Source organism: Lontra canadensis, unplaced genomic scaffold (assembly GCF_010015895.1).
Source record: "Lontra canadensis isolate GAN:19392208 unplaced genomic scaffold, GSC_riverotter_1.0 scaffold4, whole genome shotgun sequence".
NCBI lineage: Eukaryota > Metazoa > Chordata > Mammalia > Carnivora > Mustelidae > Lontra > Lontra canadensis.
Genome location: NW_022630998.1, coordinates 24,471,108 through 24,543,196, shown reverse-complemented (window position 1 = coordinate 24,543,196; position 72,089 = coordinate 24,471,108).

Here is a 72,089-nt window from a genome sequence, read left to right as displayed (position 1 = left end):
AATTTGGAACCTATCCATTGGCAGGGATGTCCCAGAAGCAGCCAATTTTAGTTCAGCTTCTTTAAAACTCTGGATTGTAAACAAACAGTAAGATTTTCCACTGTGGAAGGGAGAATAATGAGAAGAAGGATACAGAAGAGAACCATTAGGTGAGGCTAACACCTAGTTCACCAGAGCAATTAGGAATTAAAAGAATGAGTTGAAACCTTCCAGGACTCTACTGATAAGGTCCCAAATCTTTCACTTTCTAGAATCCATGAACTACATGTAGCTCCTCTTCCTTCCTTTTCTTCCCTGCATTTAAGTTATTAAAACTCCATATCATTGCTTGTTTTTTTTCTCCTCCTTCTTCTTGATATTTGAAATAGTAGGTCAAAATTGGACATGTTTAATAGGTGGCTGCTGGTTTAACAGTAAGAGGTAGTTGCTGTAATTGTTTCATTTGAGCAGCATTAGCATGATGTCCTGGATTTCACAAACAAATTTTCTAGATTAAAAGTTCTTGGAAAATCATAATTTTTTAGATTCAACAAAATTTAAGGCAAGCCCAGTTATATCGATTTCATAAATACATGTCTTCTAGAATCAAGCACAACCTTGATATGCATGTCTCACCTGTCACACTGCTCTGTAGTACAACAGAGTCAAAAGAGCAAGTTTAGAGTCAGATGCCAAGGTAGGATTTAAAGCCCACATTACTTATTAGTTTATTGAGTGTCCTATGACAATATCCTTGAGTTCTCTGAGCCTTGGCTTCCTCTTAACAAAAAGGGAATAATAATAATGATTACTTCACTGGGTTGCTATAAAAACTAAGTGACTCTCTGCACCCGACAAAATAGTTATCGGAGTTGTTAATTATACCATCATTAATGTATTAGTGTGCTGTTAATCAAAATGAATGTAAAATTACTGATTATCAGCTCACAACATGGATGTGATAAAAAAAATCATTTCAGTTTGGAATCAGTAAGGTACCTCTGGCCAATAATGTTATCTTAAAATTTAATGCATTGAGCACTATCAGTTACAATATCAAAAATACAGGTAACCCAGTACCACCCATTAATTGAGAAAATATAGTGCCAAATGCCATCTTGAATTTGGAATCTCTTTAACATGTATTTGTATTTTATTGATCACAGCAGTATTTATATGCATTTAGGGAAAAGCACAGTACATTTTCATGTTAGAAATATTTTTCAGATTACTAAAAAAAAAAAAGTTTGGTGTGCATATGGATTGGTGGGCTCTGTCCAACAACTCCATCACTCTTCACAGTCCTTTGGCACACAGACTGGGAATCACCAACGTTGGTTAAGGTCAAAACAGACAAGGGAGCCTTACGCTTACTAGTGCTGCTTGCCAAGTAGAAATGCTAACCTGCTCTTTCCCAGGATTTTAAAAAAACATTTGAAGATATTTCACAAGATAAATGGAAATGGGATAAACACAAGGCCTTAAGGAAAATATACTTCTGGTGCATTTATTAAGCACTTGGATCTGATGCATGACACCTGCTTGAAACTCAAAGAATTATCACAGGCTTTGCCGAGGGAAAAAAGACAAGAATTATGACTGCACACAGGCTCATACTTCAGCAAGTCAATGTTTTTAAATCAATGGAAAACAATCCAGTGATTGTGTTTGCTTCAAAGAGAAAGCAATGTAAGATGACATACAGTATTTCAAGCTGTTCAAATTACTGATGGCAGAGTGGCAAGATATATATCCATTAAAACCAAATAGTTGTTTCAAAGTATGTTGGCCAACAGAGATAAATAGTGTCTCTCTGAAGTAAATATAAAATGATTTCTTTACTCAGAATTTTGGACCCTATAATGCTTTCAACCACAAGTACCTCTTACTTATTTTAGAAATCTTCAATTTGTACCTTCATTTAGGATTTCTTGAGTTAGCCCACCAAAATCATTTCTGCCTAGCAAAGAGGCATATGCATAGGAACAAAGTGTGCATATTTCTATAAAAGACTCTCTGATGGTCTTGTTAATATTGATAAATTGATCATATTGAATAAGTTAAACATGAATGAGTTAAATGTGTTAAACGTAGAGGTTACTCTCAGAGAAGTATTACATCATCAATACTACCCCCAGGCTAGAAATTAATGAGCCATGTTTAAGAGCATTATTTTTTGATAGGAAGAAGCATGTGCAATTTATCTTTCTATCTTAATTCTTCTCTCATCAGCATTTTCATTAATAAATGTAAAAAAAAGAAAACTTTGATACACAAAGTACTAATCACCATATAACTTTCCTCAAAGGCTTGCATTCTCCTGATCAGTGAAAATTATCCTCTCTTCTTTATCTGCATAGAAAGTCCAAGGTAGCTAGTAGGGGACCACAGAATATTGACCAATCAATAGCATTCGCCAATTTTAGATGTTCAAAACTTAAACAGATTTCTTCTATATAAAGATTTTGTACAAGTGATGATTTAAAAATGACCTTAGTAATATTCCAAGCCCTTTTCCTCTCCACTGTAAGCTATGGCCCTTCCCATAAAACACAGCCTAAGAAAAAGAAATATAAATTTAACTTCCTCAAAACTGAAAAAAAAAAAACTACTTAATTTAATCTCTCCTACTATATTCCTTTCAAAGAAATGATTTTAAGTCCAGAAGTCAGACTTCCATTTTCATCAGAAACTTGGAAAAATGCAAGAGATACTAATGAATTCTGTTTGATAAAGACAACAAATAGAGAAGAGTGTAGTGTTTGTTGAAGGCTAGAATATATTATGTTTTCAAACAAAAGGTTAAAAGTATATGAACAAAGTGGATAATTGCTGATTTCTCGTCTTTATAAAGAAAACCACACAGAATAATGAAAGGTGTGAAAATGACCAAAGTTTGTACTGATCAATGATATGAGTCTTAGAGACAACTGACTATGAGAAAGCAACATATTACTATGGTTAAAACAACACTGTGGTATATTTAAGAGAATGTAAACTTGTTAGTTAAATAACTGATCAAACAATAACACTACTGTTTAAATTTTTAAACTCTGAAATTTGGGCAGATATCTTAGAGACATGGCATAAAATATTAGCAAAGAGTATTAAAATTTAGAAAATGAAAAAAATAGATTACAAATTCTAACCTCAAATTTAGTAATAATGATGATGTACCTACGTATCCTCTATGAAGTTTTTTTTTCATTTTCATAATTCTATGCTTATATTGATCTCCATTTGTGCTCAAGACCATTGAGTTCAAAACACCTAAGCGAAGAATTAGATTCAGGTATACCTAACAAAGAGTCTGTGACCTTAACTACTATTGCAAGTTATACTATGAAATCGTGGTTTCACTTCTAGATCTATTTCTCCCTAAGTTTTCCTCATAATAATAAAGAAACCATCACCGCCCAATTAGTCAAGCTTTAAGCCTAGGCATTATTCTTGACTTCCTCTTTTACCCCCACTCTACATTCAAATCAATAATAATAAGCCCTGACAACCTCTTTAAGTTTTTCTCCAAGCTTCTACCTCTACCATTCTGTCCTGAGTCATCATTTTCTCTCACCCAGAATACTCAATATGCTAACTGGTATTCTTGCTTCCATTCCTCCTATAACACACAGCAGACTTGGTAATATTTAAAAACATAAATCAGATCTGGCTCCAGAGGTTTCCCACACTGCTTAGAATAAAATCTTAAATTTTAGTGGCATGTCAAAGCTCCACATGACCTGGTCCCTCCATCTCTCCCCAACTTCGTCCTCTAGCCTCCCTCTTTTTTAATGAGAGCCAGACATTCACATACTAAGTTTATCTCCATCTGTAGAGTCCTTGCACTTGTTCTTACCTCTCTCTACAGTGCCTTTGCTTAGGGCTGGCCCTGTCTTATAGTCAGATCTCAATTTAGATGTCACCTCCCCCAGGAAATGCCTTTTCGGACTCCCAGATCTGAAGTAGCTAGCCATTCACTATTCACTTTACCCTATTTTAATTTTCTGCCTCAAATTTCTCACACGAGGCATTTTCTTGTTTTTGTTGGTTTGTTCATTTTTTAAGATTGATTGATTGATTGATTTGATTTGAGAGAGAGACAGAACACACGTACACGTGGAAGGGTAGGGGCAGAGGGAATCTCAAGCAGATTCCCCATTGAGTGAGGACCCTGACACATGGCTCCATCCCATGATCCCAAGATCATTACCTGAGCTGAAACCAACAGTTAGAATCTCAACCAACTGAGCCACCCAGACACCCTTGTTTATTGTTTCTACTCCCAAAAGAACAAGTTCTATCAGATTTTGTCTATTTATGCTGGATCCCCAGTGCCCCAGACACTAATTGCCCAATGAATATTTTTTTAATGAAGCATGAATGAAGAGAGACGCTACTCACACATGGAGCATTTTACCAATTGCCTACACAGAAAGATTACAGCATTGCTGAGAGCTTTCTTCCACACTCCTTCCACCCTCCCTTATCCAATCCATAGATATTCTAACCCTGCGATTAAAATTTCAGTATAAGAAAAAATGCTCTTTGTTAAAATTAAGATATCCACCCCCAATGATCTATATTTTAAGCTTTAGCAGTCATTTACACCTCAATGTAAATAAGTTTAATAATTATATATCTAAAGATAGGGATGAAAAAGGTAAAAAAGTAAAATAAACTAAAAATAAAAGCCTGAAGCTATTAAGAGACTTAAAGTGAGGAAAAGGGAAACTGGGCTTCAAGACATACCTGATGAATTAAAAAACTGTCCTGCCTATTCTGAAAAGGAGCTTTGTCTAACAAGTGAGGCCTGGTGCAGGATTAATGTTTCTTAGAAACAGTTTTCAAGTACTGACAAAAGATGGCCATCTGTTCTTCTGATGCTACAGACAGACAAAGGGAGAAAGAATAAAATGCAGTACAGAGGGTTTGGATTAGATATGGACAAGGATGCCTACACAGAAATGTGAGGTGTTATACAATGGAATAAGTTTCTGGAAGAAAATAGCAACTTCTCTCAATATGGAGATTTTTAGAACTAATTTAGATTTGTATCAGCAATAGATGCTTAAGAAGTCATGAAAGTGGACTTTATTCCTCTGTTCTTCTGAATGGTATCATTTGACACAGTGAATAAAGACCAAAACGTCTTGAACAATTAGAAATCCAGAGCAAAGTCGGCCTAACGCAGGACTGTCAACTACATGCTGCAGATGGGAGCCAAAAGCAACCTAAACACATCAAGCTCTTGTATTTAATTTACTTGTATCAGAAGTCACCTTTTAAATGACATAGTCTTGCCTGAGTGATCTGAGAGTACCAGAACACAAAGCAAGAAACAAGAAACAAGAGTGCCAATGGCTACCATTACTTTTGCAACTTTCCCCATACTATTTTCTTCCTTTCTTCAAATCCTCTTTTGAGTATCTAACAAGCCACCAATCTGCAAAAATTCATGTTCATGATACAAAATTTCTCTTCTGTTCTGTTAATTTCTATATTCACTCTATACTTCCAAGCCAAACCAATGCACCAAAGAATAGTTACAGGTTTTCAAGGATGCCAAGAACAGGAGTCTACTCACTTTGGTTTTGAAGCTCTGGAAATTTTGTTGTTTTCGATGCTGTTAATGTTATGTTTTCTTTTCTAAAAGAATTTTAGGATACTGATATTAGTATATTCCATCCAATCTACATGACTGCCTTATAACCAGGTACCTTGTTTACATTGGATCACATTCTACAGAACTGAAAGCCAAATCTGAATGAAGTTTGCACAATAGTTGCCATCAAAAAGCATGAACTTGTGGGGTGCCTGGGTCACTCAGTTGGTTAGGCATCTGCCTTCAGCTCAGGTCATGATCCCAGGGTCCTGGGATCGAGCCCCACATCAGGCTCCCTGCTCAATGGGGAGCCTGCTTTTCCCTCTCCCTCTGCCCCCCCAACTTGTGCTCTCTCTCTCTTTCTCAAATAAATAAATAATCTTTGGGGGAAAAAAAAAAGCTTGTGGTTGTGAAAACATACTGACCAGAAAAAACCTACCCAACAGACAACACAGCCTAGTCTGACTGCAGAACATCTTGCAATAGTTCATTATCAGTGCATACAAAAACAAATATGCCCTGGAGAATGTTTCATTTAGTTACCATATTTATGATTGTATTTTACATTATGTACATATTCTTAAATTGATTGGCCCATGAAAATAAAAGAGTAGTTGGTGAGATTAAAAATTCATTTAAAAAAAATAATTAAAGCAATGATGAATTACAGTACCTTGTATGCAAAGGTAAAAAAAAATTACATTGACAAAGTGATGTGGTAAAAAAGTATATTCGTTCCTTTAAAATATAACAGAAGACCTAAGAGCTTCAATTTAAAAAAATCTTCATTTTTAATATTTGTAACTTGAATAATATATCTTTATGGTTTTGCTTGGACTTAATTTATACATTATGCTACATCTTATAACTATATAAAATGTGTACTTTGCTTTATGCTTATACAATATTTAAGAAACTTTATATTGGATATAATTTAAGTCAACACTAAAGTCAAAAGGTGTTTTTTGTTTTGTTCTTTTTTTTTTCTTTAAAAAAGAAAAGGTTTAAAAGGTTGTGGAAAATTATCTAAGATTAAGAAATACTAGAATAACTGAGCCTTATATGGGTTAAAGGGAAAATGACTCGGTTACTTGATTTAAATAATATACACTAAGTCATTAAATAGTTACAACCGTTTTTAAAGAAGCCTTGGTAATCCAAACAAATCTTCTGCCCGTGTTTTGTGCCTTCACATGTACCCTATATGCAACCTAACTCAGAGCTGTCAGTAACTAGAATCAGCTTCTCCAAACCCCCACAACACACACACTAAATGAGTGTTGATAAATCACATTAACTGATTTGATATCCAGAGAGAACTGTACTTCTGAAACTTGAGTGTACCTAAGAACCACCAGGGTACTTAGGGAAAAGACATTCTCAGGCACTTCTTCCAGATACTCTGATTTTTTCGATCTTGGTTAATCTGAGACTCTGCACTTTCCTCAAGCACCCCAGGTGGTACTGATGCAGGTGGTCCCAAGCCCACCCTCAGAGAAACATACTTTACCATGATATTGTGAAAATAAGAACAAGTTACATTGCATTCCTTGTAATTCTATCATGCAAATAAATGACTGGGTAAGGGAAATGACTGGAGAATTTTAGAGAACTGCAACCGGAGGAATGTTCAGGGCCACTCTGGTACTGAATATGAGTTAGTGATCATCGTTTAGTCAGTTTTCTATACTGACAATTTTTATACAAGATAAAATTTGCAAACATATCTGTCCTTTTGGTGCCCAATTTTAAGTGTCTACATTTTTACGATATAAGAAGTTTCATTGTATAAGCGGTTAGAAGTCTGAGGTCTTGAGATTTCCCTCCTGGGATCATATCCCAGTTACTCTACTTATTAGCTATGTGACCATGGACAATTACTTAACTTTTTGGTGCCTCAGTGTTCTCACCTATAAAATGGGAATGAAAATAATCTCATGGAAATAATGAGGAGGTGGAATGAAATAATGAAATAATAATAATGAAATAATGAAATAAATAAAAATAAAGGAGGTGGAATGAAATAATGAAATAATGAAATAATGAGGAGGTGGAATGAAATAATAATGTGAAGCTAGACACCTGCCTAGGTACATATTAGAAGTTCAGTAGATTTTAGATGATCTAAATTACTGGTATTATCTTTATCATAGCTATTTTCATGATCATTATATACATTTTAAAAATACATTTTAAAAAAAAAGGCCACTTTTGCTGAGAACTGAATGACTAAAATATGGAGGTGAAGAGCTTAGAGCTTTCCAGACAGACTGGAACAGCATAACAAAACAAGAAGTTATACAAATATTTGGGCATGTTCTTTAACAATGAGTTATTCTGTGTGTTAAAGCATCAAATACCCAGGGAAAGACAACTTGGAGATGAGCAGAAAAGATAGATTGGAGGCCACATGGTAGAAATCCCTAAATACTTCGCTAAATTTGAGCCAGATTTGAAGGACCACAAGAAGCCAATAAGAGACTATGAAAACGGGAGGGCTGGGGCAAGAAGCTTTAAAGCAATTAGCAAGATGCCCAGGCATCATTTCAAAAATATGGTCCATGGACCCATAATATCAGCATCACCTGGGAATCATTCGAAATGCAAATTCCAGGGCCAACTGAACTAGAACCTCTAAGGATGCTGTTATGTGTTCTAATAAGTCCTCCAGGCGATTCAGATTCAACCCCAAATTTCAGAACCACTGCTGTAAGTATTGAATAGACTGGGGTCAGTGGGGAGAGACTGGGAGGTATGAGGTCCACGGTGAACCAAGTGAACCAGTTAGGAAGCCACTGAGAAGCTACTGAAATTCCATATGAGAAGAAGTTACAGCCTGTACTAAATCAGTAGAAATAGAAATAAAGGGGTTGAGCCAACAGTATTGTAAAAAATAAAGTCAACACTCTTGGCATTTGTTAGTCTTTGCCATCATTAATTGAAAAAAAATGATTTATCAAAAAGATAACCCTTAGTTCAATTTATATATAGTCTGAAAATATGAAAGTGGGCTAATTGCACTAACTTTCTTCTACTTTAAAAATTTAAATTCCATTAAAGGAGAAAAGAGAGACGATTCTGCTGCACAACCATTAAAATTAGCATAGTAAATTTTGTATGAATTTGACAATCTCTGTTATCAGTAAATCTAGAACTACCAGACCTCTCTTGCTAAATTCCAACTCTATTTAGTTTCACACTGTGATTTTTTAATGGTCTTATTTGTGCATTATTTCAATTTTTCATTATATATTGTGCCATTTAGTATTCTCCATGATTATGTTTTCACTGAACAGATGCACTACGGTTTCACTGCACCAAATTCTATGATCCATAATTAGATGTCAATATGTTTTCTTTATGAACTAAATACATTTTTAGTTACTTGGACATTAATTAAAATCACATGCTGGATTGTTACATCCTTTCAACACATTTTTGAGGAAATATTTTTGGTTTACTTGAATGCTTTAAAACATTCAATTTTATACTATATAATTCTTTCTTCCATAAGAACAGATACTGTAGCTAATATATAAATATTAATTACAGAGTTACACCACAGAAGCCATTAATGAGATATAACCATTCACATGCAAAAGCATCGACATTTGATGAATTAGGAGAAAAGAATAAATTCTTCTTAATTGTTGCTCTTTAAACATATCATGATCTATATTTATTTTCATGGCAATTTTAGGAAAAAGAATAAATGAAACAAAATTTCAGAATAACAGCAAACAATGACCACTACTGAAATACCACGGGAATAGAAGCAGTTTTAAAAATTCATAAAAATTCACATATAGATAAAAACATCCAGGATGATAAGGTGATACAGAGCTCACACTCATTACTAATGTTATATTGTACCATTTGAATATTCTAAACTCATGAATTTGAATGATGCACTTATCTTATGGAAAAATTAAGAACAGGAATTTCAAAGGAAGAAGAAAACATTTCTAGCCTCTAACAAAATGTTGGAAAATCTAACCCTAGACAATGATTTTACTTACGTACCAACTGGTTTTGTAAATGTAGTATGGAACTTACCAGAGGTTAGAGAAAAAAGGGAGGTAAGCATATAGAAATTGTTCTAGCATGTCTCTATCATTCTATCTCTTACTCTACTGTTTACCCATTTAGATCTACATACAGTTCATGTAAAAATTCAGGTATAAAACTCCCCTCAATGCAGTTGGTACAATGGAAGCTAATGTGTTTCCAAACATTAGTTCCCATTCTACCTCAAATACAGGGAACATGAAGGAATAAGCTGTTACCTGTTTTGGAAATGTGTTTATTCAAAATGATTCCTCTCCTTGGGGTTTTAGAGAATATCACATATGGTACACTGATATTTATTTGTTTATCTATGAAGCATGCTGAACCACATATATCTATATGGGTGGACAAGGGAGTAGGAGTGAGTTTTAGTATTTCAGCATTTTAATGATGAGGTAGTATTTTGAGAATATGTTTCAGGAAGGGCTACCTATAAGAATTGAGCCTACTGAACCCACAGCCACATTTTATCAGTGATATTTACAAGAATGCTTAACAACAAAATTCAAAAGCTAAGAAAAATATGTCTGCCTTGAAGGTTCTAGGAGGGAGCAGCAGAAGGTTCTTGTCTATTGAGGAAAGATTATTTTTTGAAATTTCTCTTACATGAAGAGGAGATTTCATGTTTACATTTAGATCATGTTTACATTTACATTTCATGTTAGAAATGCAGAATCTAAAAGAAAAAAGATAAACGGAAGGAAGGAAGGGAAAGAAAGAAAGGCAGGCAAAAGCTCATTACCCAGCCATAGACCAACTAAATAAGAATTTACAGTTTGACAAGATACTCCCGGTGATTTATTTTGCACACTAAAGTGTAAAGTTTACTTCTCTAAGGCTTTCATTTAGCCAAAATATAGTGCTTATAAATAATACCCTCCATGATATCCATACCACCTTAGATAACTGGGATGAGAAATGGCTGGATGAAAGGGAATAATTGGGACATATGCTTAAAAATATTCACTATAGGGGTGCCTGGGTGTTTTAGTGGGTCAAACCCCTGCCTTCAGCTCAGGTCATGATCTTGGGGTCCTGGGATCGAGCCCCACATCAGGCTCTCTGCTCAGTGGGGAGCCTGCATCCCCCCCGCCCGCCGCCTCTGCCTGCCTCTCTGCCTACCTGTCATCTCTGTCCATCAAATAAATAAACAAAATCTTTAAAAAAAATTCACTATATATCTGAAATTCAGATTAACTAGATGTCCGGAACTTAATCCAGCAGCTCCATCTGGGATGCACACACCGACTTTGTCCTTCAAATTGTGCACAATAAAACTTCCCTCGCCTATCCTGAGACCAATGTCTTCCAAAGGAGTATCCTGAACTACTCTTCACAGTCAGGAATCACTGTCCTATTTGGCTTGCCTGTGCTGAGACCATTCCCAGCATGAGAAAATTACTACCACCAATGGTAACTTTCTCTTCCTCCTCTAGTCAAAACATAGTCAGACTTTCATTTCTAGCAATGTGGTACCTGCACCTCTCCACTAAAGAAACTTCTGAAAATGTTAATAAGATATCTTCTTAAATGCCTTGATTAATTCAAAAGAAAATAAGGAATATTCAGACTAAAATATAAGTAAACGTGGAGAATGGTGTTAAGAGGATCTCTGAAGTCAGTTTTCACCTTGAGAGATTTGCTAAACAAGATAGAATTAAAATTTCTTTTTCATGGCCTTCAGGGGCTCAAGAGACAAGAGGCATAGATGCAATTCTGGCCAAGGTAAGGAGTCTAACAGAAAATCCTTAAATAGCTATGACCTTAAGGTTCCTGCCTTCATAGCACAAGTAAAGTGAAAGATATTCCCTGAGATTTCATAAGCAAAAGCTAGTTTTCACATGGGTTTATAGCCCGAATTCATACATGTGGGTACTCTGAAGATCTCAAGCCAAAAAACTGAATTTACATTGGTTCCCAACTAGGTAATAGACACAGATATTTACAGAAGCAAATAAAAAATTCTCTCTTGAGCGCCTATCTTCATTCAGGACTGAAATATATCCCACAGTTGAGACTCCAAGAAACATAAGGTCATTGCTCAAAATTGCATAACTCACCAAATGCTCCAAGAAATCAAAAGAGAAAACAAGTATAAAAACAGCAGGAATGGATTTACGAATATAAAATATTAAATAAACTTATATAATATTTTTTAAATGAATATTTAAATATGAATAGAAAAATTGATAACTAATTAAAAGAAATTGACCAAGCAGATTCAAAAAATAACCAAAGAGAATTTACGGAAATAAAAAACAATTGTGATTTAAATTTTACCAAATAGAACTGATAATAGATTGAGGTTGGGGGGTGGTACCTGGGTGACTCAGTTAAGTGTCTGCCTTTGGCTCAGGTCATGATCCCAGGGTCCTGGGATCGGGTCTCACATTGGGGTCCCTGCTCAGCAGACAGCCTGCTTTTCCCTCTACCTCTGCCTGCTGCTCTGCCTACTTGTGCTTTCTATCACTGTGTCAAATAAATAAATAAAATCTTAAAAAAAAATAATAGATCAGGGATGGGATACATAAAAAAATATATATCAGGGATACATTAGTAAATAGATGAGGAATATTAAGAGAAAAAACCCTAAAATCTGTGACATTCAAAAAGTCCAATCTTCATAGTAAAGGCAAAGTTTAAAACTTAAGTAAAAAAAAAACAGCTTTTACATGGTTTTGCAGCCTTAATTCACACTCATGCTAATATTTGATTTTACAGAAACACATACAGAAGAAAGATAAACTAGTTTATAGGTAGTATTAGAAAGGAAATTTCTGAAAATTATCTGATACAAATGAAAGATATAAATCCACATATTCAAAAGGCACCCCAAATTTCTAAGTTAGGAAAAAAAATAAAACAAAACAAATCCTCACCTAGATTCACCACAGTGAAACCACAAGATAAAGAGAAAAATCTTCTGAGAATTAAAAAGTCAAATTATTTTCCACAGAGTGAACTATAGGTTGATAATTGACTATGGAAATAATTGATAATTGACTATATGGAAAAATCATATGATAGTATCTATTGGTCTAGAAACATTTAATAATCAGGAATTATACATGATTAAAGAAAAAAAACCTCATAGCACACAAGAAATAGAAAGGAACTTCCTTGACTAGATAAAGGTATTTTTGGGAAAAAATGGTAAAATGACTCTTAATAGTAGAATAATGAAAACTTTCCCTACAGCATCAGGAACAAAACAACAATGCCTACTATCTTCCCTTCTATTCACGATTGTACTAGTTGTCATAGCCAGCATAGTAAGGCAAGAAAAAGAAGCCAAAAGAAATGAAAAAAATAAAATTTTAATTAACCATCAATATACCTGCCTAGCTGCAAAGCCAAAGAGATCAATATATATATTATTAGAATTGATTAGAAGTCAAGTTTACCAAGCTTGTAAGATATAAAATAACATACAAAAATCAATTACACTTTTTATACTTCAGCCACAAATTTAGAATGTACAATATTTTAAAATGTTATTTAATGCCTTATAAAAATATATGAAGTCTGAGAAATAAATCTAATAAAAATCTATAAAAATTTTATAGTTTATAAACTTTATTAAATATTAAAAAAGACTTAAACAAATAGATGTAATAGGCTGGAAGATCTGCTATCATAAATTTCAAATCTCCCCAAATTTATCAATAAAACCCTAAACATTCTCTAAATAAAATTTTTTAAGTATAACTTAACAGACTGATTAAAAGTAGAAAAGCAAAGGTCTAAGATTTGCTAAGACTCTCCTGAATAACAATTGGAATGTATCTCCTATCAAGTATCAAGAATTATTTTTAATTTATTAAAATTAAGACTGTGGTATTACTGGAGACTAAAAAATAGTTTGCTCAAATGATATGTCCCAGAAAAAATATCCACACATTTAAGGAAACTTGATTTATGACAAAGGTGATATTTCAGATCAATGGTAAAAATATGGAATTTACAACAAATAGTGTTGGGACAACTGGTTATCCATATGGAAAAAAATAAATAGAACTGGAGTTTTACCCCAATACTCTTCACAAAAAAATCAATACAGTCCTAACTACAGAGTCAAAACTATAAAACCTTTATAAGATAACACGGAACACTATTTTATAAGCACCATAAGAACCCCATACAAAAAGTTCGATCCATACAAAATGGGATTGAAAATTGAAACACCTTCGGATTAAGCAGTTTGTTAAAAAAAAATGACACCATCCAGAAAAAAAAGAGAAAATGTTTTCAACACATGTAATAAAGGATTAGGATGCAAAATTTCTAAAAAACAGCTAATAAATAAGAAACCACAGAAGTTGAGCAAAGAATTGAACAGATACTTCACACAAAAGGAAATCCAAATAAATGAAAAGTAGTATCTGGCATTATTTTTCAGGGAAATATAAACTAAAACTACAATAAGGTAAGCATTACATACCCACTAGATGGTCAAAAACAAAAACAAAAATAAAAACAAAAAACTTCTGTCTGACAACACCAAGTGTTGGCAAGCACGTTATGCAAAAAAATATTTTTTACATGTATACACCTTTGGTCATTGCATGAACTGGTAAACTACTTTGGAAAATGGTTTGACCTAATCTAACAAATCTGAATGCACACATTTCTTTTGATGCAGAAATTCCATTTCTAGGTTTAAACTCTAAAGAAACACTCATATATACATACCAGGAAAGTGTTCATAATAGCACAGTTTATAATATCAAATACTCACTAAAAATATAATAAATCAGGGTGTGATCATAAATGGAATGCTGGAGAGCACTGAAAAGTCAATTAATTACATTTACCTGCATCTAATTTAGACATTAGACATCTAATGTCTAAACCTCTGAAACCTAACACTGAGTGAAAAAAGCAAATCACTGCATATATACAATATTGTTCTATTTTTGAAAGTTAAAGGGGCATCTGGGTAGCTCAGTCAGTTAAGAATCTGACTCTTGATTTTGGCTCAGGTTGTGATCTCAGGGTCATGAGATTGAGCCCTGTGTAATGCTCTGCATTCAGTGGGAATCTGCTTGAGATTCTTTCTCTCCCTCTGCTTCTCCCACCACTTGCATCCATGCACTCTCTCTCTAAATAAAGAAATAAAATCTTTTTTTTAAGTTAAAATTAATGTGCAAAACCAAGCAATAAATGGTTTAACATTAGAAACATAGCTAAAAATACAAAGGTAAGCAATGATAAACACAAATTTAGACTAGTGATTTTCTTGAGTTAATGGGAGTGGAATAGATTCAGAAAAAGGAACATGAAAGATTTCAAAGACATAATGTTCCATTTTGTAATTCCATGATCCATACATAAGCATTCTTTGAATAATGATTTCTACATTACCTATATTTGATAAACATTTTTTGGAATCTACACAATATTTTCTAAAACAAAAGTATTAATATAAAGTGAATGGATTTATTAATCCTCACATATTCAATACAATTGATTTTAAAGGAAATATTGTCCAAAGCCAGCATAGAACTAGAAACTGGAGTTTCCATAACATATCATCCTTCTGTGCCACGTGAAACACTGTAAACAATTTAAACAAATCCTCTAATTTCAGTCTCCACTTGGAGCTGTCACTGAATTCTATTTTCTTACTTGTATTTAGTAAGTGACGAACTAGGGCCCAAAGATGGTATGAAAAAGTCCACACAATGACTAAATGTTTACCAATATGTTAATGTATGTTAATTCAAAAAGCATTTACTGAGTACCCAATATATATCCAAGGCAATACGTCTAGTGCTGTGGAATTCACAAAAATACAGAGGATACTCAGTTCTTCTCTATTTCTCACCTAGAACTCCTAAATAACTTCTCAGTATCTCACTATCTGTCTCCCTCTGTCTCTATCTCCCTCTCCCTCCCCCTCCCTCTCTCCCCATTCTGTCCCTAGCAAACCCACCCCAACCATCTTTTCTTTGCTCCCAGACCCATATTTCTATCTTACAGAGCCCAAAACAGTATCCAAATCGTGATAAAAATTTTAAGTGGATTTCTCTGATTATTTTTTTCCTTGAAAGCCTCTGATGGTCCCCATCACGTTCAGGGCCCAGACATTTAAATGCCTATGAAGCCCAGGTGGTCATTTAGATGAAAGAAGCCTACCAATAGGAAGAAAAAATATGGAGAGCAGAAGCCCTATATAAAAAAAGCAGCAGCTAACCTGTTCCAGCCAAGTGCTGCCTCATAGGAATAGAGGCTCAGTGTTGTTCTTTCTTAAGAAAATCATGATAACTGGATTTTTATTGAAATTACCTAACTCTTCAGTTCATTTTTGAAGCCATAAAAAGACCTACTGACCTACAAAATAGTGTTCCCTCCTTTACATAGCATGCAGGGCTCTTCAAACTCTGTTTCCAAACTAACTTCCTTCTGTCTCTTCCCACACTCTATGTTCTGCTCTCAGACATCCTGAACATGCCATGTTCTTTAACGGTTCCAAGATGGGTGCACAGTTAGACCATGGGCCAATACCTGATCCAAGTCTACTCACCTCTAAGGACTGCACTCGAGACACCTCTACTTGGAAGTCTTCCTTAACACCTAAAGGACAAAGTCAGTCATGGTTTACTGTATCTGTCTCCTTTCCTTTGTTCATGTACATACAGGCTGTCCCTGACTCTCATATTTTCAGCTTCTAAACAGCCAACACTTTCATGCATTATACATCGACACTCCAAAGTGCCTTTTGTATGCCAAATCCAGACTTTCATACATCAGCAGATCAACGAACATTTTGCACTAATGTGTGGTGGCACCGCCTGACAGCCAAGAGTTCTGTTTGGGCAGTCATGCCATCTTTGTCTGTAAGAGCAGGCTTCATGTAATTATTTGAATGTTTTTTGCTCTTTGCCCTTATTATTTTGCCAAAATGAGTGGAAAATGAACATTGAAAATGCTGATAATGGTGATAAAATCATAGGTCTCATGAGCTTAATACAGTTGAAACAAAGATGAAATCGTTAGTCATTCCCATTATGGCACATCTTTAACCCCAATCAGGCTCTTATTAGATTTAAACCCAGTCAACTGTGGTTCAGTTATGAAGGAAAAACATAATATCAGGAACCTTGTATAAAATCCTGGAAATAAATTGTTGAAGATTGCATGTAAATGGCAAAGTATAATTAGAGATCATGTCATATATACTTTAGACCTCAAGGGAAAAAGAAACTCTGTATAACACATGAAGTCTATTTTTTTAACTGAACATTATGACTCTATTATGTGTTTAAAGAATATATTATGTATGAATCCATTGGAAATTGGATATGGATGAGCTCTTTCATTGGGAATCATGGTGCTTTTTACTACATCCTTAACTGTTGGGTGTCCTTGATCAACTGGCTTCTTCATTTGCTCACTCACTCACTCACTCACACACGATCCGGGAGTACTAAAAAATCTAGCCTTATTTATCCTCTACTATTAGCCACCATTTCCAAGGTGGAGGCTAAAGTATACCTCCTGCCACCAGCAGAGATGAAATAACCAGTTTAAAGCAAAGATGGCACCTATCCTGTGGAACAGAAATAAGACCTCAAGGACTAACCCTGGTAGTTCTCTAAAAGAAAGAGTTCTAACAATTTCTGATGATTTGTCAAGTACTGTTTTAATGTCACCTTATTAATCCTCATAAAAACTGTCAAGGGCCATTGAACAAATGAGGAAAATGAACTCAGAGAGTTTAAGTAACTTAGCCAAGGTCATACCTCCACACAACTAGCCAAGATGAAAGTTAAAACCAACTGTATCTAAATCCAAAATGCATCCTCTTTCAGAAATACAGTGCCTTCGGTGTGTTCAGTATTACAGATACTGGCCAAGGTTAACTTTTTAAATTTTTATTTATTTGTTTGTTTATATGAGAGAGACAGAGAGAGAGCATGAGTAGGAAGGGCAGAAGGAGAGGGAGAGAGAATCTCAAGCAGACGCCACACTGAGCATGGAGCTCAACGTGGAGCTCAATCTCATAACTCTGAGATCACAACCTGAGCTGAAATTAAGAATCAGACACATAGCCAACTATACCATCCAGGCACCCCTGGTCAAGCCCACCATTAAATATTCAAATGATGATGGTTCTTCTGATCCATCCTTTAAACCTGTCCCTCTGTTTATGATGATTTTTCTTTTTCAGAAAGTTCTATTGCAGCCATTTCCCAAACAGTTGGTTTGAATAGTTGCTACAAAGAAACATCTTATTCATCACCCAATAGGTGGTGATTTTTTAAAATATTAAGTGTTTTACACAGTTCACCTAAATCGAGTCTTCTGAAATGAATTCCTTTTATTCTTCTCAGGAGTGACCTTAGCCTGTGTGTATCTTCTCACAGTTTGTCCAGTCAGAGAGATTTTAAATTTTATGATATACATGAAAGTGATGAATAGTGTGCACAGTAAGATGAAAATCAAACCTGCATTTCCTGCTCATAGTCATGTGTCATGTGATGCCAAGGGATCAGGGAATCCATGGGATCATGGCAATTTCAGATTTTTTACTCTATAAATTGATCCTCAAATACATGAATGAATAATTGAAGATTATTCTTGTGGATATTTTACTTCCTTTCCTCAATTTCTCACTACCCTTTTCCTCCCTGAGGCCTTAGTGCCTACAGATGTAATAAATATATAGGTCTTAAAGGTTTCCAATATTCACCTGTTTCCTTTGGCTTCTCTTTATAGAATTTAGCATGTACATTTTCTTTGCTCTATTTCTATCTTATATTCTGGCTCTTCTGAAAAAGGTAACTACCAGATGTAGGGAAAACTCTGCTCTCTGGTTGCAGTCACTTACCTGTCTCTATATATTTATTTTTACCAGCTCCACATCCACTGACCACTGAAGATATTATCGTGGCCCACTCAGACATACATGAGTCCCTTTTGCCTGCTGCTATTAGCTCTTATCATCAACCTCCTCAGACAATTAACCCCACAGGATCTGGGGGTCATCCAGCTAAACATACCTGAGAGAAACAACCCACTTTGGGTGACTCCGAGCAAGTGCATAGCTAATGTGGATACAAAAGCCACACTGCCTCAAGGACAGACTCTCTGGTGTAATTTATGTTCCAGCACCTCCCTATGAGATCAGGCTAAAGATTAACACCTAAAACCAAGTCTTTGCTTAGCTTTTTCCCCTTCCCTATCCTCCTTTCTCATTCACATAAAAGTTTCTCCCAAACACATACTCTCCTTCCTTGTTTTAGACATTATCTTAGGTGAGGCTGTACTTCTAAGGAAGACGATCTAGAAAAAATGCCCAAAACCAAAAGAGAGCACAAGGATTTTTTTTCCTCTGTAATCAGTGGCCATAACCCAGTTTACTGGTTGTGTGACTCCAAAATTTTAGACTGTGGGATGTTCCTCCTAAAATCTGTTGTCTGTTACATCCAAACAGAGCTAAAAATGGATGTTGAAATCCAGCCCAGTAATATAAAAATCACTTCCTGTCCTCCCCTTCATGCCTTGGCCAAGCTTCTATATGTACCTGTTGGTCTTCTGGAATAAAAGGGAACCTGGTCATGTTGGTAGGGGAGAGATTCAGGACCTCAAGGCTTGTGGACCTATAGATGTCATGGCCCTATGGGTAACTGAGGAGAGCATCTTTGAGAGGAAGAAAACAATCAGAGTAATTTTAGTCCAAGAAGATAAAAATAAATTCCAAAGCAAAGAGTTCACAATAGGGTCAAGAGATGGATCATGGAAGTTTGGGGGAATGAATTCAGGGTTGAGCTTGATGAAGTATCAGGAAGCGCTGATGCACAGTACATAGATTCATGGCTTTGGGATAAGTAGTGACCTTCTACAACTAAGCTATTTTTCACATACCTTGAGGATGAAACTATCTACTTTCTTGGAGATCAACTGATCTGTTTTCTCCTGACTCCCAGAATATACCTTTGAAAACTAAGCCCTTCTTACCATTCCACTACCATGAACCTGTAAGCTTGCGATGAGTTCATTTCAGTTAAGATTCTTGTAGGCTATTCTCCCTGAATATTTGACCTTCTTGCTGTAAGGACAATATAGAAGCTAGATTTCCTACAATCTTGTATTTCCAAACCACTCTATTCTGTTGCCACACAAGAAATAATATGATAATTTTGCCATATTACTTTTGACCACTCAAGTTACTATATACTTTTTTTAATACTAGAAAATGTTTAAAGATTTATTTGGTGGGGGAGGGCACCTGGATGGCTCAAGTGTTAAGCGTCTGCCTTCGGCTCAGGTCATGATCCCAGAGTCCTGGGATCAATCCCTGCATCAGTCTCCCTGTTCAGCGGGAAGCCTGCTTCTCCCTTTCCCACTCTCTCTGCTTGTGTTCCCTCTCTCACTGTGTCTCTCTCTGTCAAATAATAAAATCTTTAAAAAAAAAAGATTTTTTTTTTTTTTTTTTTTTACATCAAGTGAGAGAACACAAGCAAGGGGATCAGCAGAGGGAGAGGAAGAAGCAGGCCCTCTGTGGGGCTTGATCCCAGAACTTTGGGATCATGACCTGAGCCAAAGGCAGACACTTAACCAAATGAGCCACCCAGGCACCCACAAGTTATTATATACTATTTTTAACTGTATATGTGCTTCCCTCTTCTTGACTAGATTAAAAGCTCCTAGAAGAGCCATATTAATATCTTATATATATTATATAAAATATCTTCAAATTTTAGTATTTTGTCAGAGTAGACCTTTCATATTTTTGGATAAAAAAATAACATGTTATTTATTGAACAAGAAATGTTATTTATTGAACGTGTTATTTATTGAACAAGAAATTATACACTTATGCACTAGGACCTTTTCTACCCATTTGTATAAGTGTATCACCTTGAATGATACAAACATCATAGTCTCTTCATGGAATTTTACATTTGGTTGAGCAAAAATGGCCAGTAAATAAATCACAGATAGTAGTTAAGTTTTATAAAAGCAATAAAAAAGAGAATTATGAGAGAAAAAAAACAGTTTGGGAGAGAGGCCCCTTTAGTTGGAGTGTTGAAGGGGCATTGTCTGAAGAAGTGATTCTCCAGCTGAGAAATAAGACAAGAGAGAGGAAGCTGTACTGGGAGGAAGCACTGGCAAGCATGAAGTTTCTGAAGTAAGAAGAAAGAATGTATTGAAGAAGCAGACAGAAGGTCAGTGAGGACGAAAGGCAGTGTGAGGAAGATGAGTTTTACCAGATGTAGCCTGAGAGGAAGGCAAAGCCAAGTCAGGTTAAGTCACTAAGCTTCTTAAGATTCACTAACATGTATCAGCATGAGCCGCACAATTTGTAAGACCTGGTGCAAAATGAAAATGTGAAGCTCCTTATTTTTTTAAAAATGGAGGGAAATGCAGCTTAAAGTACTTAAGTACTAAAACATAACCCATTTGGCTTTCCTCCCCAACCTATTTCAATCTGTCCAATGTCTTTTATTTGCTATTTAATGTCTCCCTCTCTCTGGCATGGAGATTCTTGTTAGGTAAGCCCACCGGGGCACCTAGTGCCATGCTCCATCCCCAAACATGGCATAATGTAAGCCCTGACTCTCCCAGAGACTAAGATGATACAAATTCTCTGACTCAGAAAAACTATTCATACCACTTTCAATGAAAAAACTAGATTGTGGAAAAGGTAATGCTTTGACTAATCAAACACAAAATGAAAGTACTTGAAACATAATTTCTAAGGAGTAATACACCTAAAATGACCATGTATTGCATCCTTCAGCTTGCAGGAAATACCTCACAAATCCTCAATCTAGAGACAGTCAAGAGAGAGCCAATGAATCTCTTTTAATTTTGTTCTTTTTTTTTTTTTCCTTTTACTAAATCCCTAGTTAAATCCCAAGATTTCTGTTTAGACCAACATTTTCTCATTCAACATTTATTGAGTACCCACCATGTGCCAGGCACATACCTGAATACATTAACTCACAAACTAAAATGCAAACCACAATGTAACTAAAGCTCAGCTTTTTATAGAGTACAGTGTTTTTACAATGAGAGTTCCATGTTCCCAATGAAACTGAGCTTTTAAATTTAGCATTTTTTAATGTCCTAAATACTGTTCCATCTTATTTAACACCTCACACTCTAAGACAGATTGCCACACTTGTAGATGAGGTAACTGAAGAGGGGAACTGTTAGGTAATCGGGAGAGACACACCAAAGGAGACTGAGCTTTCAATTCAGGTTTGTCTCACTGTAAAGACTTGGAATTTTTCCTATAAATCATCTTCTTCCCCTTCCTCCTCTTCTTCATTGAATTATCATGCCTCTTGTATCCATTCAGAAGTCCTCCATAAGTCAACAATTCTGAAATATCCATTTCAAAATTAAAAAAAAAAACTATCTTGTTTGTGTTTACTTAGTTTTAGAAGAGCTGTACCTCACGTTGTTTGAATTACCTACAAGAAATACTGAATGCAATATTAGTAAACTGCAACACTTGTACACAGTACCCACTATAAATGTTAAACATAAATGTCTCACTGAAATACTCAAAATCAAGTGTGGAATTAGGTTATTTAGAGAGACAAGATTGTGACTTAATGATATTTATTACCTTACTCGCAAGGATCACATCTTCCCCAAACTCTAACAGTTGTATGTCTGTTAAAGAGAGGTCTATAGATTAAGGCTGTGATTTTCGGAATACAGCAAAAGTCTCAGAGCATTCCCAGGGATCTGCTGATTAACCCAGTAGGATATTAATTATGAACACATCTGCCGTTCTTACTTTTTGTTCTTTTGCTTTAAATAGGAGTGGAGTAATTCAGACCTGTGTGTATGATTAGGTGTAGCTAGCAGTACATGATGAGCTACATTTAGATACATTTTTTAAACATTAGATAAAATGAAACAGTTTACTAGAAAACATAACTTGTATTGGAGATTAAATGTTTAAAGTAGAGAAAAGTTGGTTTTTTAAAAAGCTTAACCTTAAATGAAACAGCATATGAGGTGGGTGAATGTGAAAGAATAGATTAAGCTTCATTGTTTCTGGAGAACAAGAGTATTTATAGTTCCTTACTTTGTGACTCATCACTGTGCTGTAAAATATTTGGGGTATTACTCATAACTACAAAAAAGACATAGAATAGAACAGTTTTATGTTAGGATAAGGGACAAGGTGAGCAATCTGGCATTCTACTTCTGACATTCTCATTTGTAATAAATTGAACAATTTCTATGATTTTGGGCTGCTTTTCTTTCTCCACAAAAATGAGCATACCATTTAAAATAAGTGATACTGAAAAGAAATAAATAAAATAAAATAAATAAAAATAAAATAAGTGATAATCCATGTGCCTCAACTCTTAAAACTATCAAAACTGGCAAAACGGAAATAAGATATAGGACTACAAGAAATGTAGCAGATTATAATGAACCTCCTCCTCCAACCTCAGATTTTTTGAGCAATGTAAATTTATGATTATTATGAAGACATGCATTGGGAAGCAAACATTATATTCCAAGGGCATTGCCTTCAAACACTGCTTCTTTCTACAGATAAACTGAGCACCAGAAAGGAGACATAACAAAAATGGAGGAAGTATTGATAATGAATGAGGAGAGTGACATGATATAAATCTTATAACATTAAAAAAAACACATTTTTGCAGATACGACTAGTAATTTTAAGCAAGAGCTTATTAATAGAAAATGATTCATTTTTTAGATCTTTTCTAGTCTTTTTCACTAAGTACTAAATACACTCTAAAATGAAGTTAACTTTCCACAACAATATTAGTTCTTCTTATAGAAAATGCTGATTAATTATCAGTTGCTCTAAACCATCTCAAGATAGAGAGAAAAAATATGTCAAAACATAACTAACTTCCCAGGAACACAATTTAGTCTTACTTCTCTTGAAAACTATAGAAATTTTTGCTTTGTTACTAACTTTTGCCTATATTCACTACTGCATTTGGCCAATTATATTTCTAGCATTTTACCACTAAGATTTTCATCTTCCATAAAGATTATATCTGGCCAAGTTTTTAGACTTTGTATTTGTTCTAACGAATAAACTGAACATTGGCATAATGGAGAAGCCACCCTCTAATGGCCAAAGCCAGTGATATTAGCTTATTCTTGAAAAATGTTAGGTAGTTGCTATAGGCTTAGAGTTGTGTTAGGGATACATATGATAGATGTGTACCAAAATATATAAAATAAGTATAGCTAGAAACTTGGCGGGCTAGTTTCCTCCAAGGTGGTGATCTATCACTTACTGGCTTTATCTTCCAGAAGAAGAATCCTGGAAATTCCAAAGAAATCTAAGAAGGTGAATGGATCTGTCAGTTCACCTAGCAACTGCTGGAAAATTCTGGACTAACTACGGGTGGAGGTTCTAGAATATGTCTGTGTGTGTTGGGAGGCAGTGTTCTCAACCTTGACATTCTCAACATTGTCAGTCAGAGAATCTTTTGTTGAGTGGGGATTCCCAGTGCACTATAGAATTTTTAGCTGCCTCCCTGCCCTCTACCCACTAAATACCAGTAGCACAAGCACCACCCACCCCTCCAGTCGTAAAAATCAAAAATACACCTAGACATTGACAATCTTCCCTAGAAGGCATTGAGAACCATGGATATAGATGATTCCAATCCATTGCCTCTTCCAAAACCTGTATCAGGACACTCCAATTTATGACACAGCAAAAATTCTGAGTCCCTAAAATGATTCACTGCAAAAGTTAAATTAAGGTATAGCCTTTTAATTCAAACCTAATAGCCTCAAGGAAGCCACTATAAAGCTGAGGAAAAAAATCATATTAGGATCAAAAACATTAAGCAGATTAAAGGACACTATCTAAAAAAGAATTTGGGGTGGGCTTCTGGAACATGAAAGTTACTGGAAACAAATAGATTTGAAGCTTATTAAGTTTGTAAAGCAACGGCATTACTTCAGAAACCACATGACTGATTGAAAAATCATCTGTCTTCTTAAAATTTAAGATAACTCTTTGGCCCCCAGCCTTCCAAGAGCAGGAAATAGGTGAGAGAAAAAGGTGGTAAGTTTAAGATGGCACATTTCTCAGCATCCACTTCACATGGGACTTCTGAGAACAATAGAAAAGGAATACAGCAGAATCTTGACCTAATTAAGGAAATCCCCACCCATCCCCTGCCTCCTTGAGGTAGGGGCCTTCACCTTATCTGTACAGGGATTTCACATTTGCTATGAGCCAAGGACTATGGTCTGTTTCCAATCCTTCCCCTTTCCTAATTAGAGAATTCCATTGTTCTATTTGCAGAGGAGGGCAGATATAATTTGTCTTTCAAGTTTGTGGGACTCTGGAAAAAGCAAAGATACAATTAGACCTAATTCAGAGGCTACCATGAATCCAGAGTTCCTGAACTACGAGTTGGATTCAGTGATGAATAAATTTTAGACCCTCTCCTTGGGGAGGGGAGTTGGGTTTGTTATATGAGTGGGATGAAAGTAGCAAGGGGATACTTCATGACTGGAAGGTTGGATTGTGGCAAAACACAAATATCCATATGGTTCTTTACATTCCCCAGCCTCTCTTACAGTTAGATTAAAATTATATGACTAGTTCTGGCCTCCAAAGTACTACAAACAGAAGTGACACTTATCAGGCAGTTAAACTTATGCAGCAATTTAGTGCACAGTGCTTCCTCTAAATCCTTTTCCCTTTGGCGCCTCCTTGAAAGCCGTATGTTGAGATAGTGGAGACACAAAATGGAGTGGATCTGAGTCACTGTGTGAGGAAGAACTTCTGCTATCCTTCACCAGGCTTTGCAGTGGTAGACCACTGAGATTACAGGGTACATTTGTTACTGCATGGACTAAAGTGTTCTTTCTCATACAGTTCTTTAACAAAGAGTTCCAGCATCATCGCAAACATGGACAGAGTTAGAAAACGTGCCACTACTATACTTTTGTAGGGTTTAGCTACAAACAGAGGTGACTGCTGGCAAAGATGTATTTAGGATTTCATTTAAAATCCATTAGGAAGTATGTAGCAAAGACATGAAAGAGGTGTCTTTTCTTACTCAATGCATTCTTCATACCTCTACCAGATTTTTTTTTAAATCAAGGTATCAATTACACAGTTTTCTTACTTAAAATCCAATTTCCCCCATTGCTTACTATACTACATCTTCATCCTGTCACTTAGAATCTTCTTCACTATAAACTTAGCCCATGTTTCTACTTTTGTATCTCATTTCTCTCTTACCTTTATCCTGCAATTCAGAAAACTGTATTGTCCATTCTTATTTGTGCTCTTCTAAGCCAGGACTTTTGTTGATACCATTTCCTTTGGCCAAAATATTCTCCCTGTCTTCCAATTCATAGTCTTAGTACCCTTCAAGATCTATCTCATCAGGGATACCTGGGTGGCTCAGGTGGTTAAGCATCTGCCTTTGGCTCAGGTCATGATCCCAGGATCCTGGGATCAAATCCCACAGTGGGCTCCTTGCTCAGCGGGGAGCCTACTCCTCCCTCTGCCTGTTGTTTCCCATGCTTGTGCTCTCTCTCTCTGACAAATAAAATCTTTAAAAAAACAACAAAAAAAGATCTATCTCATCTGTTACATCTTCAACAAGCCTTTCCCAATCCCAAAAACTGGTATTAGAGCCTCTTTTATTGCACTAATAAATTTTGATTTTTGGTTATGGCACTTAGTTGAAACCATTTTTTTTTTTAAGATTTTATTTATTTATTTGAGAGAGAGAGAGAGACATAGAGAGAAGGAACACAAGCAGGGGAAGCAGGGGAGGGAGAAGCAGGCTTCCTGCTGAGCAGAGAGCCCCCTCAATGGGGGGGGGGGGCTCGATTCCAGGACCCTGAGATCATGACCTGAGCCGAAGGCAGACGCTTAGTGACTGAGCCACCCAGGCGCTCCTGAAACCATTTTTTGTTATGTCTTTGCATTACTTGAGTTACTACTAATTTATATTAGTAATGTAAAGCCTGATGTAAAATAAAAATGTAAATTAATCAGATGGAATGGACTGGTGTATGGAAATAACATAAACAGTCTACTGCACTAGAGAGTCTTTGTGCTGCGACTCTCTCCATTTCTTTCTTCTCCACCTCCACCATAGGTATTTGAAAACTCTCCTCCTTTTAGGAACAGCATAATTCACATTGAGTCTGGAAGCCTACTAATCCTACTATTCTCACGCTGACAGCATGACCTAAGACACCGTCTTAAGCAAGTTTTCCTTGTCCTACCGGTTTGGACCCTGAATAATCCTGCTCTCGCACTTCGCTACTATTGATTGCTCAGTTCCTCAGCATGATAACAATACACTGCATCAACTCAATTCAACCCAATCAGGAGCTCACCAGAAAATGTATCTTCATAAATATTTTATTAAATTGATCTAAGCAAAATTCCATAGAGATTTAAATTCCCATCTAGGTTTCTGCATATATGCCAACTTTTGTAAACATGGCTATATATCATCCATGTCGGTAGACATGTAAGATGAACTCCCAAGGTGGATTATTCTGAGTGGATTTTTTAAGACAAAGTCACACCTGCCTCTGCCCACTATTGGGTCAGATCATAGAACAATGATTTTAAGAAAATAATTATCAGTCTAAGAGTGGAAATATCCATGATCCTCTTTTTAAACATGCTTTGACCTACATTCTAAAACTTAGCTACGAAGAGAGCTGTTCTATTCTGCCCATGAAAGTAGCTACTGGAGTCCATGGTTTGGAATATATAGGCCCTCCTCTCTTTTTCCAGTGATATATCTACCAAACCATTTTAAAAATCAATTAAATAAAAGGGAGATATAACATGAATACCCGTACTCAAATAATGATAATATACGCTTAATGCACACATCTGCATTTACTTCAAGGGAAGCCCATTGATAGAAAGAGAATAAAAAGTGGCTCGGCTATTCCCATATCCCTTTCTTGGGTGACCAACTATTCTGGTTTGCCCTGAACAGAGGGAGGCTCCCAGAACAAGGGACTTTCTGTGCTAAACCAGGAAGTCTCTCCAAATTAGGACTAATTTTTTACCCTACCCTTCACAGATTATTAATATGATAGCCCCCATTCTTTGCAAATTCCCAAATACAGGAACTTATTCTAGAATTCACTTTGCTTTTTCATTTCTATAAATTACGGAGGCCAGATATGATCTGTTCTTAAGAACTCCAGACATTCCTCCACAATCACAGTAGGTCTAAATCCCCTTTCTCAAAGTGTTTGAGTTTCTGGGTTTCAAACCATAAAACTCAAGAAAGCTACTTAAGGAATCAACTGCTCTCCAGTGGTTCAACTGTATTAGCTAAAAGAGATCCTTTGCTTCCCTATCTTATATTTTTCTGTCCCAACTCAATTACAAAATGAAAAAAAAAATTGTCATGGGGCAGGAGACATTTTAAACTTCAGATAGATTCTCTTAGCTAAACTATTCCATTTATACATCTTAGCAGTAGTTAGCAGTAAAAAACCTAAAGAGACAACAAAAGAAAAATATATGTTTCTTTGTTTGTTTTTTCAGGAACTTCTGAAGTGTTGAAAAGTGTTTCTATTTAAAAGCTCCTGACAATGACTGGCAGGACCTGAGAAAGCCTTGCAAGATGAGCCCCACCCTCTGAGAATTATTATCAGAACAGTAATTGGGAACACCTAATCCGTTCTAACCACAATTGAGGGATCATGATCTAATTGCTACTTGGTGGTCCTTCTCAAATGCCACAAGAATAAAGTGAACAAAGCACAGATCAATACTAAACACCAAGCAAGGGCTACCCAACCTCAGAGAAGGGGAGAAGTTATACTATTCTAAACTAAACTGACAATAAAGACAGGGAAACTTGTATAGATTGATTGAGTGATTACTAACAGGCCCATTAGGCCAGTGTCTTCTCAAGAATCTGACATTTAAAATCAAAAATAGAAGAGGCCTAATTTTAAATTTTGCAATTAGGGAATTTAATTTAAATGTGAAGGAGAATGGGAGGTGTATATATCAACCCAATTTAGTGCAGACAGAAAAATAGACAGAAATGGAAATTACAGAGTCAATTCAGAATAGACATAATGAAGCCCATTTACATTTGATGTAATAGATGTTTAGAATATTAATGACCCAAAGGCAAAATTTGAGGGTACTTACTATTGAAGTATTTAAATACCGATTTTTGAACTTTCTTTATTTTTCACAAGCATCTTCTAAATTACAAATATAAGTAATCATGAAAGAGTTAAACCAAAATTGCACCAATAAAGTAATTGATCTTAAGGCCCTAAACCAATTTGGTTATGATTTAATCATTGATGCCTCGGTAATAGGTAGCTCTGATTCTCCTAATGAATTGCCTTGAAGGTTAATTCTAAGTTCAGAAAGTTGATGGTCATCATCATTAGTGTAGAAAAACAGAAGCAGAAAATGGGCCTTTGACATTTATCATCAAACATGGAATACAAATGCATGAATAATTTACCTTTATCCATCTTTATGTAGTAATCAAGAAAGATGCCTTCTAACTCATTTGCTTTGTCAACCAGGCAATAGCACATGTCATCTAAATTTTAAAAGAATTACTTGGAAAAGAAGGAGACTCTAAGAAGAGGAATAGCAGACATATGTTCAAACTGTGAGATTTCAAATGATATGTCATAAGATACAATATCTAACCACACATATAGGAGGGAACCATTTTTTTGTGAAAAAGAAAAACACAAAGATATTTAAGCATCAGTCTGGTGCCTAGAGATAAACTACAAATTTTTTACAAAGCTGGGAGACAAAATTAAGTGAAACTCCACTTCAAGTCAGATTTTCCTTCCAAACAAGAAGCCACCAGGAAAGATTGATGTCTGTGAGATCCTGCCACTTTGTTAACGGGGGGTCACAAGTCCTGGTAATTACCTGCTTTTAAAAAATATTCAAGAACAGATTGAGAATCTTGGACCCAACATCTAAGTGAGAACAATAAACACAGTCTTCAGATGCCATTACATAACTTCTTCCTTCATTATCGCACAGCAGATGATACTTGTTTCTCTATTTCATGTTTTGCTTTCTAACCTGAGCCACAGGCCAGATTCTCCTCCTCTGTAACTCTGCAGGGATTCTTTGGTTTGTACCTTTTGTGTAATTCTGCTTGGCATTCTAAATATCGCTCATTCCTCTAGTTTCAATATATTTCTTGATTTTTACCTGAGGACCTTCATTAAGTTGAGCACCTTAGAACAAGGGGTAGTTTTTTCTAGCAGGAGAAATCTGGGAATATATCAGTCTGGAGCTATAATAACTAAGTTTCTATTTCACAAATTGGAAAGGGGAAGAATCTTCTTTAAAGAATGACTTCTATCATTTTGCAATTCAAATTGCAATGTATTGCTACAGTGTCTAGTGACCACACCTTATACTAATGTAGTATACTTATATTCTATTGAGATAATTTCCAAAATGTTTTAAAAAAGATGAATTATCATATTCTAATCTTTGTCATCTGAGGCTTCTCAAAAACAAAGTTGAGTCTCTGTATTGCTCAAATTACAATAACTTAAACCTCTTGTCTAAGAAATATAATTTCTGAAATGAAGTCAAAATAACTTTAAATTCATACAATCTTTGTTTAAAACAGGTGATTTTTATGTTCCAAGTGTTTCATATAATGTTTGTGTGAGGCGGTCATGTACTCCGGAAGTGCCTGGCAATTCTGACATAACCCTCAAGAGACAATCACATACTCTGTGAACATTTGTAATATTTTCAACCATTACTTTTTTCAGCTCCCTTTGATGATTCATGCTAAGGGCAGAGAACCGGAAGGGATATTTTCCTTCAAAGCCATAAAAATAGCCAAAACGGATTTTCTTTTAGCCATACATTTCAAAATGCATAAACTCTCTGGCTGATATTTCTTGCCATTTGGTCCAACTATACTTCCTGAAGACACTGTATGAAAAGAACTAATCTAATTTAAGAAGGAATCTGTCCCTGGTAAAACAATACATACAGAAAGGAAAAAAGAAATCATCCAATTTAGCCAACTTCCTGAAAGCCTTGATCTTAGAATCTGGTTTTTAAATAGAAAACTTAAACAAAAGTTACTATCCAAGTCATTTTGCTGTCGGTACGTTTAGAATCATATTATGGAAAATAAACACAGTACATTTAAATTAATCATAAGGTCAATGAAACTTACACAATTTAAGTAGATCGCTTCTACATGTTCCTATTCTACCTCGCATAAACTCAGGAATACTTCACTTTCATTTGTCATCAAAACTCTTCTTTATTAAAAATTTCTATTCCAATGGTAAGTTTATTTGCAGAGAAATTTACCATAATTTTCCCAGAGATTTATTAAGATATATATGGCCTCCCCAAAGTGTGAAAAAGCAAGATACTTGGAAAATAACTTAATTCACAACATACGTATTCTTTATATAAGTGTAGGGAACCATATTTGAGTGATAGATCTCTGTCATTATCCTCTACTGTGGTTTAAATCACCTCTTTTGGAAAGCATGTGAATTTTAGGAAAAGACAGTATTTTATGATTTTTTTAAATTTAAAAATTTACACGCACACAACGGAAGTAAAGTGCCTATTTACAGATTCACTACTCTGTTCAGATGGCAGTAACTGTTGGGACAAACACTCTCCTCACCCATGGAATCTGCTCAAATGAGAGTCTCAATCAGAATTGAGAAGCTACAGCAGAAAACATGCTGTGTCTTATCATAAATTATTAACACTTCTGAGTCTGATTCATTGGGGCTATTATTTTATTGGAAATGGAAATAAAACTCATGAAGAAAAGTGCAACAAGTACTTAACAGGGTAAACATCATGATATTATTTGCTAGCTATTTGTTATATATGGGGAAAACACAGCCCTGAATTCTAGATTAGTGGTGCTTGAAACGTGGTTTCTGTACCAGGGATTGCAGTATCTCCTGGGAACCTGTTGGAAATATAAATTCTCAGCCCCACCCCAGATGTATCTGATCAGAAACTTTGGGACTGTACAGAGCAAATTGTTTTAACAAGTCCTGGGTCATTCTGATGCATGCTTTGGTTTAAGAAACAGTGTTCTAGATAATCATTTTTAGGAGGTAGTGAATTCAAATATAGACAGTCACAAAATATTTTACATATGCAATAATAAAAAAACAAATTTATATAGTGCTTTGGAAATTACAAAGCACTTGCAAATGCATTAATATTATTTGATCTCTTAATATTATGGTGAGATGGCCTGAGGAGGCACTTGCATTTTTATTTTACAAAATTAAATGGAGTTTGAAAGAGGTTAAATAAATTCCACAACCTCACAAAGCTTGTTAATAGAATTAGATTTGAACCCACGTCTTCAGGCAGTAAAACATCCAGGCTGCTACTAAGTTTAAAAAAAAAAAAAGTATCTATGGGAATTAGTACAGATTCTTTGTTTCACAACCTCCACCAGCATCCAAACAATGCTGTAAACTCTGAACGTTCTTAATTAAGTAACATTTAAAAATGTTAAAAATGCTATGAAGAATTTACACCGTACACATCCATTTTAGATACATATTCAAGTTAAGCTGTATCTCTAACCAAAATCAAATGAGATTAAATTCTCAAATTTACCAAAGCTCTAGTTAATAAGTTTTTGCTTATTAGATAAGTAGAACGATCATTCTTTTTTGCTCTTGTTGCAAAAGAGCAGTTAAGTGTCCCAGATGGTTTCAGAGAATTCTATTTTCATAAAAGCATAAAGAAGAAAGAAGCTTAAATTTGGAGGAATTCAGTTAATCATTTCTGAATATTAATTCTTCAATTTATAGTATAGGAAGTAAGAAATGTTCTACCTGGAACTTGCTTTTCCTATCCGGAAGAGAGATTCTAGATACTCTTCACATAGTGGTTTCAAAGTGAGTGGGAAGACATAACCTGGACCCACTTCTTACCATTAGGTGAGTGTATCTCTTCTGAAACTTTAATAATCATAGCTACTTACTTTGAAAAGATTTCTATCATGACCCAATCCCTTTTTATGGACTTCTCTCAATTTTAAAAGAGGAATTTAAGGATGCTAACAAAGTTGACATGTTTTTAATTCAGATTGATACTATTCAAGACAGAGGTATAAATGGTATTTGTTCAGTAAAATTAATATATCCCAGAATCTGTGAGAATGATATCTATAGAAAGATTAAAGCACAATGCTGGAGAAAACATTTTTCAGACTGCTGCAGATGTTCTCAAATCCAAAGCATCTCTACCAAAAAAAAAAAAAAAAAAAACCACACAAAAAAAGTGTGAGATGTTTCTTTGAATGACACAGGAGGACAATTTAAAAATCTAGCCGAGGATTTCTCAAACTGGGATCCAAGAATGTAACCTGAAGAAACAGAATATCCATAAGAATATTTTAATTGTATACTATTTGTCACTGTAATGGTTAATTAAAAAAAAAAAAAACTAACCAGTTGTAAAGAAACTTCTTTGAGATGATCATTCACAATTGAATAAATAAGCTGTTTTCAAAGGCTGAAAATATATTTATTTTTCTTAAGATTTTATTTATGTATTTATTTGTCTTTTAGAGAGAGAGCATGCACTAACAGGGGGAGGGGCAGAGGGAAAGGAAGAGAGAAAGGGAGAATCTTAAGCAGGCTCTATGCCCAGAGTGGAGCCAAATGGGGGACTCCATCTCACAGCCCGGAGATCATGATCTGAGCCAAAAGCAAGAGTTCAACAGTCAACCAACTAAGCCACTCCCTGAACACCTATTTCTTAAATCATTCTTTTCTAAACTATGGTTCAAGAAGGTACAACCAAATTAATTATAAGGATCTTCCTTTTCCTTTTTTAAGATTTATTTATTTATTTATTTGGGAGAGAGAGACAGCATGCTCACATAAGAGTTCAGGGAGGGGCAGAGGGAGAACATCTCAAGCAGACTCCCCAGTGAGTGTTGAGCCCAGTAGGGTGCTCGATGAGATCATGACCTGAGCCTTGAAACCAAGAGTCAGACACCTAACTGACTGAATCACTCAGGTGCCCTGGGAATGCCTTTTTCAAGGGTTCCTGGGTGGCTTAGTCATTAACTGTCTGCCTTTGGCTCTGGTCATGATCCAGGGTTATGAGATCCAGCCCTGCATTGGGCTCTACACTCAGTAGGATGTCGGCTTGAGAATCTGTATCCATCTCCCTCCGCCCCACTTATGTACTCTTTCTCTTCTCTCTCTCTCTCAAATAAATACATAAATCTTTCAAAAAACCCCTGAAAACTCTTGTCAGAACTTTTTAAGTAGAAACCTGGCCTTCTCTGACATATCAAAATATAGATAGCCAGCCAGATTTCTCATTGTCCAATAACAGAGTTATAACTATGGGAAGGAAGGAACTCTGATGTTGATTTCAGGCTGGAGATATCAATATAAATAGACACAGATAGATAATGAAATAGATGTAACTATGTGTATACAATGTATGTATATATTTATGTAGTGTGTTGTGCCTACTGGAAAAAAAAGCTAGAGGAAACAATACCTCCAAAAAGCAATGACCACACCTAGCATCCATATCTTGGGTTTTTAAACATCATCCTATACTAACAGGAAACTGAGCTTCTTGCCTAATTGGCTGATGCCAGGGTTGGGACTCGGAAGATACACATGTTCTTGCAATATCTTGGTCCAGATAAAAAGATTTTTTGCCTTGCCCTCAAATGAGGACATGTCAAAATACACACACACACACACACACACACACATACATACATACATAGTTTGAATGGGCTCTAACTGGCCGATCTGAGACAAATTGTGCATCAGAATAGATAATGATAGTAACAGCATATAACCCACTGAATTAAATGGAATATAACAATCCATGAGGCCATTCTAATATTATAAATAGATACATAATTATAAGGGAGAAAATGAAAAAGTCATCCTTATATAAAAATATCAGGTAACAAATACAGGAAAAAAGTTATCAAACTAGAAATTCATTATAGGGAAATAATCATTGTGATACTATTTGATTCAGACACAAATCATCAATGGATACTAAAATTAAAGGGTGAATATTTGATGAGACAGGATATTTACAAAGTCTCAAAGTATCTCTCCACAAGATACTTATTAATTATGAAGGGGGAAATAGTAACTTTATGGGAGAAACCTGGCAGACACCACCTTAACCAAATGATCAAAGTTAATTCACCAGTAATGGCACAAATGGACATCAATGCCTCCTGAAAAGGACACATCACTTCTGTGGTATTCCTGCTAAAAATGCATAACCTGAATCTAATCATGAAGAAATATCAGACAACCCAAAATGGAGAGACATGCTACAATATAACTGGTCTGTACTCTTTAAAAACATCAAGGTCATGAAAGACAAAGAAAAATTGGAAACTATTCCAGAATAAGGGAGACTAAAGAGATATGGCAACTAAATGCAACATGAGATCCTAGACCAGAAAGAAATAATAATTTGTTATAAACATTACTTTCTTAGAAAAACTGGCAATATTTGAATAAGTTCTTTATTATTGTTTATTATATATATTTTCATATAATAACATTGGATTGGATATAGGAGAGGAAAAACCTGTTCTTGATCTTCTTAGGGTCCTTGGCTGAGTCTCAAAATTAAACTAACAAAGAATGATCAATAGGAGAAAAGCATACAAATTTTATTTTTACATATACATGAGAGTCTTCACAAGAGATTGAGACCCAAAGAGATGACTGGAGCAGGAAACTTTCATACCTTTTAGACAAAGAAACCATAAATTTATGAAGAATTGACAAGACAAAAGCCTGTGGGCTAGAGGTAGTGAATAGTGAAGAACTTTCTAGGAAGATAAGGATTGGCTTAACAAGATTTTTAATTTTCTGTCTCTGGTGATTAAGAATGTCTTCCCTCTTCCTGGTCCTGGGAGGGTATCTACACAGTGGAGATTTATCTCCTTTCAGGGAAGAAACGCAAGGAGGGAGAGGTCAGTTACCTTCCTGCTTCTGCAGTTTTCTCAGACTCACTCCTTTTAATCAATGTGCCAAAATGCCGTATTTTGTGGTAGCGTGTCCTATCAGTATCAATGCCAATTTCCTGATTTATATAACTATACTCTGAATATTCTTGTTTCATCTTTCCTTGTCTAAGATTTTATTTATTTGCTTATTTATTTGATAGAGAGAGAGAGAGGGAATACAGAAGGAGAGTGAGAAGGAGAAGCAGACTCCCCATTGAGCAGAGAGCCCAATGCAAGGCTCCAACCCAGAACCCAGAGATCATGACCTGAGCCAAAGGGAGATACTTAACCTACTGAGCCACTGAGATGTCCCACTTCTTTTCTTTTTTCTTTCCTTTCCTTTTCCTTTTTCTTTCTTTTCTTCTTTCTTAATTTCTTTCAAGAAAAATACAAAGAAACATTTAGATGTAAAGGGACAGGATACCTGCACTTACTCTCAAACAGTTTAAGAAAGGTGGTGGGGAAAGGATTAGCACTCAGGGAAGCTAGATGAGGGTTAAATACTTGTATTATTTCTTCAGTATTTCTGCAATCTTTTAAGATGGAAAATTAAGAAAGAAAAAAACATTTTCCCCCATTTGGTGGAAATGCAGACGATGGCACAGAAAATTCAGATGGAAAGTTAGAGAATAAGCTCAGGAGATAATGGTGTTATTGTCAGTTGTTACAGGGAAGCAAGAACAAAGGTGACTTAATCCTCTCTATCAAGGAGAATGATCTACTGGAAAACGCAAATTAAGTACTGAATTAGAAAATGAAAAATGCAAGGGCATAGTAAGAAAGCATCGCGCCATTTAAAATGTATGCAAACACTGAAATCTAAAGAACAACATCTTGGCAAAGTGGAAGGGATCTCTAAAGTTCTCTGGGAAAAGCAACCTAGTTAACAACTGCTGATGTGAAAGTCAACTTATCCTTGGGGCATTCAGAAAGACCAGTGTCAGGTTATCCAGGTGCTACACAGGCGACAAGCAAATGTTTTTATTCATCTTAAAAAAAAAAAATGTAGATCTTAAAAGAGAAAGATAAGTTTGACATTATACAGACAAAATTCTGAAACTGATTTTCAAACATTTATGTTATGAGAATCAAAACAAAAACAAAAACAAAAACAAAAACATAATCCCTGCAAGGATCACTAAAATCAAACCAAACCAAACTAACTTTGTTTCTTTTTCTGAGAAGCTCAGTAGCTAATGAAGGTCAGGATGCAGGCCTTTGCTACCAAGAAGCCACTGGCAATGTTCTACAATGAATCATCATGAACAAAATAGAAGGGTATGGGTTGATCACACATTCTAATACGGTCAACAGGAGGTGGGTTTAAAATCGTTTAGATCATTATTTCAAAGTGTATTCAGACTGGAGAGAAAGAGTTCGTACTGTAAAGAATTCCATCCTTATCAGTATTCACTAGAAAGGCAACTATGCCAAATTTATTGGGCATGGCTTCAGAATCGAACTATAGAAGCAGAAATGAAGAATATCTCTATAAGTTGTAGTTACTGGTTGAAGATAACTAGGATATTGGTTCAGTAAATTTTGCCTGATTATAAACTATAGAGAATTGGAAATTACTGAAAATATAAAAAATAAAATATAACAACCAACATAGAGATTGACATTGTTAGTATTTTGATGGTTTTTCTTAATTGTGTGTATATATGTGTATGTGTATTTTTAAGTAGAAACATACTGCGTATTCATTCATTACTTGATTTAGCAAATATGTACAGCATGCCTGCCAGTGCCTGGCACAATTCTACCGCACTGGGGACAGTCAACTATAAATAAAACAGACAAATACTCCTGAACTTATAAAAGTCACAGTCTACATATACTTGGATACTTCATTTGCTTCACTTAAAATTACAATGAGAGCATCCTTTGTGTCATTAAATACTTCTTAAAAATGATACTAAATAACTGTATAGTATTTCATTAATGGTATTATGATGCATTTAACCATTTCCCTATTGTTGGATATCTAAATTGAAATATTGTTGTCATGAATAACAGTGAACAATTTGGGGCAAAAATCATTAATGCTATTTCTCATTAATCTCCTTATGATTCAGAAAATGTTATTAATGTTCAATCCTTCTTCTATATTTATATCTAAACCAGTAATAAATGAAAGCCTGCATCTTTCTTTCCCATATTGAATTAAAATATAAAAACAACTGACTGCAATTTGGAAATTTGATGGGTTAAAACTATTTGTTTCATTGAGGTTTCAATTTACATTTTTAATACAGGTGAGGGTTGAAGTTTTGTATGTTTAAACATCTTCATTCACATTTTTGTGAACTGTCATATGTTTTTCTATTGGTAAGTAAAAATGTCTGTCTTGTTTACATTATTTGTAAACACTCTTTATATAGGTAGGGAAAATAATTCTTTGACAAGCTAAACTTTAATATGGAAAAATAAAAAGAAAAATGGAGTTCTCCCAGTCCCTCCTAATCCCTTCCTCTCTCTCTCTCTCACACACACACACATATCCCAGCACAAGATGAATTCCTGACTTAAATATACTTCATCTTAATTTCAAAATCTGAGGTTTAGAGATAATATAAGTAAATAATGACCAACATTTAAATATATGAAGAAAAAAAACAATATTAAAAGAAGGCATGCCTTCAAATGTGGAAGGTAATAATTTTAGTGTTTTTTAAATGTAAAAAATCCCCTTCAAATGTGAGTGTACATTTTAAGAGTGATATTAACATATAAAGGCTTTTCAGAAAACAGTAATCAAAAACAGAATAGAGTTTAAAATTGTATTGTATCAGATAAAGTAGAAGTGAGGATATTTATATTTACAAATGTAGTTTTCTTCTCTTTCCAACAACAAAAAAAGTATATACCAAAATAGACTAATTTTGTTATACTCTAGGGCCCTGAGCTTGTATAGCCCCTATACATGGTAAACCTCAACAAATAACCAAATAATTATTAAGTGCATGTATAAATATGTGAGTGAATAAATGAATCACCAAATGAGCAAAACTGATGTGCTAAAACAACTATACGTTTCAACATACATGTTTTGAGTTGACCCAAGGACTACTTTTCTAATCAGGAGGTTTTCCCAACAAAGAAAGGGCTGCCTCTAGCAACAGGGAGCACCCCAGCATTTTTAAGGATAGAAGAAAAGGACCTGGGGTGACAGAGAGATGAATTAGCATCCAGCCAAACATTGAGTAAGGCCACTCTTACTTCTAGGATTCTTAAATTGTATGAAAGAAGACAAATTTTATATATATATATATATATATATATATATATATACACACACACACACACACACACACACACACATATATATATATGGAATATGGAATATATATATGGAAAATATATATATGGAATCAAAAAAGGAATGAATGGAATAAGATGGAAGCTGAGAAATAAATAGACAAAACTCTGATTTTAAGCCTGAGGTAAAGACAATAGGTTGAGGAAGAGATTATTGTGAATAGCAGAGTATTTGAAAACATACTTCAAATTGGAAACCTGAGTGTCCAGAGCTCAGATTTTAAGCATCTTTTAAAATAATTTATATCTGTTTATACTACTTTTTGTGTTTTGGAATGAAATCATAAATTTGAATGTGATATTTGACCAAAATGTTGAATGAATAGAAAATGTTAGTGAAGTACATTTCATTCATATTCTAATTTTTTGGTTTTGTGGGTAATAAAGAACACTCAATTAATAAAAGGGTCTTTCATTTTTTATTAGCACTCATCATTTAAATATAGCTGCATTGATAGAATAAGTTATTCTAGAGAATGGGTATAATTGAGATAAGAATCTTCCTCTAAACTTTTATACCTAATACATTAACTGCAATCATGTTTCCAGCCAAATTAATCAAAGAGATATATAAACTATTTAAGACGTTTGAGTGGGAGAGCCAGAGCCACTCTTTCTAGGCGCAGTCTGCCAAAAACCATTGGAGGCGTCTCTATTTCTAATATTAGATACTACAATTGGACCTCCGCCTCCTGTCTCCAGATAGCTACTCAGTAGGGCCGACTTTCTCTCGGCTTATGTGAAGCTAGAGGAGAACAAGATTTGTGACATTCTGGGATTTTGCCAGAATTCAGTGGGAGGTAGGACCAAGGCTGAAGGCCAAGTGACAAATCCACTAGATAACTGCACAAAACATACCCTCATGCTTTTGTTGATTGAAGTGTCATATTATTTTTTTCCCCAAGCGTGGGGGTAGGGAGGAAATAATCTACTTTTTGCAAGTATCTCTCCAAGAAAAATAGTTCCAAGTTGAGGCTGGTATACTGTGAGGGGGGAAAAAAAACAACTAAAATAAAAAGCTTAGCTGTAGTTCATTAACTTTAATTGGTTTTTGTTGCCTCTCCTCAGGTTTCCTGGATCTTTCAGCTATCTTCTCCCCCAACTCTCTGCTTCCCCTTCTTCTACCTCTCGCCTCCTCCCCCTCCAATCTGGCTTTCCCTCCTTCCTGGCAGCAGTTTTAGCTTTAATTTGATAGTAAAAAACTGAATCCAAAGTTACAAAATTCTTCAGATTCAACTTCTTTGAAAGAAAAAGAAGTTTCGGAAAAAGAATGGGTCTCTCAGCTTATAACCAGCACTCCCTCAAAGGCACTTGTCTCCACATGTTGCAGGTGCTCTAGGAAGGTGACATGGAGAAGATGAATGCCGGAAATCATCCATCCCTTTAAAAGTGTCTTTTGGAGGACTGCTTAGTACAGGCACTGTTCTGGGCCCTAGAGGAAAGCAGAGAACCAAATAAAAGTCCCCATTCTCACAGAACTACAGTTTACTCAAAAGACAGACAAAAACAAAAGAGCAAACCACTATATTAAAGCCTGTTAGTGAAAAACACTATCAAAAAACATAAAGCATGGAGAAGGAATTAGAGCAGTGGAGTGCACTTTAGAGAGTTTGATCAACAAAGGCTTCTCTGAGGAAGTGACTCTTGAGCAGACACCTAAAGAAAATGAGAGTATAAACCATGTGACCCCAGACAAGGGAACACACAGCAGTAAGAAGGCCAACATATCTAGAATGAAGGAAACACGAGGGACATGAGAGAAAATTAGGTCAGAAATAAATAGAAATACATGTGTCTGTCTCACACCCCTACCCCATAGAAAATAAGACTAACTACATTTTATCAGCCATGTCTGATGTTTAAAATGTGGCTTCAGAAAATATAAGAACCTGCCTATTTTAGAACCACTCAGAGCTCCCCACATATACAGATTCTTTTTAAAACCAAAGCAAAAACAGAAAGGAATGCTAAATTGCTTTTAGGTCCACTGGATGATTTCCATTAGCCTTGACTTATTTTAAGCTCAAGGCTCACACAAGTGCTAATTTTCATCACTAATGTAGTCCAACCTGATCTATCCAGGCAGAATTGCACCTAAACCTCAGACTTAATTCAATGCTTCCTAATGGAAGTAGAAGCCAATTTTGGAAAAAAAAAAAAAAAAAAAAAAGTTTTGGGGAACCAAAATATAGCAATTAATGACTAGGCAAAGAATATTGTCCTCCAACCAAGAAAACGGAGTTCTAGTCTCAGTATATGATAATCAGAAAGTGAAATTATGTCTCTGAGTCCTCATCTCTATAAGAAGGATATAATGAGTTGATTTTTTTCTAAAAGTTATTTAAGATTTTAAATTCTATAATTAAACTTCCAGTAGATTCAAAAATTTGAAATAGAGTCTTGGATAATTAATCCATAACCATGACTTATTATCCTTTGGTGATTCTGTATCAAACAGAATACTGGTCAAGACTGACAAGTGTTCTTCATGGAAAAAGATTTAATGTAAGAATACATGAAAAAGAAAAGCAAACTAAAGAAAGATTTTGAAAAGAAAAATAGGTTAGAAAAATGAACTAAAAATGAAATCAAAAGTCCAATATAATTCTGTGGATATTCAAACTACTCACTGCATGCTGAGAGTAGAACAGGAAAAGAAGATGTCCGTATAGTTCAACACTAGGAAGACAAAGAACTTCTGTTAATAGTTTATTTCCTTTGCATCCCACAGGGTTAGAGTCAAGTTGATTCAAATGTGTCCAGGATCTTAAATACACACATATCACCATAAATTTATATATATTTATATACACAATATACTACATATAATATACACATGTATATAAAATATTACATGCTATATATATTTTACGCATATGCATACACACATGGTTCCCCAAATTAATATACTGGTTGAGGTTCGAAACTCTGGTGTGGTGGTATTAGGAGATGGGGTCTTCAGCGGGTAACTGGGTTTAGGTGAGCTCATGAGGGTAAAGCCTCCACAATGGGATTAGTGCCCTTATAAGAAGAGAAAGACACCAGATATTCCTCCTCCTCCCCCCACTCTCCACCATGTGAAGATACAACAAGAGGGTAGCTATCAACATGCCAGGAAGAAGTTCCTTACCAGAACCAAACCTGTCCACCTTGATCTTGGACATCTCAACTCCAAAACTGGGAATAAATAATAGATGTCTATTGTTTAAGCCACTTGGTCTATGATATTTTGTTATTGAAGCTTAAGCTAAGGTGCACTCATTGCCACATTGTTCATGAGCTATTAGAACAGAAAGATCACCTATTAAATGAATTTAAACCCAGAAGTCTTTTTAAAAAAAAATTTTTTTTTGAGAAGAGAGAGAGATTAAGAAACTTTACAAATTCCTTATTAAAAAAGATATTGGAGGGTGGGGTGCCTGGATGACCCAGTCAGTTAAGTATCTGCCTTTGCCTCAGGTCATGATCCTGGGTCCTGGGATCAAGCCCCACAGAGGGCTCCCTGCTAAGTTGGGAGCTTCTCCCTCTCTCTCTCTCTTCTCTCCTCTTCTCTCTCTCCTCTACCCCTCTGTCCTGCTCATGCTCACTTTCTCTCTCTATATATATATATAAATAAACAAAATCTTAAAAAAAAAAAAAAAGGTTTGGGAGGGACACCTGGATGGCTCTGTCATTTGAGTGTCCAACTTTTGGTTTCGGCTCAGGTCATAATCTCATGGGTCATGAGATCAAGCCCATGTAGGGCTCCATGCTCAGAGGAAGTCTGCTTGAAGAGATTCTCCCTCTGCCCATTTTCCACCTCTCTCTCTCTTTCTCTCTCTCTCTCTCTCTCTCTCTCAAATAAATGAATAAATCTTTAAAAATAAAAAAAAGGTACAGGAGAAGGGAGCAAGAGAAAGTTGAGTAGAGACTTCAGGAGGATGATTCTACAAGCACTCCTCCATTTTGTATTCTTTCCCTTCAATATAGTCCCTCCTGGACCCAAGAGGGAACTATCAAAGGACTTTGTATCCTTCCAGAGAAGTAGGGATAGAATGTAGGTAGGAAGAAAAGAAAAGAAAAGAGGAAAGGAGAGAGGAGAGAAAAGAAAGGAATACAGAGACGTTGGGTTTAGCAAAGATAAGTGCCCTAATCCAAGAGGCTGATACTGAAGCTTTCCCTAGCCAGAAGACATATAGTCTGGCATATAGTTACCAGAATTAATGTTTAATCTATAACCATTTATCATAATAACATAGTCACTTAGATCAAGGTTTTTGAAAAATTGAGTATTTGGCTAGTTGTTTCTCAAATAATCCTCAAACTACTGCTTTTGTAACTTTATATCCCCTAGAATATTTCTTCTTCTTTATCTTAGTCTGACTTACAAGATCTTAGATCTTGAGAGACAGGATTAACTCTGTTTAAAAAAAAAAAAAAAAAGAAAGGGGAGGGTGGTGCCAGGGTGGCTCAGTAGATTGAGTGCCTAACTCTTGGTTTCAGGTCAGGTGGCTCAGGTCATGAGACCCAGCCAGTGTTGGCTCTGTGCTCAGCTCAGAATCTGCTTGAGATTCTTTTCCTCTCCCTCTACCCCTCCCCCTGTTCACACACTCTCTCTCTCCTCCAAATAATTAAATAAATATATAAATACATAAATAAAATCTTAAAAAAAAAAAGAGGGAAATCCTGCCATTTGCAACTACATGGATGAAACTGGAAGACATTATGCTAAGTAAAATAAGCCAGACAGAAAAAGACAAATCCTGCATGGTATCACCATTATGTAAATTTTTTTTTAATTATACCACTCAGAAACAGTAGAATGGTGGTTGCCAGGGGTTTGGGGAGGGGGAGGAAATAGAAAGAAGCTGGAAAGGGCACAACTTTCATAAGGTCTGAGGATCTAGTGTAAATTGTGTTGACTGTAGCTGATAATACTATATCATATAACTGAAATTTGCTAATAGGGTAGAACTTAAGTGTTCTCACCAAAAAAGAAAAGGCAAATATGTGAAGTGATGGATATGTTAATTCAATGGCGGGAATCCTTTCACTATATGTATATATAGATATATCTATCTATATATATATAACAAATCAGCATGTAGTCACTTCAAATGAATAGGATAGTTGTTCCCTGGCAGTGCAGAATCAAAGCATGCTTTTAAAAGTAAGAATATAAAAAATGCAATTAATTAGCTCTTAAATGGATCCTTTGCCCCATAATACTCTACTGTAGTAAACCTACAATAGCTTATCAGGAATAAAGGATATGATGCCTTGGGGTGCATTTTCAGCCATCTCTGTGAAAGAACAAAAAGGGAGAGAGAGTAACAGTTAAACATCTACTCCAGGAGAGAGACCATTTCAGTTGTTTTACACACACTTTCTTAGTTACTCCTCAGGACAACACTATGAAGTGTGTATTATTCATTGCATTTTATAGATGAGCGCATTTGAGATTCAGAGGATTTCAGTAACTTGCCCAAGACCAAAAAATTAGTAAATAACAGAACCAAAATTTAAACCCAGGTCTAGTAAGCATTCTCTTTGACTGGAGATTATCAAAAACACAAATTAGCATGAATTTGCTTTGGTCATTGTCAGTCACCAAGATCTGTGGCTTTCGGTGCATTTGGGCAAGAACCGGGCCCTTGTGGATGGGACAACATTAATCTTTAAGGAAACAATTTGCATGTATACTATGTAAAGAACATGAAACTAGACACTCTAAAGAGCTTATTTAAATATACAAATTATATAAATTATATAAATATATACATATACTTATATGTATGTACATGTACCCATTTCTCAATTATTTGATCATTAATTACCACCTATAATTATGAACCATCCTTATGCATAAGGATACTATTTTTCTAAGAAAGGGACACACAATGTTAAAACCAAATAACACCAGCACATAATTTCCAGGTTTTGTTCTGGGTGTCAATAATAAGTCAGCTCAACCTCTTTTCCATTACATATATAGTTGTACTACTGGATAAAGATAATTTCATATTCTGTGATAATCTTAGGCACCATGATATCTTCAATCATCCAAGTCTGAATCATGTTGGCTCTAAACTTATAGGAGTAGGAAAGCATATTCATAAGTACATTTTAGGAAAAGGGTTAAACAAAATGAAAAATCAGATTTTATTTCTCCAACCAGTCTCATCCTGATAAAACACGCCTTAATTTCTTTCCTAGCCTTTATGTGCCTAGTAAGAAAGAAGTGTTTTCTCTCAAATTTAATGACAAAATTCCCTAAAAGACTTTACTTCTGGTATTATCTCTGAGCCGCATATGGTGAGATATAGGTATGGGATTGTATTTTCAATTGCTTTAATCCCTATGTGTGGCTCCTGATATTTATAATAATTTGGTCTGTCCTAAAACAAAAATGTTTTACAACTTCATGCTCCTAAATAAAATTCATTAACTATGTATGAACATGTAAATTTAAAGATGACAGAATGTCATCCAGTGTACATGGCACACCTGCTCCTTGAGCAGAATAGTAAACCATTTATATCTTAGGGTATCAAGTTGTCACAAGTAGATCTGCTACTCCTTGAACTAGTCTCCTTGAATACCTTCATAATTCTGACTCCTGCACTCCATACTGGAAGTTATCTGAAATTCCACTGATGGAATGCAATTTCTTTAGCTTGAATTCTATTAAAATACTAAAGTATTATAGAGTGGTAAGAATGAATGAATAAGTAAATGAATGAAAGGATGAAACTGCTGTTAATATGAATTTCAGATTCATTCCTGAGAACGGACTTGGACTGTGAGGACATAGGGCCTCTTCTTGGTTGAGTAATATTTCATTGTATGTGCAGAAACAACAACTTCTTTATCCATTTATCTGATGAATGACACTTAGGTTGTTTTTATTTTTTTAAATTTATTTCACACAGAGAGAGAGCGCACACACAAGCAGAGCAGGTGGGACAGAGAAAAGCAGGCTCCCGGTGAGCAGGGAGCCCAATGTGGGACTGAATCCCAGGATCCTGGGATCATGACCTGAGCCAAAGGCAGACACTTAACCTACTGAGCCACCCAGGCAGCCACCCCACTTAGGTTGTTTCTATACCTTATCTATTGTAAATAATGCTGCAATGACGATGGGGGTACAGATAACTCCTTGAAATAGTGATTTTGTTTTCTTTGGACATATTCCCAAAAGGGGGTTTACTGGATCATATGATAGTTCTATTTTTAGTTTCTTGAGGAAATTCCATACTGTTTTCCACAATGGCTGTACCAGTTTGCATTCCCACCAGTTATAGGAGGGTTTCCTTGACTCCATAGCCTCACCAGCATTTGTAATCTCTTGTCTTTTGATAATAGACATCCTAAAAAGTTTAAGTTGGTATTTCTTTGAGATTTTGACTTGCATTTCCCTAGCATTTAGTGATACAGAGCACCTTTGTCATGTACCTGTTGGCCATTTGTATGCCTTCTAAGGGGAAAAAAATGTCCCTTTAGGTCCTTCGTCTACTTTTTAATTTTATATCTGTGTTTCTGCTATTGAGTTGTATAAGTCCCTTGCATATTTCAAATATTAAGCCATTATTGGAAAGACAGTTTGCAAATTTTTCTCATATTCCACAGGTTACCTTTTCATTTTGTTGATCATTTCCTTTGCTATGTAGAAGCTTTATGGTTTGATTTAGTCGCACTTATTTATTTTTGTTTTTGTTGTCATTACTTTTGATATCAATTCTAAACTTTGTTGTCAAGACCAATGTCAAGGAGCATACCCCCTACGTTGTCTTATAGGAGTTTTATGGCTTCAGGTCTTATATACTAGTCTTTAACCGATTTTGAGTTGATTTTTCTATATGGTGTAAGACAGAGGGTCCAATATAATTCATTTGTATCTGGCTGTTCAGTTTCCCCAAGCTGTTTATTGAAGAAACCATCTTTCCCCATGGTATATTCATGGCTCCTTTGTCATAAATTAATTGACTAAAGGGGCACTTGGGTGGCTGAATCAATTAAGCATCTGACTTCTGGTTTCAGCTCAGGTCATAATCTTAGGGTTGTGAGATGGAGCCCCCACATTAGGATCAGCGCTCAGTGGGGAGCTTACTTAAGATTCTCTCCTTTCCCCTCTGCCCCTCCCTCTGCTCTTGTGTGAACTCCTTTGCAAATAAATAAATCTTCAAAAACTTAATTGTCTAGGGGTGTCTGGGTGGCTCAGTCAGTTAAGCATCTGCCTTTGGCTCAGGTCATGATCCCAAGATCCTGGGATCAAGCCCTGCGTCAGGCTCCTGGCTCAGTGGCGAGTTTGCTGCTTCTTCTTCCTCTCTCCCGGCTCATGCTCTCTCTCTCTCTCTCTTAAATAAACGGATATAATCCTTAAAAAAAAAAAAATCAATTGACTAAATATGCATGGATTTATTTCTGGGCTTTTTGTTCTATTCTATTGACCTATGATCTGTTTTTATACCAATAAATAGCATACTCTTTTGATTAGTAGAGCTTTGTAATATAGTTTAATATCAGGAAGTACAATGCCTCCAACTCTGTTCTTCTTTCTCAAAACCCCTTTGGTTGTTCAGAGTCTTTTGTAATTTACATCAGAGTATTGTTTGTTCCATTTCTTTGAAACACACCATTGGAATTTTGATACGGAGTGCCTGGAATCTGTAGATTGCGTTGGGTAGTGTGCACAGTTTTACAATATTAATTTTTTCCAATCCATTAGCACAGAATATATTTATTTGTGACTTCATCAATTTCTCTCATCAATGTCTTCTAGTTTCTAATGTACAGGTCTTTCATCTGCTTCGTAAAATTTATTCTTAAGTATTTTGTTCATTTTGATGCTGCATTAATGTGATTATTTTCTTAATTTCCCTTTCTAACCATTTGTTGTTGATATACAGAAAAGCACTTGATTTTTATATATTGATTTTGTATCCTAAAGATTTACCAAATTCATTTTTTAGTTCTAGCAGCATTTAGAGTCTTTAAGGTTTAGATGGAGTCTTTAGGGTTTTCTACATATAATACCATGTCATCAGAAAACAGGCTATTTTACTTCATTCTTCCAGATTTTTTTTTTTTTTGCCTTTTGTTTTACTTCTTGCCTAATTGCTCTGCTTCTATTGTTATGTTAAATAAAAGAGGCAAGATTAGGCATCCTTATCTTATTCCTGTTCTTAGAGGAAAAAGTTTCAACTTTTCACTATTGAGTGTGATGTGTGCTACGAACCTGTCGTATAGATGGCCCTTATTATGCTGAGATACATTCTTTCTGTACCCAGTTTATTGAGAGTTTTTAACAGCAAAAGGATGTTGAATTTTGCCAAATGCTTTTTCTGCATCTATTAAGATAACCATGATTTTTATCCTTCATTTTGTTAATGTGGTGTGTCACATTGATTGATTTGCATACACTGGACTATCCTTGCATCCTGAGAATAAATCCCACTCGGCCATGGTATATGATTTAATGTATTCAAAAGTTTTAGCTTGCTAATATTTTGCTGAGGATTTTTGCATCAACATTCTATCTATCAGATAGATATCTATCATTTTCTTCTCTTTTCTTTTAGTGCCTGTGCCTGGGTTTGGGTCTTAGATAAATTTTGGCCTCATAAAATGAGTTTGGAAGTTTTGTCTGTTATTTTTTGGAAGAGTTTGAGAAAGATTGGTGTTAATTCTCCTTTGAATGTTCAGTAGAATTCACCTGTGAAGCTATATATTCCAGTATTTTTGTTTGTTGGGAGGTTTTTGATTACTGATTCTACTTCCTATTCTATTACTGATTCTATTTACCTCTCAGAGGGAATTACAGACTAGTAATTTGTCTATACAGATTTTCTGTTTTGTTATGGGACAGTCCTGGTAATTTTAGGATTCTAGAAATTTATCCATTCCTTTTAGGTCGTCCAATTTTGTTAGCATATTATAATTCATAGTAGTTTCTTATAGTCTTCTGTATTCTGTGGTATCCGCAGTAACACCTCCTCTTTTGTTCCTAATTTTCTTTGAGTCTTTTTTTTCTTGGTAAGTCTAGTTAAAGATTTGTCAATTTTATCTTTTCAAAAATCAGCTTTTAGTTTCATCTTAGTTTCATTTTTGTTTGATCTTTTCTGTTGTCTTTCTAGTCTATTTCTCACTTCAGATCTGTTAACATTTGCTTTATATATTTAGGTGCTCCAACAGTGAGTGCAGAAATATTTACAGTTATTTTATCTTCTTGATGAACTGACCAGTTTGTTATTATATAATGACCTTGTTTGTGTCTTATTACAGTCATTGGTTTAAAGGCTATTTTTTTTTTTTTACCTGATAGAAGAATAGCTAACCTGCTTTCTTTTGGTTTTCACTTGCATGGAATATCTTTTTCCATTGCTTCACTTTCATTTTATGTGTGTCTTTAAAGCCGAAGTGTCTCTTGTAGGCATATGATTGGGTCTTTTTTAAAATCCATTTAGCCACCCTATGTCTTTCCATTGGAGAATTTAGTTCATTTACATTTATCTTTTTTCAAGATTTATTTACTAATTTTAGAGAGAGCACATGCTTGAATGCGACTGGGGGTTGGGCAGAGGGAGAGAATCTTTAAGAAGACTCTCTCCTGAGCACTGCTAGGCCTACAAAAGGGGGTCTATCACAGGACCCATGAGATCATGATCGGAGCCAAACCAAGAGTCCATACTTAACCAGCTGGAGCCATCCAGGCACCTCAGTTCATTCACATTTAAAGTGATTACTGATAGGTATACTTACTATTGCTGTTTTATTATTGGTTTCCCGGCTGTTTTGTTGTTCCTTTGTTTCTTTCTACCTCTCTTGCTTTCTTACTTTGTGATTTGATAATTTTCTTTAATGGTATGCTTAGATTTGTTCTTTTTATCTTTTGTGTACCTACTGCAGGTTTTTGCCTTACCATGAAAACTACATGAACTATCTTATCATTATTCACAGTCTATTTTAGGCTGATAAGTAGCTGAAGATGTGCCAAGACCCATCAGGGTCCCAAAAGAAAGGATCTCAGTATGAAGATGCAGGCTGATTAGAAGCTGAACCCTCGGGATGCCTGGGTGGCTCAGTTGGTCAAGCAACTGCCTTTGGCTCATGTCATGATCCCAGGGTCCTGGGATCAAGCCCTGCATTGGGCTCCCTACTCAGTGGGGAGCCTGCTTCTCCCTCTCCCTCTGCTGTTCCGCCTGCTTGTATTCTCTCATATTCTCTGTCAAACAGATAAATAAAATCTTTAAATAAAAAAAAAAAAGGAAGAAGAAGAAGAAGAGGCAGCTGAACCCTCAGATAGCACCTGAGAAAGTATGTACTGATGGCTTTTCCAGGGAAAAACAGGGAGGTGGGCATTTTCACCTGCTTCCTCTGCATTGAGTCCAGGTACATAGCTGCAGGGGGAGTGGGGGAGAGGGGTGCTTCTGTTCTTGTATAAAAATTGTTTATTTATTTATTTATTTTTTTGCTATAGACTCATAAATGTAAGCCCCACTGACTATCAAAGCTAGGTGATTTACTGACCCATCCCTCGGGTGGCAGTTATAAAAGTTAGGACACGAGATGTTTGGACAAATTTATACAAGCAACTTGTTTTTATTCTTGGAGTAAGCCAGAGAGAGGAGGAAATGTTCACTGGCTTCCCTGCTCTCTGGGAAAATCACAGCCAGCTCCTAGATGCATGCAAATTAGAAGCTGAAACCTCACGCAGCAGTTTATAAACTATGCATTCAAATCTCTTCCAATGAAAAAGGCAAGGGGACAGGTCTTGCTGCCTGCTCCCCTCTGTCCTGAGCCCTGGGAAGAGAGTCACAGGAAGAGCTTGCACACCTGTTAAGAACTGCTTCTTTGCTAACTACAGTCCTTTGGATCTTGAGAAGGCAAGCCCCGCGCACTTTCAGAAATTGGTGTTGTTGGGTCCCATCCTTGTTGTGGGAGCTTAAAAATGGGGCACTAGAAGTGCAGTCCAAACTCTCTGCTGTTCAGAAAAAAGCTGGGAATTGGGGGTTCTCTCCCGACTATATGTTACTGTGTCAGGGAGAGTATATGGAAAGAGTGTTGTCAGCCTTTCCTACCTGTTTCAATATGTGTATTTTCTCATATGCCCAATGTGTAGGACTCACTTAGCTAGTCTCAGAATTTCTCTCAGAGGGAACTGCTCCATGGGTGTCTGTAAATTCCATGTCTGTGGGAGGAAGAAGTTCAGAAGCCTACGATGTCTGTATCCCTACCTACTATGCTGCTCTCTTTTCATCATACTAGGGACTGATGATTACCCAAAGCTCAGGAGTCTGTTTCTCAATCAGAGAAAGTCTGATTTATTTTTTAACCAATCTGCATACGGTTCTTTAAACTCAGTTATACATGTTCCTGACTCTCTAAATCAAGTATTTTGAATACTTAAATTTTTTATATCAACGAATGTATTTTCAAGCAAAATATTGAACCACTGAAGTAAAAATATTAAAAAAAAAAAAAAAGAATCTTAGCCCTCGTGAACTCACAGTCTAGTTAAGGAGATAAGGATGTTAAGAAATAACTATGCTATAAGGCCCATTCCCAACATTTGCTGGACCTGTTCCTGATGTTTAAATATTTTTTTAATTACAAATTAAGCTATAAACAGTTGAATACAATTTTTTTTTAATTCTACCTTGAAAAATATGCCTTCTTAATAACATGGACTACAAGGTTCAAATTCAGAATTCCTGAATTCCTCAGAGTTCCAGGTTGGAGATCAATGTCATAGAAGACGCTGGCCTTCAGCCCCAGGCTTGTAACTTTCCTACCTTCTCTCACCATCCCATAGTCAGCTCTGTCTTTTACCATGAAGAGCCTTGGGCACCTGTGTGTGGACATCATAAGCAACAAGTCCAAGCTCCAACCACATTCCACCCAACCCTCAAACTTAGTGGTGCTCACACCAACTGCATGGACTACTCTCAGATGTAAAGATCCAGGGAAAGGACTCCCAACAGTTTCTGGGATGGTACTGGGGCCATCTGGGCAGGAAGTTTTATGGTACCAGGTATCCAGAACATAATTCAGAAAGGAGGAGGTTTGGGTAACACCCTTTTGACCACATGGACATCTCCCAAGCTGGAGGATGATCAAAGACCTTTAAGTTGGGCCCTTCTAGCCCACAGTTGGGGGTGAGACTATCTACAATTATCTTAAAAGAGACGTCCACAAAAAGCTAGTGGATCTCTGAATGGCAGTTGTTCTTTGCAGAAGTGGGGAAGTTTTCAGAGAGGAGATGGCATTTGAGCTGGGTCTTGCAGCATGAGTGGGAGTCTGCCGTGCAGAGAAAGGAGGGAAGGGCACTCCAGGAAAAGAAACAGCATATGGGAAAATACAAAGTTTGAAAGAGTGGCATATTCAGAGAATGGTGAGAAGTTCCTTGTGGCTGAAGCGTAGGGGGCATGTGGGAGATGAGAAGAGATGAGGGTGGCAGGGTTTGTGGAGGGGAAAGACTGGGGAGGCATCATGATGAATGTCGTTCTCCCAGAAGACACTGGAGATTATGTAATGGTAGCATGGCACACTCTAGGATCAGCCTTGTGATTTCAGAGAGGACTTCGGGCTGCGTGGATAGATTAAAAACTGGGGAGACTAAGTGATAGGCAGTTGCATCCAGAAAACAATGACACACAAGACCCCTTTTTCAAGCATTGACAGACTATATGTGAACATTTTTTGTTACATCTAATCTATGGGACTGGATATGAAACATGAAGAATGAAGAATAAGGTCTCAAATGTGCAATAATCCCAAAAATAAAGCTGTGGCTATTAGGACAGAGACTCAAAATGAAGATCTACTTAAGAGGGAGAATCAATAGGACAAAGCTAATTGGGTAAGGAAGGAGGGGGAAGGGTAAAGGAAGGACTGAGGATGTCTCAGAGGTTCAGTAATTTGTGATGCTATTAACTAAGATTAAGACTATGAGAAGGGGAACAGCTCTTCTAGAGTTGGCAAAATTCATTTCATTTCTATGATATTATCCTCATGCCGAAGCATAATGTCAGATCACAAGATTCCTGGCCTACCTGAAAGACCCCCCAAATTTTGTAGTTTTTCCTTTTTTGCTTTTTAAAAAGTTCTCTGTCCTGGTCCTAGTTGACAGATTGTCACTCGTCCTACCTTCATGTTGTCAAAGACCCAAAATGGCTTGTAAATCAAATCACCTCATATGTTACAATTACAAGTTTAAAAGAGGGTCAAAAAATGGACTCAGAGACTCCTCTAGATTAAAATGTGGAATCTTCAGGGCATCCCTTGTATGATTTCTTTCTTGGTTGCTTAAAATCTCTAGCCCAGTAAACAGAAACTGTCGGGTTTGACCTCCAAATAAGAGATGTAAGTGCCAAAATTGTTCAAAAGAAGTCTTGGGGTAATTTGAAAGAATGGGGTGTTTATTTTTAATCCTTCTGTCTATTGGCTTTATCTTCCATGAAATGCTCATTTTTTTCTAAATGCTCATTTTATAGTCTCCTAGAGCACACCAACATTGTTGGAAAATTTTTTATACCAACTCAGTACATGCTTGAAATATACGGGCAAACTTCAACTCAGCCATTTTAATTTCTCCCTCCCATTTCTCCCAAACTTTTTGAATATTTTAAAGGACTCTAGGAGAAGCATGTACAGCTAGCTCAGTCCTAAGAGAACAACAGAGTAGACTGACCTAGAAATAAAGCTGGCACCTTCCCCCCGAGGCCTGGTAGAAATCCTGGAGGAGGCACCAGTGAGCTCTGTGGAGTTACCTCACCAGCATGGGGAGGCACAGCTCCACCCACGGTGGCAGGGCCGGGAGGGGCTTTCCCGGTCTCCGCTTGGGCTGCCTGCATGCTTCTCACCCTCCCAGCCTGTCAATCTGGTACCACTCGGTGATTACTCAACAACAGCCAAAAAATCAAATACAAGGAAAACAGTATCAGCCCAGGAAGGAAGACGATGATAAGTATAGATACGTTATCACCCATTGCTTTCAGCTTAATAGAAATATTTCTATTAAAATAGAAATATTTTAATAGAAATATTTCTATTAAAATAGAAATATTTTAATAGAAATATTTAATAGAAATAAATAGAAATAGAAATATCTTAATAGAAATAGAAATATTGCTTTCAACTTAATAGAAATATTTTCTTAATAGAAATAGTTTCAGCAGCTTGAGTTATGTAGATACCTGCGATTGGGATTGCCATATATAAAAACAAGCATGAACGCATGTTTTTTTTATATTCTTTCAGGCATATAATTTTTTTCAGGCATATAATTTTAAGGAGATTGTTTTAAAGACCAATTTTTCCAATTATATAAACATATTGAGAATTTTCCTATGATTTCTTAAAAATATTTTTATTCCTCCATTTTTAGGTTGCTAATTAATTCAAGGTTTGGGGGGTTTTTTGTTTTTGTTTTTGTTTTTTTCAATAAAAACATACTTCTGAAAGACCTCAATTATTTGCTCTTCCTAAATGTTTTTCATTGCAAGGATTAGAGGTGATAAATCACATTCAGTTTATCTCCTACGGTTTCTTCTAGCACATTGTCAACTCCCCTCTCACCCTCATATACGCACCCCCTGCATAGTAACTGCATATGGGACAGTGTAAAGGCTGTGGGATAAGTGACACTATTAGCACAGTGTGGTGGCTTTGATGTGTAGCTCTCTGCAGGGTTGCCAGAAGAGTGACAGACTCCTGCTCTAATGCAAAGACTATTTCTCATTTACTCGGTTCACTTCTAATAGTCTTATGCTACCATTAGTAGCACAAAGCAGACAGACATCATGGCTGAAAAATCTTACATCCTTGGTATTAGATTATTATATTAACTGCCAGCTTTCTGTATGCAATAAGCCCTTTAGTAAAAAGAAAAACAAGGAAAAATATTTTTAAAAAGAAAAATACTCAAATGAGATCAATCATTTTTACTTTAATTCAAATGAAGTGTGTTATGTCCTACCCACTACCACCACTCCATGCTCAGGGGTAGGGGAATGGAAAACTCAAATTTTTCTGTGCAATTTTATAAGGCAAAAACTGTCCTGATCTCCCTGCATGTGCCAGTGTTCCACAAATTTAGTTTGCCAGTTTCTAAGCCTTGAGCAAAATGCTGTTCCCAAACAGGAACAAAAAAAAATTAATGAATAATTTTGTATCTAAAAATAAACCATATTAACAGTTGAAAATTGGAAAAAGAAAAAAAAAAAAGGATCAAAGGCATCCAGGAAAATAGAGTGGATTGCACTCTGTGAATGAAGGAGGAGTTAACCAATGAGCAGTTAACCAGTAGGTTTAAAGCAGAAGCCAAGCTACCTATAAATGTGGGAACATTTTAAGTGTGAGAAAGCTGTTAAAGGGGACTTAAAAGAACAAAAAGTACCATTTGTTCCCCTAATTAACTTTGAAGAGTCTAATTAAGGGCAACATAAAAGCCTAAGAAATGCTGGTTATTAGGCATGTACTTTAACTTGATCAGTGAGATGGTATTCTTGTAAACAAAGATGCTAATTTCACCCAGCCCAAAATAAACTTCTCTGCAAATATCTCACAACATAATCATGCAGTACCTTGGGAGCAGAATTCGTATCCAGTATAGGCTGCCTCTTGAGGTTCCCAATTCTAGGCATTAATGGCACTAAATTTAAAGATGCATGGGAGGATAAAGAACATTCTGATAATTTGGTCTGAGCACAGACACTTGTTGGAGGGGTCTTCTTTATAGCCATATTATGACTTGCTTGGGCAGCTCCAAGAATTGGCCATTTTAATCATAAGTAGGTAGAACTTTATCTCCATAATGGAGAGGAGCAGGACAGAGTTAAAGAGTATTTATATCTGATTAAAACAATACATCAATATTATCAAGGTTAGGTTAGGCTTTGCTTTTGCTTCAGGAATATGTTTAGATTTAAGTTTGAACACTCAAACAGATTTAGAGAAAAAAAGACAGTATTTCTTTTTAGAAAAGGAATCTGCCAGAATCATAAAAGTTATTAAAATATTAGAATAATAGGATGACATAATGATGTTTTTATCAAGTTTTCCTAAGTGGACTGAACCCTCATCCCACAGTTAAAAAGTGTGACTCCTGGGAAATTGTTTCATGTTTTGATTTGGTGAAGATCAGTGTCTTCAGTCGGAGAAACCCAGAGAAGCGTATTTTCAAGGAATGCTTCACAGGGATGCTGTAAAAAGACCACTTTAAAGAGCCCTGCATTTCTTATAGAAATGTATGATGATTCTTCTATTGTCAACACAATGCTAAGCAAAGGAACATGTATATGTAGACAACTGTGGCTTTATGATACAATCCCACCAAATGGGATTCCCTGTCTTATTTAGTGTTTGGAATTAGCCGTAGCCTGCAGCAGCTCGGGCAGTCTGGCGAATGGCATGCTATTAAAACTAACCCTAAAGCTTGTAGTTAGGAAAAGAGTGGCTTCTGTGATTCTTTAAAACTTTGGTTTTAATATCAGCACTCAAAAGGACAGCTTTCAAAAAAGGGCAGTGCCTAACAGCCCTGAGATGAAGGATTACAGATCATAAATAGAATGAGTTTTAAAAATATATTTTGGCATACACATACTCCTAAGCATTTTCTCCTGCTGGAGTCTTAAGAGCTGACTGCCTATACTTCACCTGGCAGAACCTGTAGGGAGAGCTACTTTGCTGAGGGCCTTCTGCCCCTGGAGAACCAGCTGAATGTAGGCATTAGAGACCACAGAATGACACATTTCAGAGTCAGACTGGAAGAGTTACAAAATTAAGCACCTAGACTTGGTAACAGAGTGACCTAAACTTTAAATGTGAAAACAATGCTCTTAGTTGTCTTGTGTCTCAAAATGCACAGAGTAGGTACAGAACTGTTTGTACTGTATAGAAAACACTCTGTGTGTGTGTGTGTGTGTGTGTGTGTGTGTGTGTGTGTGTGTTTAAGAACAGCAAAAAAGTGGGTAGAAAATAAACAATGGAAGCAAGAAAACACCCAGAAGACAGAATCACTGAATCACTCCCTTTAAGCTGAGACCTTTTAATTCAGCTTTCAAATTAATATTCAGAAATTATCAGGCCCATGCAAATTATGTTGCATTGCTCCAAACTGCAATCGTCTTGTCTGAGAATACTCCTGCTGCTCCCCACCCAGCCATTTCCATCCCCTTCTACTGTAGTTCTTTCCATCACTTAGGTAAGAGAATGCTGTCATCTTCTAGAACCAGATACAGAAACTCGGGTTACTCACATGAAATCTCTTGCAAAAAACTGACAAGAATGGAGGACAGAATCCACTTCAGATCCCTTTCCAAATATACTTAAGCACCACCTAAGATATTATAAGCCTTAATCATATCATTCTTAACTACTTTTATCTTCGTATTCCTCACCAGTTAGTGATCAGAATTATCCCAAATAAAGAAATGGAGATGAGAATCATTTTTCCTAGCGAAAGGGATTAGAATATAAACATTCTATAGGTTTTTGATTAGAATATTCCTTTCTGATTTGACCAAGGCTATTTATGGTATTTTTCTGCTACACGGGTCTGTGAGCCTTTTGATATGCCTATAGCACTCAGTGTGTCTTTACTTGCAGCAAGAGAGTAATTTTGTGCTAATTGCTCAGTGTTGTCATCAAACAGTCAGTGTTGTCTGCAACACCTCACTACCTGGGCATAGCTTTGTGTGGGAATGCTCAGTCTGCACATATAACTGTTAGCCTTTTAACTCATGATAGCCTTTATTTTCCACCTTGGCCAAATTAACATCAATAACAACAAAAATAGATTGTTACTGAGAGCACCACAAGTGCTGGCCTGATAGTAATATATGGATCATTTTTCATTCCTTTCCAGATTAAAAGGTTTAAGGAGAAATTAAAGAATTGAGAAGACCAAGATTCTGAATCTCTTGTTCAATGTATTGCATAGCTATATACACATTTTCTTAAAACCTCCACCTTTACACCTTAAAGGACTTCTACAAAGGGAAGAAATACTTCCCTAGCCTTCTCCTTATCAGAGGTTAGATGATTACGTATGAGATCATGTAGCAAAGCTGAACATTCTTCTCCCTGTCAAAACAAAATCAGGAGTCACTTCGAAATCTAATGAAAAGCCAACCTGCTTCCTCCCAGTTGTTTCTCCGGGCATCTAGAAGCATGCTTCTTGGGGTTGTCTTACTCAGCTTTGGGCCCAGTCCGGATAGAAACATAAAATCTTCCTCAAATTCCATTAAGCATTTCTCTTCAAAGCTGCATTTCTTTATAGGTGGTGTCTGAAGGAGTACTTAACAGAATTCTACATATTTCCATTGAAAGACCTTGAATGTTTCCTAATACTATATTCAGAGAAGCTGCGGGAGCCACAGTTTAGTTTCCAGGGTCCAATATCACAGATATGCTGGTCAACCCGCATCCACCCTGCTTGATACTTGAATGGGTGAAACAATTTATTCAGGTGTTCTAACACCTTGGTTATAATATATGACTACCAAATAATTCAGCAAGATACATCAGAATACATTTTGCTGTGTTGGGGTCAATGATTTTGGATGGAGTTACACACACCCACATTCACAGGTAGCAGCCTGTTTCCTAGTATAGTTGGAAGAAAACTCACTGATGAGAACGGTGTATACCAAGACCAAAGAAATAGCACTACAAACCCACTTTTTATGCAGTACACACTTTCAGGGTTTCTACACATGTGAAGCAGTAGAACTGTACTAATCAATCCATATTCTGCTTCCCTGTCTCCTAGTGTGGACCAACCACATCTACCCAGGATAAGTAACAGCAGGTTGGAGTCTCTTTGCAGACATGGGGGCAGAGAGGAGGTAATTCAGTCTCAGGGATATAGACGTGGAATCACTGAGCTAACCATTTGGACAAGGGAAGGAGTGGTGCTAGAGTAATGTGGGTGGGCCAACACAAATTTTTTGTAAGAATTGTTATATTTCAACCATTTAGACTCGCACATCCCTGAAAAATAGGTTTCAAAAGCATGCTGCAGGTGAATCCAAGTTGCACAAATGAAAGAAGCAGAAGCAGCAGCAGCAGCAACAGCAGCAACAGCAGCAGCAGCAGCAGAAGAAGAAGAAGAAGAAGAAGAAGAAGAAGAAGAAGAAGAAGAAAAATAATAAAGGTGATAAAGATAAAAGTGCAAATTTACATACCGTCTCCTAAAAGTTATTCATTATTAGCATTGTGAAATACCTGAAAAACATTTGTGATTTCTGTGTGACTTGTTTTATTTTTTAACAAAAATTCTGCGTTGGTGTTAAACAGATTTTCAACCCTCAACAAACCAGATGGCTAATCCAAAATTATTACATGAAATATGAATAGGAAACTAAGAACTGTACTCTACAAAAAGATAATGAGAATTTTTCAACATTTACATTTTTACCAAATAAATTATTTCTATTTCATTGGTATCTACTTTGGAATTGTAACAAATAGTCCCAGTGATAATTACCAAATGTCTATATTTAGGGAAAACTAGCACATGTGTATCATAAATAATAGCACAAATTGATATTTCTGAATTGCCTGTTTTTCTAGATATAGACATTTGGTAATTATCGCCAGAGTTGGCATGTAAAGAGGTGTTCAGACAATTTTAAAAATGCATATTGCTTACTCAGACCATGCACTAATGATATTCTTCAATAAGAATCCAGATTTAGGTATGTTATGATAAGGTGAGATCTTGACCTCATAGATAATGAAGGAGAAGTATACACTTCAGCTTAGCGGGCACAATCACTTTCCTTCAGGCCCACCTAAAGCAGTCCAGTCTGTGCCTGATAAATCACCTGTTAATCTAATAATGGTCCCAAGGTGAAATAACTTTGACCTTAAAACGAAAATGTTTACTGCCCAAATATTATTTTTGTACTTTGGCACAAAGAAGTTCATTAATTCTGCATCGCTTTGTCTGTCTCCTGCAGCTTTTAGTTCTGACTTATTGCCTGACTGGCAAAGATTAACTTCCAACAGAGAAAGGCTAAGCACAACTTGGCCAGAAAGGGCTTGCTTTTGGCTCCACCTGGTAGAACTGATGTCTGTGGAAGCAAGTCTCTTTCTGCTCAGGTTATATGCAGGGTAGACACAGACAGCACATGCAGGCAGCAGATGGAAGACTGGCTTGATTCCGTCCACTCTCTTGTCTGGCCAACTCTTGGCAAATATTATTCTCAGAGTATGGGGAAACACGTGAAACAGCATCCACCATTACCAGGTGATGCTAACAACAGTGAGGAAGCTGTGACTTGCGCAATGGGGAGGACCAACCGGCTGGTGGTAAGGGGGAGCTACTAAACTGAAGCCTGTCGCTTGTTGCCACTGTGAGAAGATGATGCAGCTCAGTGGGCTGCTAATGAGAAGCACAAGAGGAATATAAAGGCAATGCCAACAGGCATAAGAAAAGGAAGGAAGATAATTAAGAGGCAGCATTTAAACTTCAAGTAAAATCTAAATTCTGTAGCATTGCGATTAAGGAACAGGCCAGTTTGGACCCACTCATAATAAGAATTAAACAAATATGTACATGATGCTTAGGCGATAAGAATAATATAGCATAACAAAATAGTTGGAATGGAAAAACAAGAACAGGATTTATAAAAACGTAGTTAGTAACACAATTGGGCCAAATACCAAAACAACCTCAAGCCTGGATAAGTTGGTATGATGAGGTGCTTGCTGGTTCTTGACAGGTTTCTAAGAATTGGATAAAATTTTTCCAGATTAAATGTCTGCAATAATCTATTCATTCAACTTAGATGATGAAATGTGCATATTATATAATTAAATGATTGTTCTCATTCTTCTCACACATCAACTCACAGGGCCATTGATTCACATCTTTTTTTTTGTGGTAGCTGTTAATGCGTAAGGCCTCATGAGACATAGTATAATGATCTCATATCCTGACAGAGACAGAGCTCACCTGTTATTCCACATGCTTCCTTGCAGTGTTTTTCTTCTTCTCCCCCTCCCCTTCCTCCTCCACTTCTTCCCTCTTCCACTCCCCCGCTCTCCTCCTCCTCATTCTTTTTTTTTTTTTTAAGATTTTATTTATTTACTTGACAGAGAGAGATCACAAGTAGTCAGAGAGGCAGTCAGAGAGAGAGAGAGGAGGAAGCAGGCTCCCTGCTGAGCACAGAGCCTGATGAGGAGCTTGACCCCAGGACCCTGGGATCATGACCTGAGCTGAAGGCAGAGGCTTAACCCACTGAGCCACCCAGGCGCCCCTCATTCTTATTCTTATTCTTCTCAGGAGTCTACTTGGCTAGCTACAGTAATTCAATCAAACACTAGTAGGTATTGCTGTGGAGGAAGTTTGCAGATTAATTAAAAAAGCCACAATCAGCTGAGTTTAAGTAACAGATTATCCTGGATAATTTGGGCGGGTCTAATTTAATCAGTTGAAAGGCTTTGAAAACAGAGCTGAGGCTTCCCTGAGACAAAAAGTTCTCCTGTTGGGGCGCCTGGGTGGTTCAGTGGGTTAAGCCTCTGCCTTCGGCTCAGGTCATGATCTGGGTCCTGGGATCGAGCCCCACATCAGGCTCTCTGCCCCGCAGTGGGCCTGCTTCCTCCTCTCTCTCTGCCTACTTGTGGATCTCTGTCTGTCAAATAAATAAATAAAATCTTAAAAAAAAAAAAAAGTCCTCCTGTAGATAGCAGCTGCAGCCTCTGCCTGTGAGTGCTGGCCCACTTGCGATCCCCACGTCGTGGTGGCCCTCTCTGTGGATTTCAGATTTTGCCTATCCAGGCCCAAACAATTTTATAGACCAATTTCTTATAATAAATCTCTTGATATCTGTATCTCTACTAGTTCTGCTTCTCTAGTCAAACCCTGACTGATACACCCCACACAATTTCCTCACCTCCCCTTACAATTAGGTTGAAAGCTGTGTGACTAGTTTGGCAGGTGGACTAAGCGGTGAGAAGGGACACATGTCACTTGCATACTGAGGGAGCTAAAATAAAAGCCTCCTGTCTCTCCTTTGTCAGTGGCAACCTTAAAGGCCACATGTCTAGACGACCAAGCCACAGACAGAAGCAGCCTGTAACCTTGAGACCTGTAAAGGAAGTGTCCTTTGAATTTCATCAGACTTGGTGAAACTGAGAAACACACCTTCCTTCTATTAAGCTTCAGATTTCTTAACCTCATTCACGGGTTTATTTATTATGTCAGTACAGCTTTCTTGTCCCACTTAACATAATCCTGTCTTCCCAGATCTCTATATTCATAGATGGAAGGTACACAGAAACTCACTGGGCACATTTTTGTTGTAAGCTAGCAAGAAGTAGCACTAGCACCCGATGATAGGAAACTTCATTTTTGTTGGCAAAGATTTACACTAAAAATAAGACAAAGATGGAAACCAAAAACTAGGTCAAAAGTATGAGTTGTAAATACTGAACTGACTATAACTATCAGCAGGACTTTTGTCACTTTGTACGATGAATTTGACACCTACTTGTTCTTAGTTTCTCTATAGCCCACATTTATGACAATCCAAAGAGGCTCTTACGATCAGAGTCAAACATGTAAAGGGCACCACACCACAGGAAGAAGGATGAAGAATTAATGCTCTGTTAATCGTTTTCAAGGATGACGAAAGAATCCATACAATAAACTGGAGGGCTGCTTGACTGAAAAATACAAAATTTTTAACTCTTCAGTCTCATCAGGTCCTGCTCTATGTGGGCCAAGCGGATGGGCTATTGACGAATAGTTTCAGATTAGCCCCTCTGACTCGTGGACAGCGCTATCAGTCTACCTGAAAGTAACAGATGGCCTGCTACTTGTGCAAAGCATTATTTTTTTAACTGTTCTCCTTACGAGATTTTATTTATTAAGAAAAGAAAATGTAAGGAATCTGAAAATGGGTTTTTAATTTAGAAATGGAGCTTTCATATACAATGTAAGGTGGACTATGTAACAGAATGCATACATAGAGACACACACATGCATTTGACACACACCTAGATACTAGGAGGAGAGTAAGAACACTAAAACTTTCACCAGTCAGGAAGATGACTGTTCCTATGGGGGAATAATAGGCAATTTTAAAATGATTTTCTCTGCCCTCTTATTTTCCAATTTTTCCAAAATGAAGATATATTATTTTAAATCAGAGGAAATTTTGGTGATATAATAAAGGAATTAATTAAATATGAAATACTGAGAAAAGCATTGCAAAGGATGATAACATTATAAATATAGGTCCTTGCATTTATTACATTTGCTTTCCAGATAGATCTCCATCGAAAATTCATAGCACTTGGATTATTAATAAGTACCTCTTCTACAGAATTATCAAAAGTATTTTTTAATGAACATCTAATCTTCCCTAGCAACTAAATGATTACTTTGTGCAATAAAATCTAAATCTGAATGCACTTTTCTCATTTTAACAAATATCTACTTAGCTTTCTTAGCAGATTTTTTTTAAACGAATGGGTAGGACTAAGTTATAATTAACATCATCAAATGTGTTTTATGTTAAAAGATGCTACTAAATGCATAAATACACTGGAAAACACTTTATTTCTAGTCAGTATGAACATTACATTCACTTCCAAAATATATAAATATTAGCTTCTGCTACCTCCTGCTAAGCGAAAGTAGAGTTCAACTAGTCCCCACCCAAACAATCACAAGGTCCTGATTTTCAGGAATTTATTAGCAGGTTTTAATTATAGTCGATTCTCCTACCACTATCACATTTACCTACTTTTTACTATTAGTTTATTTTTCTTGGCAATAGTCTTAATTTCACAATTTTATTCTATTAGTTCCACTTACGTCATGGAAATCATTTCTAGCCTTCATATACATGTTATTCCCTTTCATGAGCTACATTTGCAATAACTGATTTACGTTTTTCTCCATTTTAAAATCTTTACCACTTATGAGGTCAATACAGACTTATCTCTATGGATGCATAATTGCCATAAGTAAGTAACTAAATAAGGAAGCAAATAAACAAAGAAATAAATAAATTTTTAAAAACTAACCTATTTCAGAGACCAGCTGATAGCGTTGAAGGCACTTTATGACTTGGAAAGGTTTGAAAGTGTTCAACCTCAGAAGTGAAGGGACAAAGGAATATGAAAGTAGTTTTAGTCCACTTGAAGTTTTAAGGTCCCTACAAGTTGAAAGGAAAAGAAAAAGGCAATTTACGATGATGGAGTTCAGGATAGGCCTCCTCAAAATATACCAGTTTGGCATACTAATTATTTTGGATTTAAATTACTTAAGAAACAACCAATGCAGGAAGGACACACTCACCCTCCTTTGTCCCTCCGACAGCAGGAAGGAAGTCTCCCATATGAAAGGTATCCTTTCTGAACCAGGAGAAAGACATCCTTATCACGAGAAATAGAAAACTTAGGGCAAGAAGGCTGTATTAATAAATCCCGCTACTTCTTCACTATTTTACTAATCCAAACCTGAACTTTCTTACTAATTCTTCACAAATCTACTGTTACTTCAGCTAAAAGGTATAAAAGTTGTCTGCTTTGGTTACTTGAAGCTCTTATACCTACAAAATTAAATTTGTTTTTCTCCTGTTGATTTGTCTTTTTTTTTTTTTTAAGATTTTATTTATTTATTTATGTGTCAGAGAGAGAAAGACAGCACAAGCAGGAGAAGCAGCAGGCAGAGGGAAAAGCAGGTTCCCCTATGGGCAAGAAGCCAGATTAGGAACTTGATCCCAGGACCCTGGGATCATGTCCTGAGCAGAAGGCAGACGCTTAACCAACTGAGCCACCCAGGTGTCCCATCTCCTGTTAATCTGTCTTATGTCAATCTAATGATTAGACCAGCCAAGGACCCTAGAAGGGAAAAAAAGAAGTTTTTCTCTCCTACAATTATTGTCTGATCTGTTCTTCTCTTTCCTTTAACCCTTAATTCTACACCAGCCTCAAAATACTGCAGTGTTACTTTGTCTATGTCACAGTATCAGTCTAAAGACCAAATACAGTTCTGGTTTAAACTGTTTTACCAAGAGGCTCCATGGTTTTGAGGCCTTTTCTAGACTAGTTGCGAGTTTGTTTCTTTTAGAAAAGCTCTTCATGTTTTTCAAAAGATAAGTAAACAAGAACAATTATACCTTTTTCTTAATGTGCAGGAGGAATCAAAGGTGTCCCTAAGGCTGTGGTGAATAAAAGAGCAGCTGAGGTGAGGGCAGGGGACTGTCTCCTTCGAAGGTATCATTGTGGTTTTGTTGGAGAAGTCCAGGAAAATGAAAGCTTTCTGAATCTTAATAAATGTAGTCATGTCATCGCTACCATAAACATGTGTACAGCCCTGCCACTAGAGAAAAACTACAAAATTAATGACTTTTGGGTGTCTATCTACTCATCTAGATCCCAAGACTCTGGCCACAGTGCCCACACCCCTCTAAGTGGTTTTTGAAATTAGAAAGCCACATATATTGCCAACCATATATACAATGTGTGTACAGAAACACAGCAAACACAGCCCCATGATATTTTCAATGAACACTTTCCCAAAATACCAAGTGACTGTTTGCTGTTCCAGGGCCTGTTTACTGAGAGACATAAATATAAAAATACAAATAAACATACAAATAAAACACAGAAAGTAGCCTCTTAGCTTTGGAGAGAGAAAGAAATCATGTTCTCACCATGTGCAGTCACTTGTAACAATGTAACCAACATTTATTTAATTCTACAATAATGACCCAGCTACCAAGTATAGAAGTTTTTTCACTTTAATTTTTTGGTCCCACAATGCTGAGTTACGGCAGGCATTATTGATGACCTTGGGGGAAAATGAAAAGTCTTACATGATGGAGGAATTAAATAATAATGATAAGAGCCAGCCTACGAATCAACCCAGTTACTGGCTTAAAGTAAAGACAGTCTCTTCTATACTCAGTTTCACAGAATAAAAGAGAAACTACTTCGGATGCCAAGGCAAGCATAGATATGCACACACAGTAGTCCGCCTGTTCATCTTGAAATATGTACCAAATGTACAAAGAAAAAAAAAACAAGATTCATTATCATTAATTAGCTAGCATGTAATAAAACCCAATGACAATTTTTTACAGTTCAGCATCACCCCTCTACACTACAGCTGAGTATTTTTCTTCTTCCTGAAGTGCCACAGCTGTTTCTGATTCTCTCACTATTGTTATAATTTAAAGACCAAGAAGTTTGTTTTCATTTGCAGTGTATTAGGTTTTCAAACTATTTGTTAAAAACTGCACTCTAATTTCTGCTGTTACTGTTTTTCTATTTGAGTAGCATTAAAAAGTCAACCTTTTCTTGGTGCTCCAATTATGAGATGGTACCAAAAAAAGTATGCCGACAGAAAGACAACAGTCAAGATAAATCAACCATTGCCCTAAGGAATTGAACACCTTTCTCATTTCTGTTCCTCCTCCAATCAAAAGCTTGTGATCCTACCAGATCTGCTGGCTTTTTAAAAACAGTAAATCAAATGCCAAAATGGGCCACAAACAGGATGTAAATAAGGGGTATATTTATATATTTGATACACTATATCGAGATTTAAAGAACTTAACAAAAATGCAATAATGTGGAAAAGTGTTACTTTTTCTTTATTTTCTGTCAATTTATGTCTTCCGACTTAAAGGATTATCAACTATTTAGCAAATGTAGTAGCAAAATTAGCATCCCTCTCTCCATTAACTGTGCCCTCCTATATGTTATTTTCCTGATGGAATAAGAGCAGAATATATTTTCTTTATCACAATTATCTCCAAATAACTTTCTATAATCACAAATTAGCTGTTTGGCCTTGCACAAATTATTTAACCTCCCTGTGCTTCAGTCTGCCCACCAATGAAAGCAATAATAGTAGTTTCTATGCTATAGGGTTGTTATAATTTTTTAAATAATAAATTCAAAACAGAACAGTTTCTGGCATGCAGAAGGACTTGATAATTGTTAGATATTGTTTTATTTTTATTATCACAATTATTCTCTCATCATCATTATTATATTTCACAACAATGTAAGGTTTATCACAAATTGTTAATCACGACAAATATTTCAAGACCATGGAACCCAAAAAGATCTTAACAGTAATACCAGAACCCTGTGTTTGGCAGAATTCCATTCTCATGATCTTCTTTAATACTCCATATTCCATATTTGGATTAAGTCATATCCTTCCATCACAAAAGAAATTTCTCCTAAATTGAGTTAATTTTTCAAATGTTAACATGACTTTTATACCACATAAATAAAAATTACATTTGTGGGTAGAGGTCACTTCTATTTGGAAACTTGAAATATTTAATTATGTCTTATAATTCCTATTAATTTCTAGAGAATAAAATATTAGTTGGAAATGTCAATTGGACCCTTTAGACTGGTTTCTGTTAGATCTGTTAAGTTGCACACATGTGTTTGTATGTATGTGAAAATACAGCCAATCTCCAGCAAAAGAAATAAATCAGGTTGGACTTTTATCATAACCTGTTGATTAACTACTAGTGATCTGTCATGTTCTGAGTCACATTACTACAGAAAATGGAACGTCACCTCCTGAAGTGCCCCTTGGAGAACCTCAAGTTCATGGGAATGAACAGTAGAAGGGACCTCTGAACTCTTTCCCACAGCCAAATGACAGCTGTGATTCTTTGGCCTCAGCTCCCCTTCTTAAGCTGATTCGGCACGAAATTTATGGTGCTTCCTCCACAGTATCCCATGTGAGCTCTGAACATTTATTATCCTGGCCAGTTATTGAAGGATATATGTTTTTCCTATCATTCGGTTTGATCAAAATTCCAGCCTATAAGATAGTAGGAATAAACCACAGCTGAGGAATGAGGTAGGAGTGTATTTGATATGCTGCCAAGTTTTGTTCCCTGCATCTCAAGTACAAACTTAAGTACACTTTAATAGTGTTTGTAAAAAAAGTCATGATAGGGCTTCATTTTATCTGCAAGTTTCTCAAATCAGAAGCATGTAAAGGGAGGGAAAAAAGACATCAAAGGGGCAGATGAAGACCTCAAACTTACTTACAGGCATGTTGAGTTTCAAACTTTTCAAGCTTCTACTACTTACAAGAACTGGCACCTATTGTAGAATCCCCTAACCTCATTAAGCCTCAGCTTTCTCATCTGCAAAATGGAAATAACAACACATGGCTCACAACATTGTGAAAGTCAAACAAAATAATAATGTTAAACATTTCATACAGAAATGATTCAATGAATATTTGCTTTTACAACTATGATTAATGAACTCTGGGTTCACATGTATTTGGTTTTGGTCTTTCCTGAGATTTTTTTAATGACTGACTTACCTCTTGAATACTTGAGGCTTAATAAGCTTGTGTATTAAGTTATTTGAAACTGTAAAATAAATTATTTTTTCATTCTTAAATTTCATAATTAAATGAATCATTAAGTCGGATGAGTTTTTCCACTTTACTTGCACATAGAGGCAAGTATTACTATACTTCTATGGAGAGGAATATTATATTGTTTTTTATTATTAATTCTATTTTTTGTTTTGTAGGATTTTTTTTAAACTATAAGAAAACAAATGTCTTCATGAATTTCATTTCAATTTCATAAAACCAGAATATGAAGCTTTATTTGGTGTAGCAGCATTAATTCAACCAGTATTTATTGAGCATCTGCTTTGTGCCTGGCACCATTCCTGGCACTGAATAGTCAATGGTGAAAAGGCATAGTTCTTGTTCTTGCAAAATTTACATCTTTGGGGAAGGCAGACATAAGTTATACATAACAGATTGTGCAGGGTTATAGAGGAAAACTAACAAGGTGAAATGAAATGATAGAATCTAATACTGGGACAAGGGGTTTGAACACAGCCCTCTGGATAGGGCTTTTAGGTAGGTAGGCATGAAATGACCTCTAAAGAGTAGCATTTAAAGTGATTCACAAGAGGCGCACCTGGGTGGCTCAGTTGGTTAAGCATCCAACTCTTGATTTTGGCTCAGGTCATGATCTCAGGGTCATGAGATTGAGCCCCAAATTAGGCTCTGTGCTGGGCACGGAGTCTGCTTAAGAATCTCTTTCCTTCTGTCTCTCCTCCCCCCACCCCCTGCTCCCCTCACCCTGTTTTCTCTCTTTCTAAAAATATAAATAAGTAAGTAAATAAATAAATAGAGTGATTCACAAGAGTTGAGAGAAGGAGCCAGCCACATGAAACTTTGGGAAGGAGCAGTGTAGGAAGACAAGGTAATGCTGTCAAACATCAAAGTGATCTCCGTGTGTTAGAGGAACATGAGTAGGCAAGACAGAAAAGCTAGATGATGCAAGACTTGGAAGGCCTTGAGGAGAAGCTAGTTTTATCTCAGAAGTAATGGAAATTGCTGTATGGGAAATGGTCTTATTGGTCTTTGAAGTAAGTTAAATAAGAGAACAATGAAAAAACCAGCAGGGATACCTGTCAGAAGTTACAAGAGAAACAACAGAGATGTGGATCCAGGTAGTGCTGAGGGAAAAAAAAAGAAGTTGTCATATCTAAATACCATTTGTAGACAGAATCAAAAGAACGCTCTGATGTATCATATATGAGTGTTGAAGAAAAGGCAAGAATCAAAGATGGCAAACAGTGGTTCCATTTGCTGGGATGTGGAAGAAAGGAGAAAACTGTTCAACTGAGGTGTGAGAATGGAGTATCAGAACTTCTCTTCTGCGACATGTTATATTTATGAGAACAATTTGACAAGCATGCAGATGTGGTTAGGGCTGAGCTCACTGTAGATCATCAAGGATATCATCATATTGATACTGGGAAGTCAGTCTTAATTTAGCCAAAAATGCCCTTCAATGACCTGATACATCAATAAAAAGCCCTTCCCATATGAAATTCCATTAATTAGAGTGTCAAACATATACGGGGGAAAAAAGTTTGCCTGCTGCATAACAGGGAAACAGAACTCTGGCTGATTGAAATTTCTCTATTAAGCACATAGCCAGACACACCTTAGTCATTACCTAGACCTGACGCATGGATTACATAATCAGTAAGGTCAGGTGTGGGACATGGGAGATTTGGGTAGAGAACAAATCAATCAGAAATCTTAAGCATCCAGAGGACATTATTCAGTGTTTTTGTAGAAGATATTTCTGGAGATGGCATCCAGAATAGCTAGGTAGGGGGGAACAAATCAACATCAGATGTAAAAGATAAATTTCTTCAGAGATTTCGTTTGAAATGGTAATAGGTGCAGTCAACCCTCAGTTAGGGAGTCATGAAATATTGTGTCTCCAAACATTTATGCTACATATTAATTTTAAACTCCTCCAATTTACGTTTATAAAACCATCAACCATTAACCAGACACAGACTCATAGTGAGCTTTGCATTTGTTTTCATTCTTTTCCTCAAATAAATGTGCTAATAAAATGTAAAATTAAAAAACAATGCAGCCAAGGAGAAGAGACAGTACAGTCAATGATATTCCGTTTCAGGATAAACAAAGCTTTGTGAATACTCAGAACTGGGTGGGTTATTTTCAATCTATTTCTGATTATCATGTAGTATAAAATCAGTGTTGCTGTGCATAGAATGTTAAAATATATCTTGGACAATTTTCCTCCCTCTGTCCAGAGAATAATTCTTCATAAGGAAGGTAAAATGTGCGTGTGAGTATATATGTATGTGTGTGTGTATTTGTGAGTGAGTGTGTGTGTGTGTGTGTGTGTGTGTGTGTTTGAGAGAGAAAGAGAGAAAGGGAGGAAAAGAGTCAGAGAGAGAGAGAGAGAGAGAAGACATTGTGAAATGCACCCAAAATATTATTTAAATTCTAGCATGGAACCATAGCAATCAGTCCTTTGAACCCTGGTGAGCCCGAGGTTGGAGCTCCTCATCTAACGTCCCCTGAGGTGTGGGGGTAGAATGCTGCTGTCCTGCCGCTGAGCCAAGAGAGTTACACATGCTTTTGGTCTCTCCATCTGAGCCGCTACACAGAGAACAGATTCTAAAAGCATGAAACCATACAGACTAAAGCTTGGTGCTCCGAACACAGACACATTCTCACTTCCACAAATGTTTAAGTAAAAAGAGAATGTGCTAAAGGAGGGAATTATTGTCTTTTCGTTTCCTTCCTTTCATTTTCTTTTCCTGTACAAGCACACCTTTTATGGTTCTTTCAGAAAATGAAAAACAAAGATTAATTCTAAAACTACTAAGGGTGTAAAAACAGGATTTCCAAAGAAAGCAAAAGCTTCTTACCCTGGAAAAACTTCTGAAGAGAAAGTTTCAACCCTTGCCTTAGAATCTTTCCTCTGAATAAAGCAGGTATTTGGGAGAGATTTATCAGAATATATATTTTTTCAAGAAAACCCACCAGAGCAAGTATCTATAGGATTGTATGTAAAATTAGTATAATTTCTAATACAGAAATATTCCCCTATATAGATTTTCATTTAAGCAGATCTTCACTTAAGCAAAATATACTGATTTCAGATAATGATCACTGGAATTAATGTTGTTAATATTAATGAAATAAGATCCATATTTCTCTTAAGCCAAGGAAAAGAAAATAGAAAGTAAGTAATAGAAAGTAATAGAAATAGAAAGTAAGTAACAGAAAGACTAAATAAATTTAAAACCATTTCCCAATGGCTAACTGTTGCCAGAAATCAAAGTTGAAAAATCTCATCTCTGGTTTTTTCCAGAACTTTCTTACCATAACTCCTAGATCTGACAAGCCAACCATGAAAATTAAGAAGGCTCCTCCTCTAAAATATTATTCCTGACAAATTTAGGAGGAACAATTATTTATATTGACATTTTGGATAAAAGTTTGGTGTCTTCCTGATGGCAGGCTGTACCGCTCAATTTGGGGGCATACACTTTTTGTGTTAGCCGTTGGCATTGAGTTTTGCACCCTAAGCACATTGCTTATTGCCCACTCTCTAGGAGTGGAAGATTAAATGTGTGTATGCATAGTTGGTTTCTGAAACAATAACCCCAGAGGAAACATAACTGTAGTTGGTATCTTTGGGAAGAAACTCACATTGTTTTTATGAAAATTATTCGGTGCATTTCTGCATTTTGATTGTTGTAAAAAGGAGAAAATAATGTTGGCCCTGCAAGGGGATGTTTAT